Source organism: Electrona antarctica, assembly GCF_951216825.1.
Source record: "Electrona antarctica genome assembly, chromosome: 10".
In the NCBI taxonomy this organism is placed as follows: Eukaryota; Metazoa; Chordata; class Actinopteri; order Myctophiformes; family Myctophidae; genus Electrona; species Electrona antarctica.
In genome coordinates this window covers 12,129,066-12,199,528 of record NC_136791.1, presented here as the reverse complement: position 1 = coordinate 12,199,528, position 70,463 = coordinate 12,129,066, and the positions used below count along the sequence as shown (strand labels likewise).

The 70,463-nt window shown below is 41.5% G+C and overlaps 9 protein-coding genes across 17 annotated transcripts in view; 6 read left to right on the top strand and 3 right to left on the bottom strand.

Moving 5' to 3' along the window:
* Positions 1–9,770, top strand: part of LOC306930592 (inhibitor of nuclear factor kappa-B kinase subunit alpha-like) — an 11,251-nt gene extending 1,481 nt beyond the window's left edge. The window contains exons 4-22 of one of the 7 annotated variants that reach the window (XM_079511639.1): positions 469–586; positions 1,933–2,002; positions 2,663–2,751; positions 3,012–3,319; positions 3,461–3,568; positions 3,972–4,107; positions 4,197–4,397; positions 4,536–4,638; positions 4,720–4,843; positions 5,086–5,237; positions 5,336–5,397; positions 5,812–5,921; positions 6,400–6,449; positions 6,564–6,672; positions 6,865–7,012; positions 7,742–7,791; positions 7,892–7,991; positions 8,838–8,969; positions 9,334–9,770. In XM_079511639.1, coding sequence (XP_079367765.1) covers positions 469–586; positions 1,933–2,002; positions 2,663–2,751; positions 3,012–3,319; positions 3,461–3,568; positions 3,972–4,107; positions 4,197–4,397; positions 4,536–4,638; positions 4,720–4,843; positions 5,086–5,237; positions 5,336–5,397; positions 5,812–5,921; positions 6,400–6,449; positions 6,564–6,672; positions 6,865–7,012; positions 7,742–7,791; positions 7,892–7,991; positions 8,838–8,969; positions 9,334–9,393 — 2,230 coding nt within the window. In that variant the 3' untranslated portion in view covers positions 9,394–9,770. Of the gene's footprint in view, positions 1–468; positions 587–1,932; positions 2,003–2,662; positions 2,752–3,011; positions 3,320–3,460; positions 3,569–3,971; positions 4,108–4,196; positions 4,398–4,535; positions 4,639–4,719; positions 4,844–5,085; positions 5,238–5,335; positions 5,398–5,811; positions 5,922–6,399; positions 6,450–6,563; positions 6,673–6,864; positions 7,013–7,741; positions 7,792–7,875; positions 8,003–8,837; positions 8,970–9,333 lie in introns of all 7 variants that reach the window. The other 6 variants (XM_079511645.1, XM_079511642.1, XM_079511641.1 and 3 more) reach the window with 6 other exon arrangements.
* A 666-nt stretch (positions 9,771–10,436) lies between these two features.
* On the top strand, positions 10,437–21,994 carry erlin1 (ER lipid raft associated 1). The gene is made up of 12 exons (XM_079512712.1): positions 10,437–10,562; positions 11,627–11,755; positions 15,005–15,086; positions 15,723–15,769; positions 15,899–15,960; positions 16,336–16,461; positions 16,593–16,666; positions 16,819–16,877; positions 17,580–17,671; positions 18,065–18,154; positions 18,278–18,357; positions 18,894–21,994. Exons 2-12 carry the CDS (start codon positions 11,643–11,645, stop codon positions 19,071–19,073), a joined length of 1,005 nt encoding a protein of 334 aa, XP_079368838.1. The 5' UTR covers positions 10,437–10,562; positions 11,627–11,642; the 3' UTR covers positions 19,074–21,994.
* A 6,468-nt stretch (positions 21,995–28,462) lies between these two features.
* On the bottom strand, positions 28,463–33,822 carry spef1 (sperm flagellar 1; the record flags this gene model as incomplete). Its single annotated transcript, XM_079512950.1, has 7 exons — positions 28,463–28,611; positions 29,477–29,573; positions 29,771–29,858; positions 31,740–31,785; positions 32,019–32,160; positions 32,960–33,071; positions 33,714–33,822. The coding sequence occupies 7 exons, from the start codon at positions 33,820–33,822 to the stop codon at positions 28,498–28,500; spliced, it is 708 nt and encodes a 235-aa protein (XP_079369076.1). The 3' UTR covers positions 28,463–28,497.
* Positions 33,823–35,082: 1,260 nt separating this feature from the next.
* Positions 35,083–47,054, bottom strand: adam8a (ADAM metallopeptidase domain 8a; the record flags this gene model as incomplete). Its single annotated transcript, XM_079512949.1, has 22 exons — positions 35,083–35,560; positions 36,215–36,286; positions 37,163–37,213; positions 37,380–37,436; positions 38,385–38,795; positions 39,175–39,367; positions 39,505–39,625; positions 39,992–40,076; positions 40,192–40,275; positions 41,372–41,552; positions 41,681–41,762; positions 42,053–42,248; positions 43,152–43,241; positions 43,348–43,525; positions 44,006–44,148; positions 44,242–44,323; positions 44,539–44,708; positions 45,031–45,099; positions 45,272–45,349; positions 45,496–45,694; positions 46,373–46,449; positions 46,974–47,054. 22 exons carry the CDS (start codon positions 47,052–47,054, stop codon positions 35,516–35,518), a joined length of 2,745 nt encoding a protein of 914 aa, XP_079369075.1. The 3' UTR covers positions 35,083–35,515.
* dnai2b (dynein, axonemal, intermediate chain 2b) lies at positions 39,577–59,589 on the top strand. Of its 2 annotated transcripts, none has more exons than XM_079511773.1 (13): positions 39,577–39,631; positions 52,715–52,802; positions 53,010–53,200; positions 54,061–54,222; positions 54,590–54,711; positions 55,080–55,222; positions 55,644–55,757; positions 56,164–56,303; positions 56,731–56,853; positions 57,413–57,636; positions 58,086–58,221; positions 58,777–58,923; positions 59,280–59,589. In XM_079511773.1, exons 3-13 carry the CDS (start codon positions 53,018–53,020, stop codon positions 59,499–59,501), a joined length of 1,716 nt encoding a protein of 571 aa, XP_079367899.1. In that variant the 5' UTR covers positions 39,577–39,631; positions 52,715–52,802; positions 53,010–53,017; the 3' UTR covers positions 59,502–59,589. The 2 variants fall into 2 exon arrangements, with proteins under 2 accessions (XP_079367899.1, XP_079367900.1); XM_079511774.1 differs by lacking the exon at positions 39,577–39,631 and adding an exon at positions 52,320–52,435.
* LOC306930663 (transmembrane protein 41B-like) lies at positions 51,146–51,871 on the bottom strand (the record flags this gene model as incomplete). Its single annotated transcript, XM_079511746.1, has 1 exon — positions 51,146–51,871. The coding sequence occupies one exon, from the start codon at positions 51,869–51,871 to the stop codon at positions 51,146–51,148; it is 726 nt and encodes a 241-aa protein (XP_079367872.1).
* A 668-nt stretch (positions 59,590–60,257) lies between the features above and the next one.
* Positions 60,258–60,893, top strand: LOC306931543 (ras-related protein Rab-10-like; the record flags this gene model as incomplete). Its single annotated transcript, XM_079512948.1, has 1 exon — positions 60,258–60,893. The coding sequence occupies one exon, from the start codon at positions 60,258–60,260 to the stop codon at positions 60,891–60,893; it is 636 nt and encodes a 211-aa protein (XP_079369074.1).
* Positions 60,894–65,789: 4,896 nt separating this feature from the next.
* Positions 65,790–67,010, top strand: LOC306930594 (eukaryotic initiation factor 4A-I-like; the record flags this gene model as incomplete). Its single annotated transcript, XM_079511647.1, has 1 exon — positions 65,790–67,010. The coding sequence occupies one exon, from the start codon at positions 65,790–65,792 to the stop codon at positions 67,008–67,010; it is 1,221 nt and encodes a 406-aa protein (XP_079367773.1).
* Positions 67,011–69,060: 2,050 nt separating this feature from the next.
* Positions 69,061–70,463, top strand: part of znf511 (zinc finger protein 511) — a 7,789-nt gene continuing 6,386 nt past the window's right edge. For both annotated transcript variants that reach the window (XM_079511686.1, XM_079511685.1), the window contains exon 1: positions 69,061–69,333. In XM_079511686.1, coding sequence (XP_079367812.1) covers positions 69,139–69,333 — 195 coding nt within the window. In that variant the 5' untranslated portion in view covers positions 69,061–69,138. The remainder of the gene's footprint in view (positions 69,334–70,463) is intronic.

Genomic DNA, 70,463 nt, shown 5'->3' with positions numbered 1-70,463 from the left:
TGTGTAATGTGTTGGCATGCTCTGAATGAAGAAATAACACTAATACCATATGTCATATTAACCATGTTTATTAAAACGGTTTTAGAATAACACACCTTCCTCTTTCCACTGCTGATCATGTCCAGCGCATGTAAGAATTAAGCAATATCGGCAAGTTAGCTGACGCGCGACGGGGTGTTTAAAAAAAGTGTTTATGTTTGACACATGCTGCATAGACGCGTCACCATGGGAACCAATGTCGCCGTCGCCGACGGCTGTTTGCTTAACGATTTTGACAGCTACGGCGACGGCGTCATAGCCGCCGTACTTCCGCATAGCGTCGCCGTCCTGAAACAGTCGTTGCTTAAAGTCCCTAATGTCTTGCCAATGCAACCAATGCCTTTCACACACACACACAGTAACTTGAATAACTAACCACCTTGACTCCTGCTGACCCATCAGTGCATTTTGATCTTCTCTTCATGACAGGTTGAGCCATGTGAATGTAGTTCAAGCCAAAGAGGTTCCAGAAGAAATGAGTTCCATTGCTCTAAATGACCTTCCTCTTCTGGCCATGGAATACTGCTCCAGAGGAGACCTACGCAAGGTACTGGATGTCATGAGACCTAACAACCAGGCCCATAAAATATACCCCCTGTGAAAAGGAAGGGGGCATAAATACAGGCCCTGCCTCACAACAAATGGACACAGACCTTGCCATAGATATTAAAATGAAATAGGGGTCACTTTATGATATCGCCATCTCAGTGGCCTTGTAGTTAGAGTGTCCGCCTTGAGATCGGGGTTCGAGTCCCCGACTGGTCATACCAAAGACTATAAAAGTGAGACCTATAAAAGTGAGACCTAAAGCCTCCCTGTTTTAGCATCAAGGGTTGGATTGGGGGTAAGTCGCTGCGACATGACATACTGCCAGGGTGTGTACTTGTACATCATGGCTTGGGGATGTACTTGTACATCAATCCGCCTCACACTAGTACAGAAACAGGAGATAGGCTCCTGCCCTTTGAGCCACATGGCTCTGCAAGGCTTACTTTATGATATTTAGCTAATTTATGAGCCAACATTGACTTAACACATTGCTTTATAGTTCAAAACCTTCCTGGGGAATCCCCTTTCATGGTTAGGGTTAGAATGAACCGCCACTGAATGCCAAGGAGCACTTCAATGAATTTACTCAGATATAGACATTGCAAAAGTCCCATGTAGTTTTCGTGGCATGCAAAAGGTCACACAGAGATTCAGGTTTTTATGCCCACAAGAATCCAATGAAGAGCCGTTTAAATCAGCAAGTCTCTTAGCTGACCAGTATGAAGATGATTTGGTGGACTTTCCAACACAGTGCTGTCAGAAACATATGTGGACCTTGGCTCAGGTCCACATATCACTCATAAAGCACCACTCCTTTCTGCCTATTGTGTCCATAGCCACTGCAATACAATTACAGTATTAATGAGAAGCAAATTTGGAGGAGTGTCGATAAAGCAATCTTTTGAGGCATTTGATTAGTTAACTACTGTAAGTTCAAGGTTCAAGGAGTTTTATTGTCATTCCATACAAGTACAGAACGATATTAGTTGCCCTGGTCATGGCAGAATAGCATGGCAGAACAAATAGTTCAGATGAATGCAAATTAAAAAAGACTCTTCTTCCCCTTGCCTTGTGTTTAGAGTTGATATGGATTATTATCGATATATCAGCGCAATTTCCAAAGCATTCCATAATCTGTAAAAAAAACAACAACATATGCGCCAACAATAGCGATATATCTGTGATAGACCAATATCAGCTGATAATATAGTGGCTCTAATTATGCTGTAGAAACATGTTACTGCTAACAACTGTAGAGACGGGTTAAATCATGCTACAAGAAAAGAAAAAAAATAACTGTAGTGCATGAAAAGAGTTTTTACATTTTTGCATTTCCCCACTTAGATCCTGAATAAGCCAGAAAACTGCTGTGGGTTAAAGGAGAGTGAAGTGCTCTCCCTGCTCCGTGACATTGGTATGTTTTTTCTATCAGTCTTCATACTATGACAAAAATGTATTGTTGTGATGTTTTGACTTGGAAAGCAATTGGATGTGATGGGAGAAAATGCGTCGCACACTCCAGCACCATATGAAGTTCTCTTTGTATTGTATCTTTTCCCCTTTTTCTCCCATTGTTGTAATAACTATGCCAATTCCCAACTTTCCTCACACACACGTGTAGTCCCTGTCACTGCTAACAGAGGGTGAAGACGAGCACATGTGTCCTCTGATATATGAGAAATCGTGGAGGAACACGCTATGCGACCTAGTTCTTCTAACCGCTGAACAGGTGGACCGGAACAGGTGAACCAACCTGTATGAGCCGCTGGTGTAGCAAAAGAGAACATGTTCCCCACCCGGCTTCTCACCCTTGAACATGGCCAATTATATTCATTGCCAGGCACTGCTCATGCTGGTGAGCAGGAACCTTTACCCTGCACCACCTGGACGCCTCTGTATTTCTCGTATTTGATGACCTTCCAGAAGTCCTTGTTCTAGAGATCAAAGAATCAGATCAGAGAGTGTGACACATTTCCTCTTCTTACAGTAACTTGTGATCTGCTCCTCGCCAATATACAGTCATTGGTGTGTATTCTTCATGGGACATGATATACATTTCTGATCACATGCTCAGGTTCTGGTGTCCAGTATCTCCATGAAAATAAGATCATCCACAGAGACCTGAAGCCTGAGAACATAGTATTACAAGAGATAAATGGGAAGGTGAGTTCATCTTCTCATATACTTACAGTATGTAGCAGAGTATAGTATTGTATTAGAAGCCTAAAATCTCCCCTGTCCCCGACTAAGAGACAAATTAGTCTTGGATGATGGGTATTTGTTTGGTTTAATTCCCATGAAGGAGAACTGGGTTCAAGATCCGGTGGTTAAACTTACATATACACATTCTTCTTAATCTGTCTATCCCCATCTTCTTTTGTCTGTACTTACCATAACATTTTACACTTACTTTCACATTTTAGCTGGTGCATAAAATCATAGATCTGGGTTATGCGAAAGACCTTGACCAGGGCAGTCTTTGCACGTCCTTTGTTGGAACGCTACAGTATCTGGTAAGTGTTTTGGCACTATCAGTTAATTACAAGCAAACAATGTTTGAGAGAATAAGAATGAATAAAGAACGGACTATTGTCTTTGTGTCCCAGGCCCCTGAAATGTTTGAGAGTAAACCCTACACTGTGACTGTGGACTACTGGAGCTTTGGGACCATGATTTTTGAATGTACCTGTGGCTTTCGTCCCTTTTTACACCACATGCAACCTGTACAGTGGTATGTCTACTACATATCTTTGTTCTCTTTTACAGTCTGATTCTGATTCTGGAGGTGTATTGAAGACAGACCTGAGGCTGTATTTTTAAGTGGTGCAGGGTAAAGAAAGATACTTTAATGATGATGATCTGATTTTTGCAGGACAACTAAAGTCAAGAATAAAGGTCCCAAAGACATCATGGCAGTAGAAGACATGAATGGAGAAGTCAGATTCTCTACACATGTTCCTTACCCCAACAATCTCAGCAGGTACAATTTACAATTTGGGCATTTAGCAGACGCTCTTAATCCAGAGCGATTTACAGTAAGCAAGAACAAAACATGGTAATACATCAAATACATAAAAATCATAGAATCATACGTAAGCTAAGAACCTAACAGCGGAATATTTATATAATGAAACTATGCGTATACACTATAGAGGTACAGACAAAATCATCCGGTGACTCTTTTACCTGAACAAATGTGGTGCAACAGCATCAACAATTATTGTGTGTGTGTGTGTGTGTGTGTGTGTGTGTGTGTGTGTGTGTGTGTGTGTGTGTGTGTGTGTGTGTGTGTGTGTGTGTGTGTGTGTGTGTGTGTGTGTGTGTGTGTGTGTGTGTGTGTGTGTGTGTGTGTGTGTGTGTGTGTGTCATGCACATCCACGCAGGCCCGTGTTGGAGCCAATGGAGTCACTTCTACAGATGCTTTTGCTGTGGGACCCAGCAACACGTGGTGGTGGGCTGGACGCTGACTCCATCCAACCGAGCTGCTACAGTGCTCTGCAGAATATTCTCAACATGAAGGTTGTTGATTGCTTTTAATCATGGTTTTGAGTGCCTCCTCAGTAGACTGCATGCTAAATTTATTCCATTCTTTCTCCGATTCTTTTCAGGTGATCCATGTGTTGGACATGACGTCTGCTCAGTTGCACTCCCTGGTTTTGGATCCTGAGGAGAGTTTACACTCTCTGCAGCAGCGTCTGGAAACACACACTCACACACACATCCCCCCGCTTAGTCAAGAACTGTTATTGGAGGCTGGGATCTCGCTCGACCCCCGCCAGGCGCCTGCCCAATGCCTTCCTGATGGACTGGTAATCCACTACACTAACACACAGACACAAATACATAGACCGACTGTCATGTTAAACAGACCCCATCAACAAGACACTCTTTTTCGACAAATGATCGACAATGATTTTTAATGTTTTTTTTTGTGTGTGTTTCATCAGCAAGGCTGGGACAGCTCTGTTGTTTACCTTTTTGATAAGAGCCTTACCAAATACTCTGGACCGCTGACTGCTAGACCTCTGCCAGACAACGTCAACTTTATAGGTAGAACATTTACTCTGCTGTGACGCTTTGTCTCTCTAATGCTTTCTACCATGAAAAACATGAATGTGGTTGGTATCTCAGTTAGGGAGACCAAGACTCAGTTACCACTGGCTACCTTAAGAAAGGTATGGGGAGAAGCAGTGAGCTACATCTGTGGACTAAAAGAAGATTACATACGTCTGTACCAGGGACAGAGGGCAGCAATGTAGGTACACATGATGTGCTGTCAGAGATGATGTGGTGCAGCAGTTACAGTAGTGTCGTGTATATACACACAAATATGTTGTTTTATTGATAAAATACACAGATTTCATTCATGTTTTCATTTTTGCTGGCTATATATTGACAACAGAGTTTTTTATGTATTCATATTCATACTGTGCAGTATATCTGAAATGTTTTCCTCATTTTGTTTGCATGGATGTCTTTATCTCTGTGCACATGTAGGCTGAGTCTGTTGCGTTACAACACCAACTTAACGCGTTATAAGAACCTGCTGTTCTCCCAGTCGCAGCAGCTCAAAGCAAGATTGTCATTCTTTAAGAGCAGCATTGATTACGACCTGCAACAGTACACAGAGCAGAGACATACGGGAATCTGTGAGTAGACTTTCCCCACTCTGTCAAAAAACCTTACTGAAAATAAACACTGTAGCTCAGTCAGAAGGTGTAACTGTACAAACATCTGTTGTCTATAGCATCAGAAAAAATGCTGAAGACCTGGCAGGAAAATGAAGAGAAGGCTGTTGGGTTTATACAGGTATGGTGCTTTGTAGTACAGTAACAGTTACAATACAATTACAATTTAGGCATTGAGTAGCAGACACTATTATCTAAACAAAGTGACTTACAATAAGCAAGGTCATCACACGCTCTCACATGGAATACCGGTAGTCTGTTACATGGAAAGACTGTAGTCTAAAGAAACTAAGGTCCCAGGTAAACCAAGACAATCTTCACATTGAAACTATAGGGCACCAGCTAAACAATGAATCTAGCATCTGTTACAGTATGTACATGATGCTATCTAAATTACATTCAAGTACACAACTGTATATCATCAAATCAATTCGCTAGATTAACTGTTTTAGCCCTACTGTATATAATATTTATGGCCAGAAATTGAAATTTAGTGCACAGTTTTAGATTTATTTTTGTTAAACATTTTTTGTAGGTAGCAGAGGTGGGGTATCTTGATGAAGAGATAGTGTCACTGCATTCTGAGATTGTGGAGCTTCAGAGAAGTCCATTTGCCAGGAGGCAAGCAGACATCATGGAACAGCTGTCAGTGTCTATTTGGCCTTATTTACTTCACGTTCATTTTGATCTTATGTCATTGACGCGTGATTTGGAATCCCACCAACGCTCCAGGATCCCACCAACGCTCCAGGTATCCAGGTCCAGGAAGGATCCAGGACCCGCCTTACCCTGTGTCTGATTGGCTCCCGGGCAGGCATAGTTTTACTGAGGTTAGGTTTCTAACCTAAGGTTAGGTTTAGGCATAGTTTTATTGAGGATAGATTTAGGGTTAGGGTCAGGTTTAGGCATAGTTTCAAAAACGAGAACTGTCAATCACAGCGACTACTGGCCAATCACAGCAGGGTTTCCTGGAGCTGCGGTGGGATTCCAAATCACACATCATTGGCGGGCTGGAGTTACATACCTCCTCAGTATGACATAAGAACAAATGCTTGCCATGTGAAACTCATCAATGTCATAATGATGTTCTATACAAACTAACTGTAGTTGTTTATCTTTTCAGGGAGGAAAAGGCCATTGAACTCTACAAGCAACTGAAAGCTAAATGCAAAAGTTAGTGTACACTACAGTCCATTTAGACTGGAATTTGGTGTTCACTTGCATGGAATACTATAATGTAATATGACTTTCATGCTCTGTACTTAAATATTATTATTATTGGTGCAGGTCCTGACCCTCCACATGGCTACAGTGACAGCTCAGAGATGGTGAAGGCAATACTGCAAACTGTTCAGAACCAGGACCGAGTGTTAAAAGACTTGTACACTCACCTAAGGTACATAATCCACTGCTGTAGTACACACACACACACACACACACACACACACACACACACACACACACACACACACACACACACACACACACACACACACACACACACACACACACACAATCAAATAAAATATATAATACTTCATATAGTTGTATTTACGTAGTCTTTTCTCCCCATCTCTTCCTTTTATAGTACGATCCTGGTGTGTAAGAGACGCATTGTCAATTTGTTCCCAAAGTTGGAGAGAGCGGTGGAGAACATAAAAGCTACTGAGGCAGCAGTGATGCAAATGCAGATGAAAAGGCAAAGAGAAATCTGGTACCTGCTAAAGATTGCCTGTGTAAGTGTATATATGAAAAGTATAGGGTAAACTGTTGCACCCTTCTTTGTCCTTTGTTCGGTGGTCTCAAAAATATAAAGGAAAACTGGCAGAAGAATACTACATAGTACATACCAAGGAAGAAGAAAATAGCTGTTTTTCTTGTTTTAACATGCTCATAAAGTGCAATCAGTCTGTGCTCAAAGTGAAAGGTGCAATGAAATAGCAAACGTTTCGGTCATACAGTAGGACCATATAGCACTGACAAAACCTTTGACCAAAACGTTTGCTATTTCATTGTACCTTTCTAACTAGGGGCATGGTGGCTACCAACCTTCTTGCCTCACAGCAAGAAGGTCCCGGGTTTGATTCCCGCCGGGGACGCTGTGGGTGCTGGGGCCGTGTTCTCCCCTCCGCAGCATTAGCGGCGAGCGCTCATACCCTAGGTGCGGTTGGCGAAAGGGCCTTTCTGTGTGGAGTTTGCATGTTCTCCCCGTGTCCCCTAGGTAGGGTAAATACCCTCACAAAAAACATGCAGTAATGCTGGTCTCTATACTGCCTCCCCCTGGTCAGCCGGGGCGTCTGGTGAGGGGAAAGGAACTGGTTGGAATAACAAAACACATTGTTTAACGTCATTTGAGAGTCGACACTTGACACAGAATGCACCTAGAAAGTCATGCCAGATTTTCAGGTTGAAAACCAGTGATATGTTTTATATATAATTGATATTGTCTGTTGGTGTGTCTTTAGGCCCAGAAAGGTTCTCCTTCACAGTCATCTCTGCCAGGGTGCATTGAGAGGTAAGAACCACACAAGACTCAGCTCACTGGCACAAGTTCAGATCTGTTTCATCATGTGTATCTGAATATGTTGTGGATAACCAGTTTATTGATCTCACAGAGAGTCGGTTCAATATTTACTGGGGGAGAATCAGCATTATCTGAATCAGCTGACTTCTCTGCTGCAGGACACTACCCAAGAGATGGAACACAGTGTCATGGTACGATATGGGTGAGAGTGAGTTAATGATGTTGTAGTCTCTCAATCCAGCCGATCTCTTCCACAATCTTCAACATTAAATGCCATTGACAATGAATGGAGAATTTACATCATATGTGTCTGAGCAAATCGGCTTTTCTAATCACATTGCATTGTTTTAATTCAGCTTGGGGCTTATACTGTGTATATATATATAATTATATATATATATATCACATAAATTCAGTTGTCATCTTACATGATCATGGTGAAAAGATGAGTTTTTTTAAACATTGTATCATCATGGTTAAAAGATAATAACATAAGTTGACAAATTAAATCATGAAGAAGTATATTCATTTTTTATTGGATGATGTACGACGACAAGAGCGCCCCTCACTTCACACGGGTGTGATTTTTAACCACTTAAACCCTATATACTTCATTGTCCGGGGTCCCTCGCCTAAGCCTCTATCCTAAACCCAGTCAGTGGGCGGGGTCTTACATTCAGCACTCAAAGCAGAGTTGCTGCATAGAGCATGAAACAATATCTCATCTGCAGAGAACTTGATTGGTTTCGGCAAGCCAAATATTTTTTTTCTTTTTCTTTTTTTTAACTTCTTTTGAAATGTGCGGCCAGCACATTGATTGATTGATTGATTGATTGAATAGTTTATTGAACATAAATGTAAAAACAGTAACAGAGTACAGTCAAACACTCAGTTCAGAAGGGATAGTACCAAAAAAAGTCCTTGCGGTCTTGTTTCCATTTAGGCCCTAATATGCAATCAGTTCATAGACATGACATGAAGAATAACAACAAAATTCAATATCGTCAATAACAACAAAAAAATCTATATCATTTCAGGAAAAAATAAAAACTGTATGTACAGAGTGGGGGGGAAAGGAAGGGGGGGTGATCACCTGTTTAAGGGGGAAGGATCATTTCCTCTCCCTTGGGCCTGCTGAGAGGTGGATTTTCAGGCCTGTTTTAAAAGATGTAAGTGATCTGCATCTTTTGAGGGAGGGGGTCAGGGCATTCCACTGCCTGTGTGGCCGTGTTGTAGAAGGAGAATTTACCCATATTTGAGGGCAAGGCTGCATTTACAATTTTGAATGTCAAACCCATTTTCAATTGCTTAACTCTGTCTTCTACCCGGAGCCAGTTTAGACTAGCAAAATGGGTTGGAAAGAGGTGTGTCAGGGCCCCAGGCCGAGAAGTAGTCACATTAGTTTGTTTTGGGAGGTCTGAAGCTTAGTCTTAAGTGGCATAAAACAGGAAATTAAATTGGTAACCTTTTTTACTGTGATGAAATAAAACAATACTATTACTATATTCTAAAACCTCTTTGTTTGTAATCAAGGAAGAAGACTGGAGCTGGATTCAGTATGGATCAGTACAAGCTGATTCACAGAAGCTATAGAGACTGACGAGAGGGCTCAACAAGTGAAGAATATAATAAACCTGCAATATAGAGCGTCGCAGTCCCTGTTGTGGTCGAGAGTTCCGCTCAAGCAGAGCGACTGGACTGCCGCTGGGGGCGAGAGTTCCGCTCAAACAATTGGGGCGACGGTTCCGACGACCTATTTCACATAATACTGCTCTATGGGACACTTTATTTTAGACGTACTGTATATGTATATTTCTTTCTTATTTATTGTATTAGTGAATGGAACAATATAAGCTGCTGAAAAGCCAAGCATGAAGTGTGTGCATTCATTTTATAAAAGTATGCCACAATATATGCCATGTGTTTTGTTTAAAACATCAATAATTGTTAGCCCTCTGGTGTCTGGCATAAAAAAAATCTAAATAAATATGCTTTTTCGTTAGGACTGGTATGGCCTACTTTAAGGGATTAATTAAAGGGGATATAACGTTCACATTCCTCCCCTTGTTTTTACACCTGTAAAAGGGTGGGTGAAATTATTTTGTTTGTACAAAACATTTTGCACTTTCAAGAGTCATAAGAGAAGGGAATAGTGAAATAAGTCGTATAACAAGAAGACAATGTCAAATATATACATAAGGTGAAAAATGGAAGTAAAATGAGGCAGAATACTTCTTGAGCAAGTACAGAGTGACATTTACAAGTGGCAAAGGATGCCCTCTACTACCTGATACAATATGTACCTTATACCGATCCTCAATATTTCACAAAGAGATTGGTTGTATTACTAGTCCTAGTGTAACTTATGACAGATACCATAAATCAAACATTGTATTATATATATATATATATATTTTTTTTTAATGTATGCCTATATTTATTCTGCCTATGTCAAAGATTGGCTATGCCTATGTCAAATTACTAAAGAATGTACACAAATTCACTGTGTTGTGGGTTGTGTGTAAATCTTTTTTAAACATAGGGCATAATTGGTTAAAGGCATCACTGATGACAAAATAGACATAGTATTAAGTTAATATTAAGTATGTTTTAAACCTGGGACCTTAAGTGGCCCCTAGTGGCCACAGCAGCACTGCTGTCATTTCCAGCAAGCAGGGCTAGAAGTCGTGGGCGGCGGTGTCGTGAGGGATGTGTGTGGATTGTGAACAGTCTGAGAAGAAGTGACGGTTCAGCAGAGAGTGGTAATGTTTTATTTATGATATTATAGGTTAGCTCACATTTATTTTCTAACATGACAGATACCATAAATCGACTATACTATATCATTTTATATCGGTTTAAACAAGTATCCAATATCGGTGTCAGACATCAGACAGTAGCACCCAACGTTAGTTAGCATTGAGCCAAAGCACTGACTTCCAGGCAGCCCACCGCGGGGGCTTGCTAAAGGTTATATTATTCATGCTTATAGTGGCACGACAAAATTAACCTGTTCTCTACTCTTTTTGACAGTAATTCCCTTAACCGTACGTCAATTATTTTGTCGAGGGGAAAATGAGGCTCGTGCGATTAAGCCCAGCCAGCTAACAAACGTCAACGCCACCATGCAGAGGCTGCAGCTATAAGCTAACCTGACTGTCCAGCTAAATGACTGTTTTGCTGTACTTAATGCAGTTGTTCATTCATGCACAGGAATGATGCAAACTTGCAGCTGTTTAACGTAATACCGAGGATGTACAGACCAATGTCTCAGCTATATAACCTATAAGAATCTATCATATCTGTCAACTTTTCATGCTAATAGCTGGCTAGCCTGGAGTGTAGAACTATAAACTACGACCCGAGAGTTGCATTCTATCTAAATGTTATAGTGTTATCACCTCTACACAACATAACCTTTTATAACCATTATAACCAGGAAGTGACATTGAGATAATAAACCTCTTTTACAATTGAAACCTCACCTTGCCAATTAGGATTGAGTTAATTCCTGGCTTTGAGGGCTAGACAACCCATAACCTACAATCGGTGACCTGTTGGCCTACAGGAAAGTTGCTCTTTAACAGAAACAAATAGTACTACTGTTCACTAGTCGAGACTCGAGAGCAATGATTCTCAAAGTGGTCATGGAACCCTCACGGTTGCGAGGAGGTCCCAAATGGACATTTGCATGTCTGAGTGTTCAAATGGAACCTTCCATTTTGTACACTCAGAGTTATGGTGGTCCTTGAAATAAAGAAAAGGTTTGGATGATTGACAGATTTAAAAATGCCATATTATGAGACATACCCCTCTCTGCCTGCAGGTAAGCACAGGTGAGGATGACAATGGCGCATGTTGGGGCTGTAATGGCCACAATAGCAGGTGTGGTGACCATTTTACTACACTCCTCCATTCACAAGATTGAGGAAGGACATCTGGCCGTTTATTACAGGTAACCACTTTCCCTTAAATGTTTTTAAAAAAAAGTAGTTGTCTATTTTTGCCACTTGTGTGTCACTGTAGTAGCATAACAAAGGTAACAAGGTTATTAATTTACGGAGGAGGGGGGACCTAAAAAGTTGAAATATGGAGGTTTGAGATTTCTGCCCGACAGTCATGCTATAAACCATGTGGCCAAGCACAAGCAGAGAAATGTAAATGCATTCACAGTCAACCAATAGGCTACATTGTCAGTCGGTCACAGGGTGCTTTTTGGACAGCATTAATGACTCCGACTGTGCAGTAACATAAATATGGAAGAACGACAACTGAATAAAAACTGAAATGTTTTATTATCTCAGTAGCAGCAGTTTTAAGATGAAATTTGTCACATAAGATTTGACTTAAGGGTGAAGGTTCACAATTCTTAAAAATCTATATTAAATCCCTAACCTGAAATTCCTATCCAAAAATAAAAAGACAATACTGAACCTACTTACCTAGACTAAACAATACACAGGAGAAAACAGAATAAAACAAAACAACCCTTCACCCCTACAGGTCAAACTGGTGACAAATAACTAAGGACCAAACCTAATCAAACAAAAGATAACTAAATACAAAAGACTCAAAAGAACATGGTTTGGTGGGGGACAGAGTGATGGATTCTCTGCTGCCTTTCAGCTGCCATTCCCCAACACTGTCAAGTTAGAATGAGACTTTTATAGATGAGGAACCAGAAGCACAGCCAATCCTGGCTAGGGCATGGACCGGGCCAGTGGCTGGACCTGCCAATCTGCAACACTACCTGCTTTCAATCAAGGACTGTCTAAAGAGGACGAGACGCGAAGACCGTACGGGCGACGCCATGTTGCTTCATGGTGCTCCATGGAAGGAAAGAAACATGCGCAGTTGAGACCAAGGAAGCTGAACGCGGAAGTGTTGGCTGCATATAGCCCATTGCGCATGTTTCTTTCCTTCCATGAAGCACCATGGAGCAACATGGCGTCGCCCGTACGGTCTTCGCGTCTCGTCCTCTTTAGACAGTCCTTGCTTTCAATGAGCCACTTCACACTCGAACACCAATCAGCACCACACCCAACTCTTCACAAAATGAAAGCAATATAATACAAGCCACCAATAAGAACAATATACAATAAATACAAAATACGGCTGGCTGTAATAGTCACTGTGTTACGCAGCTTTTAACATTGTGGCTCTTGTTGCCTTACAAGCTCACAACTTGTCGCATTGCGGTGTGTTGAGCTTGTAAATCACTTTTTCTGAAAGTTTATGAAAGTAAAAGTGTCTGGGTTTTATAGATATTTAATTAATTAGGAGCTTGTGACTAAATAACTAAGAACATTGAATCAACCCATTGTAACACAACACAGGTTATTTTGTTCTTGTCCTGAAAATTAACTGTTTTGTACATGGAGCGTTTCCACCCGACAGTGACAATATGTCGCTCATGTATTCTGATAACAACTTTCAATATTATTCAGAGCAGTAAATATGTTGGTTGCCTATGTAATGCCAGTGGTTAGCAAGTAAGTGTGGCATCAAGCCAAGGGGGCCAGAACATAATCGGTGGCTAATTTAAGAACTGGAACTTGTGACAGGCTGTCTATAATACAATTCTAACTATGAATTGCTATAAGATGTGTGTGTGTGGTATAACTACATACTGACAACTATGAAATGCAAGTCACATATTTGAATGTTGCGCTTATTTAATTCATAATGAATACAACGTTTTATCTGGAGACCGACAGGCATACTCCTTTTTAAGCAGTGATAAATGAGCTCTTTCATAGAAGAGAAGCAAGCTCAAGGTCTCTTCTTAGGTGCAAAGAGAAACGGTGTGTTGTTTATGGCATGTGAGTGAGTGACACAGCATTCTGATTCTGTCTGACATTATAGCCTATAATGTATGTGTGGAACAGTAAAATATTGTAAATTCTTTACAAAATAAATTGCAGAGCCAGAAATAACTGGAGGGCCTGTTCTGGCCCACACACTGGGGGCCACTGTTGCAGACCACTGCTACAGTATATGCTTTTTGGAGTGGTTGTTTTTTGAGTGGTACAACCACTCCAAGGAACAGCAATGTCCGTGTTAACCTATGTGTGTGACCATGAGTACCAGTAGGGGCAAAAGTGGCGCTGTTGTGCCAGAAACAGAGAGAGAGAGAGATAGTGCTGCACTGTTGCCTGCTAATGAGAGAGAGAGAGAGGGGGGAGGGGAGTTGCACCACTCAGTTCACACGGTTGTGATTTTAAAGGAGATGTGCTTTGGATTCCCTTCTGTCAAAGGGTGGGGGAACTGAGTTAACCTTTTTGGTGTTAGAAGTTGTTAAGGCATGAGCCTAGCCTAGCCGTCTATAAGAGGGTTGTTCTTTGTTTGTCTGGAACAAATCTTGCCAACCGCTTGACCAATCGTTGCCACATGTATTGTGCACAATGCAGTTGGCCACATAAATGCCTCCAAAGTCCAATTTGTTCATGTATGTTTTATATCTTTTTCGAATATTAACGTTTATTCTATAATGGAAGTCAATGGAGCTCTGATTGGGCTGAAACCTTGCCCACATTTTGAGGCATGATCTGGTGGTCCCCCCCACCACTCTTTTGTTTTGTCCTCTTACCCAATACCCATTTACCCCTTAATTATTAGGAGTAGAGTTATTTAGTACAGACGGTGCTCATGGATCAGTTAGGAGTTAAGTGTCTTGCTGAGCAACAAATCATATACCGTATACCAGGGCCAGACTGTGAACTGGAGACATGTATGTGGATCGCAAGATCCACATGGGGGAGTGGCGTGAACTTTGCAAAGGGTGTTTTGCATGTACACCTTTGACCCTGTATGATCTTTATTACTCAAAATGTATTCTGCTTATATATTACATTCCATTTATCCCAGCTAAGCCAAGTTCTTCATCAGGATCATTTTATATTGGGACACTTTCTGTTGCCATTTCTGTGTATTTTGAATAAAAATGTAAGCTGCAATGTCCTACCCAGGATTCAAACCCGGGTCTCTGGCCCCCGCACGAGAGACTTCTGAGCTTTAAAAACAGTACTACTTGTCAAACAGTAGGTGTTCTAGCCAAAAGCAGTGTCTAAATTCTCAATGGAAGCGTACAGATTGGTTAAAATAACATATTTAACTAAATATTAAAAGAGGTAGTTTGTGCGCAAAAATAGTGTGCTATTTATAGCTCAGTCTCATCTAAATCATTTGAATGTATTTGTTACAGGGGAGGAGCATTGTTAACGACTCCCAATGGCCCTGGATATCACATCATGATGCCTTTCATCACCACGTTCAGATCAGTGCAGGTACAGTACACTCAACCTGGTTGGCCGATTACATTGTCAGTTGTACTTAATATATGACTGGCTCTGGTATGTTTTTCCGGTATTCAACAAGAACAGACAAGATAATACACAAAAAACTGACACCCGACCATGTGAGTCGCTGTCAGTTTAGCGCTGACTGGTAAGGAAATAAGCTACTGTCAAATCTAATTGACCACAAGAACTCTAGCATCCCTATTGTCCAAGTAGGTGGCCAAGACCCAGTCCTCTGAAATTCCCTTACATCTCTCACTGCTCACCTGGCCTACAACTTGAAGGCTGCTGATGAGATTTTAAGTCCACTCCTCACCTATTTGATTTGATGTATTAGATTTCATAATAAAATAAAAATACACACACATGTTACATGCTTGATGCTTCTCAAGGAAATGTCAAGGATAAAAACACAGTCAGTGACTCTTTTTCATTGTGGTCCTTGGTCTGAGAAAAACTGCATAAATGCTGTATGGCATGTTCACGGCATACATAACAGATCTAATAATAAATAGAAGTGACCATACAGGCTATGCAACTTAGTTTAGTGTTGCCCAGTAACGTATCAGATAATCCATGTTATGGCAGTATCCTCATTCTCTTTTTTATTTTTTTATGTTTCAGACTACACTTCAAACTGATGAGATCAAGAATGTTCCCTGTGGAACGAGGTATGACTGTGTAGACATAGTTACCAATGGGAATAATTGTATATCCACCATACAGATACATATTTTTAACAAACTGTTGTGTGGACTATGGCTGGATTTGTAATAGTCTTTTTCTGGTTCTGTCCATAGCGGTGGTGTGATGATCTACTTTGACAGGATAGAAGTTGTCAACATGCTGGTACCTACTTCAGGTACAAACCATTTCCTTCTCAGCTTTAAATGGTAAATGGTAAATGGTGCATTTATATAGCGCCTTTATCCAAGGCGCTTTACATAGATTGTGCATTACATTCACCCATTCATACACCGATTGCGGCGGAAGCCATGCAAGGTACCAACCAGCACATCGGGAGCAATTTGGGGTTCAGTGTCTTGCCCAAGGACACTTCGACATGTAGACAGGAGGAGCCGGGATTCGAACCGCCGACCCATGGATCATTGGACGACCTGCTCTACCTCCTGAGCCACAGTCGCCCTAGCTCTGACACTCGCTGAATATGGATGGCCTACCATTGCATAAACAACACCTTGCACTGTACCTACTTTTGTTTTTGTTCTGTCTATAGTCGTGGACACAGTGAAGAACTACACTGCTGACTATGACAAGACACTCATCTTCAACAAGATTCATCATGAACTCAACCAGTTTTGCAGTGTCCACACCCTGCAGGAGGTCTACATTGAGTTGTTTGGTAACTATATGTGTATATTCCACACACACACTGTACCCATACAAACACAATCTGTTTCTAAACTTGGATGAAGGGAAGCAAAACAAGTATTTAAGTTCCCCTTTTATGCATGTCTACTTTGTATTTCATAGACATCATAGATGAGAACCTGAGGATCGCTTTGCAGAAAGACCTCATTATGATGGCCCCTGGACTTACAATACAGGTAATCCCTCACACATTATGCTCTCAGGTACTGCAATATACAGTATACACCAGTAGATGAAACATCACAACATGATCTCATAACAAATTCATCTGTTGGTTTCTCTATCTCTCTCTCTGTGTCCCATTTGTGTTCTAAATATCCCTTTTAAGGCAGTCCGTGTTACCAAGCCCAAGATTCCTGAATCTATCCGAAGGAACTTTGAGCTCATGTGAGTTAGTGTGTATGGACTAGGATTTGAAATCTCTACAAACCTTACGATTCGATTTCGATTCAGGGTGCCACAATGTGATTATAAAACAATTTTGTTTAGTTGGTGACGTCTCGATTTTAGATTTCTGGCAGTAACATGTCTGGTGTTTACTTTTAGTCTTGCTATGCCAGAACTGCTGCAGTTCCACAGTATGGTTTGTACCGTGGCAGCACAGGAGCGTATTATGGTGAACCTGATCTACTTTACATCAGAGAAAATATAGTTAAAATTCAGACAGAGCTGAATGCAAGGGTAGCAAGGCCATCACATAAAACAATGATGTTGCGCCAATTGTAACAATGAATTGAATTTAAAGGTTAAGGATGGTTTTATGTGTAATGCATAGTATGAAATAAATATAAAAGTTGTATTTCTTGTGTTATACGTACGCTAATTCATCAAACTCTTACTTGGTCAGTTGACTTGACAAAAGTCCACTCAGTCACAGCGTTGTAGTACTGCTACAGCATTGCAATACTAACTTGGTTAAATTGTTATTTTAAACATCGGTATCGGCCAAGAATTTCCATATTTGTGCATCCCTAGACAAAATGTTTTCCCCCTAACATGCACATTGTTTATACTGGGATTTGTGTATGTGCTGGCAACGAGGCACACGCAGTACTTGTGATCCTCTTCCACCTCTGTGTTTGTGTGCAGGGAAGCAGAGAAGACTCGTCTGATGATAATGATCCAGACTCAGAGGGTGGTGGAAAAAGAGGCAGAAACGGAACGCAAGAAAGCTATCATTGGTAATCATTGATGACTATGATTTAGCTGTACTCTGGACTGCTTGCATCACTACCATTGATAAGTCATAATTGGTAACTTAACCACAGCCCATAAAAGTCACCCTAAAATGTTATTCCTATAATATTGTATTGTTTTAATTTGTGAATTTGTCTCTACTTGGGTTGATGACACATTAGGCTATACCGGTATTTAGATTATTGAATTTCACAATACATTTTCTTAGAATCTATGTACGGTATCATGTAATCGTGGTATTACATCTTTATGTCCTTTACAGAGGAAACCTTTGTGTAACATCTTGAAAACAGAAGTACATCTTGTATTATGTATAGTCACTATGTTATATATTAATAGCATAAACATCTAAACCTGTTTTTTCTCTGTCCCCACAGAGGCTCAGAAGATGGCCCAGGTAGCAGAGATCCATTTCCAACAGTTGGTGATGGAGAAGGAAACCGAGAAGAGGATATCTGAAATAGAGGGTTAGTCGTGTGTGTGTGTGTGTGTGTGTGTGGTGACCTTTGGTTGTAGTTCGGTTTATCATGTGTTGCAGTTGCTTTATCATGTGTCTCTGCATCACAAACAAAACACTGTCTTTGTTTCAGATGCTGCCTTCTTGGCTAGAGAAAAGGCTAGGGCTGATGCAGAGTATTACACTGCTGAAAAGCTCGCTGAAGCCAACATGGTAAGTGACATTAACACAACCAGCGCCGGGATTCCTTCAAAATAGAAGCTCTGGGGTGCCGGGAAGACAAAGCCGCTTTTACTCTGTAAAGCCCCCCCCCCCCCTCCTTCTGTTGCTTGCTTACTTTGCTCTCGTTTCCATAATATCGCTAAATAATCCATCGCGTTCATATTTTGAACGAGAGGCAGTTGAGAAGTCAGAAATGAGAAGCTTAGTATATCCATCTGATCAAAACCATGGAGAGCGCCCTAGATTAGCAGAGACGACGCATTCTTTCTGCAGTCCAACTCAAAAATAGTCCAACTCAAAAATAAAAAAGGAGAAAATTCAGAATATTCTTCTCTCGTTTGATATCATTGAAGATGCGCTAGGACGTGTACACACGTCATTGCAACCCGTCGATTGGATTTCTTATGACGTGTGGTCACGGCGGGTGGACTGAACCAGTTAATATAACGACATACATGCGCACACTTTACACAATAAGATTTACTATTTGTCTTATACATTTATCTCTGTCTCCTCTCGCTTCACAGTTGAAGTTAACTCCTGAATATCTGGAACTGATGAAGTACCAAGCCATAGCATCCAACAGTAAGATCTACTTTGGCCAGGATATCCCTGACATGTTTGTAATGGGAGGCAGCAGCCCCCCTAAGTCTGGACGCAAGCTGCCCTTCATAGACCCAGACCTCTTAAACCAGCACCAACAGTGACCGTGGTGTTGCACTGTGCAGGGCAACCTGTTTGAGCGCTTGTCTCATCCACAACGGAGATGGCAGTGATGCATTATGGGTGGGATGGCATTACACCATGTTGGGTGAAGAACAGGCTTTAGTCTTAATTTGAAATGGCTGAGAAGGTGTGTGGAGCTTGTCTGGAGATCATAGAGAAGGGTTAGAAGAGAAGATATAAGTGTAGGGCCTTAGACCCAAAGCTGGCAGATCTACAAGCTCACAACTGGTCACAGTGTGATGCGTTGCAGTGCGATGTGTAGTGGGCTTGTAGATCTTCTATTTCCAGTGGACACCCATGTGCAACTAATCCTAAATCAGGCTAAGGGATTGGAAGAGCAAGATGAAGAACACGGCTACTGTTTTCTTTGTGCAGCTCTTTGGGTGAAGATATGTTTTAAGAATGAGAATGATGCAAAAGAAAAAAAAGATAAGCATAATAAATGCTAAATGCTTGGTAAGGGTAAGTGACGTTCAGGGAGTTCAAAGGAAATGGACCTCTGTAGTCACCCTACTTTACATGTTCTCACATTCAATGCAACGTTTTACTTTTCTTTTGAGGCTGCGTTAATTTTGTTAGTGGTATGCAAGGGACTTGATGAAAATGTTGTGATTTGTGATTCTTTTTCCCCCCCTTTTTTGAAAATCTGATCTAAACTGGAATCTGACACTAATTCGGAAGTTAATTGTATGAGTCTTTATCTGACATGTGAGAGGATCATCTCGGTGTCATCTTCTGTAAACAATGATTCACTAGTTGGCTATTCTCTCTCAGCAAGAGTCAGTCATGACACTGATTCTGTTTGTGCCCTGCCCGTAACCTTGGTTAAGTCAGGGCTTCCTGTTAGTCGTTTTGATAAAATTACAATGCAGTTAAGGGGCTTTAAAATGTGTGTGTGGGGGGTTGGGGGGGTCTGGTTGTCGGCATGTAATGGTAGAGAAATATTAGGTGTGAGATAAGGAATTTGAGAGAATGAGCTTCCATCGTGCAACAATGCATCACAAGACGCTTGATCGGTTGCTCAACTTATACTCCATTATACAATGCCTTGCGACATCTTGGCATTGTTGCGATCTAGATGCCATATTATGACAAAGTATAAATCAGGCTTTAGTCTTTCGCTGCTTTACTGATCCATTTTCCTTACTACTTGAGGAGGTCATAATTGTCAGACTTGATATCTGTCTGCCATCAGACACTTAAAGGCACCAGACTCTTGTACAATTTGAAACACTTGTACAAGACACAGAATTTTGAGTCTGAAACTTTGTGTTTCTTCATAGGTTTTTGAAGTTGAAGTCCTAGATGGGTCTGTAGTGGGTATTAATTAATAGATGCGGTTGTAGTATTGTAGATGGTTAATCTGTTGTTTAGACAAGAGTATGCTAATTATTATTATTTTAAAGACTCCCTCCATGCTAAGGCTGACAAGCTGCACTAAAACCCTCTACTGTGAAACCAAGAGGAAGTAGTTCATGATGACTGATTTAAAAACAAAAGGTCTTTAAATAGTAATGCCTTTCATGTTATGACTGAAAGTGAGGACCCAAACTATTACGTTCACATAGGGCCAGAACTATTATGTTTGGCTCATCACTAGTTCATATTGTATCTATGTGCCATGCCAAAAGAATGTATTCAAATAACCACAGGTCTTACCACTAGAGGGAGTTTAGATTTATAGTCCCTGTTTCAGCATTTGTTCAAGTTATTCTCTCATCTGATTTTGATTAAAAATGTGTCATCAGGTTTGAGGTTATTAATTGATTCAGATGACTATAGGTGCCTGTGACGATTGTTAACCTGCCACGTCTTTTGTTGCTGTTAATTAAAATGTTTGGTTAGAACTTATCCACACACCAACTACATGGGATATATTTAATGCTAAATTCATGCTAATTCTCAGGAAAGCTTCCTTTTTTTTGAACAGCTTGTCATAACCTGAGTTTCACCTAGGGTTTATGTAACAACCTGAAAGCCCATACTATGTGGAATAGTGGTGAAAGGGGCCTATTTAAATCAGTTTTTCTTCCAGTGTGATATTAAAATATAGCAAACTTCATGTTTAATCTGTTTATTGATGATTTAAGATTTCAAAGTTTGTGTTAATTTCATTGTGTTTCAACAGTTACTGCTCAAACTGCAAGCAAATTTTTATTACAGTCCAGTGCAATTTTATAGCAAAAAGGCAGTGGCCTCGTTCAGAATTCAAGCCTTAAAATGTTTCTTATCCTCAACACAGACGTTTCAATGGAATTCGTTCAGTGTTTATCGAGTAGTGGATATAGTTTGTTGAGAATCAAAATACATTTTTGTTTTTTGAACATTGGAACGAGGGGACAGTAGTAGTTCATGCTGGCATGCTTTCGGTTAGATTACATTACACCTATGCATGTGACAGGTGAGGTGAGCCTGCTTGAGGCCACAGGTTCCAGTTAACCACACGAGATTCTGAGGTAACATTGGCCAAAAATGTCTGATCTGCAATTTTTGGCAAATTTGGTGTAGAGGACAAAGCGTTGGGGGGGCGGGTTCTAGTATAGAATTCTGGGGGACACTGGACGGACAACTAATTATATAGGGTTTAAGTGGAACAGGAACTTATGAAGACATACCGTAGCCTCACAATAGGCACGAAAGAAAACTAACCGTGGACAGTACTAATATTGTGTGGAAGATATGCTGATGTTTACTTGATCTAAGATTCACAGTCAAAGGCTGTTTTTTTTGCTTTGGTGTTGGGTTTAAAATAATGATGCAAAGGGGTGTGATTCACATGTACTTTTGTACAATCTGCTAAATTTAAGCATCGTCTCCTCGTTTTAAAAAGTTTATATGCAAGATGTTTTCATCAAGTTTTGAAAAAGTTCATATATGTAAAATAAAACCTATTTTGATACCACTTTTCCTGTGTTGGAATTTATTATGTGAACAAAATGTTCTAGACCACAACTGGTCTTCCTCATGACTAACTACACATTCAGCCTGTCTGTTGTTATACGATGGTAATTCATGGTACAAACATCAGAAATGTCCATATAAGTAAATCATTGTGGAGTTTAGACAATGAATTATGTGGTTTTGCATATTCAGAGTATACCCCTAAAACGGTACCACTCAGCTGCTCTTCTGAAACTGCTATATCACACATTTGATATCTCCTGGATGTGAGACGAACAACAATGATACCATATGTTTTTCCTCTTAATGGTACCGAGATCTCACCTGGCCCATGGACTTAATAGTTAAAAAAACACAGAAAATGAAAAGAGAAATGTATTATCAAAGGGATAGGTTTAGGAGTGTGCTGTATACTGTATAATTGCATTTAGCAAAATGTAATACGCATTGATGCCAACAGGAGGCAATCTAATGCCTAATTTTGCTAGTCTGCAGCTGTGTCACTCAATGACAGCAAGCTTCTCAGCAACTCAGTCTTGGCATGGAATATAAATTGAGATTTCGACAATCAAATACACTTTTCTCCATCCCTGGGGCAGATAGATGAAACTACCTAGCTACTATTAGAGATCTAGTGAACTTTTATAGTGGTTTATCTAGTGGCTTTTAATTTAGTTGCACAGTATGTGTCTTTAAAATTTGAAGTACACTCAGAAATATTATGTCTTTAATGTCATTGTGCATATGGTCTCCATGTGTTTGAGGGGTATAACATTGAAAAGGCTGCCGTGTAGATTGGCTGAATAATTGTGGCTGCATGAGAATGAGTCAATGAATGCTTAGTGGATATAACTTTCACACAGTCGCTGTTTATTGTTTTAACCCACATATCTATGTCGAGCACTGTAGACAGCTCTGTTTGTGTTTCCTATTCTGTGTGTGTGTGTGTGTGTGTGTGCGTGTGCGTGCGCGTATGCCCCTAGAGACAGACTCTTCAGCTGCACATCATAACCTCTGCATAGCCTGTCAACTGTTCACAGAGGGAGGAAGCTGTGTGTGTGTGTGTGTGTGTGTGTGTGTGTGTGTGTGTGTGTGTGTGTGTGTGTGTGTGTGTGTGTGTGTGTGTGTGTGTGTGTGTGTGTGTGTGTGTGTGTGTGTGTGTGTGTGTGTGTGTGTGTGTGTGTGTGTGTGTGTGTGTGTGTGTGTGTGTGTGTGTGTGTGTGTGTGTGTGTGTGTGTGTGTGTGTGTGTACACACATGTGATTTGCTTCTTGAGTGAGCAGATGAAGGATGGCCTCATGTTATGACCGCTTGGTTCATGCAGAGATCTGGCATCCCGTCAAATCCATCCCCGTGGAGTCAAATCTCCATCCCTCTGCTCTCTTCTTCACTAGTCTCGTAAATATAACTGCCAGAACAGAGTTATCTTGTTTAGTTTAACATCTGATTCCTGCTCTTGTTGCTCCATGGTCTGGGGCTTTGTGTGATGGGATCATAGAACTTGTTTGGGTGTCTAAATAAGTGGACGCTGTAGAGTGGTTGAGCCTCAGCATTCCTCGTTTTGTTTAGTTGATATATAGGGAAGTAATTATTTTTGGTGGCCAATTGTGCAACATCTGGCTGCTGGCACTTAGACAGATGCTTTATTTGTCCTTGCGGAAATTAATTTTGTGCCAAGCAGCCATCAGGACACAAAAATCACAATACATAAACAAATACACAATACATAGACCGATCAGTGAGATCACACAATACATTCGCAACACCTCAAAGCTCAAACCACACCAAAGGGTCGGGTCGGGACAAAACATTATCTTTTTTAAGATTTGGGTTTTTTTGGGGGGTTTTTGCCTTTATTGATAGGGAACAGTAGACAGTCAGGAAAGGGGGAGAGAGATGGGGAGTGACATGCGACACTCGGGCTCGGGAGAGGAGCCCGCTTCACGCCATCCGGCTGGCTCGGCAGCCTAGGTGCCCAGACTGTTGAGCTAACCGTCTGGGCCTGGGACAAAACGTTTTTTAAGGTCAACCACACCAATGCAACTCTTTGCAACTCAAGGAGTTGCACTGGTGTGGTTTACCTTAAAACGTTTCGTCCCGTCCGGCTCCGGACCCTTTGGTGTGGTTTGGGCTTTACAGAGAGGAAAATAGAATAGGTACATAGAATATCTGTCACTAAATGGGTGTTCTTATTTGGATGGGGAAAGCCTGTCGGGGATACGAATTACGAACTCGTGTCAGCATGTGTGCTTCCCTTCCCTCTGGAGGATGCAAGGTGAAGGTGAGCTAAGCTGCTTCCTCGATGGAGGACTCATCTTTCCTCCCTTTGGTGGCCAAGTTCCTATCTGTATGATCCCTCATTTCCACCTCCCTGGCCCTCCACTCTGTTTCATTTGCAAATTGGAAATGAACCAGGGTCGGGATAGCCCTCCATCATTCAGCTATCTTGCCCTGTTTGGGGGGGGGGGGGGGGGGGGGTGAAGAAGGTGTGGGCGCACTGGGCGGTGTAGAAATGAAGATGGGGTGGGCACACACTCATCCTCTAGTCAAAACCACAACATAACTCTAGATAATTCAACACTCACAGCACTCATCAATAGCTGCTGTGTTTCTAGGTTTACCCCCACATTCCAATCTTCTGCGTGGGTGCACGTGTGTGTGTGTGTGTGTGTGTGTGTGTGTGTGTGTGTGTGTGTGTGTGTGTGTGTGTGTGTGTGTGTGTGTGTGCATGCTCGTACTGATATCTTATCACTCATGCATTAGCAACACTACCTCTGGTATTCCTCCATCTCCCCCCCAGAGACGATGCCACAGAGGGTGGTCTCTGTGGCATTGTCTCTGAGACCATTTATTTATTTGTCCCGTCGTCTATGGAAACCTCTTGGTCTTCCAACCAAGGCATTTGAGTACAATTACTGTTTCATCACCTCAAGTAAGGTGTATCTCATTTTATCTACCTACCTACTTGACTTCAAAGCGTTCTTCACCTCTAGAGATGTTGCTAGGCATTGTCTTTAAGACAGTTCACAGTGTACTACATTACTAACGGAACATCTATCAAGAGTTTGTCACTCACATACAAGCAACAAAGTGTGACGTGTCCGAGTAACATGTTCCTCAGACTGTACTAGTAAAAACAGCATGTATGATAAAACCGCTTTAAGGCAGGTAAGTTAATTTAGAATCACGATTGATCAAATATGAGGAAGGCATACATGCATGCATCAGTTAAGATTATACAGTAGGGCTCCATCTTGCGCCACCCTTATCCCTTATTCCTAAACTTATTTGCTATTTTTTACTATTTTGAAATTTATTTTAAAATAGTTCAACTAGCCGATCTACATCTACACATTGTGAGCTTATAGATCAGCTATTTTAACTATTTTAAAACGTTTTTTAAAATAGTAAAAAATGGTAAATAAGTTTAGGGATAAGGGTTTTTTTTTGATTGATTGATTGATTTTTTAACAGTTTGCAGAATTACAGTACAACTCAATACAAAAACGGGGTGGTGCAAGATAGCCCTGTATCTACATTGTGCAACTAATGTGATCTTTACAGATTGATGTTTTTGTTTTATGGTCTTTGTTCTTTGTCCTAAGCTTGTTCACAGCTCTGACAGCCTCGGGGGAAAAAAACTCTTTCTGACAGCAAATTAGTCAGCAGGGAAGAGAAGGCAACAGTGTCATGTCTGTTTTATATCATCAATCAGAACATCTACACACATACCAACACCCCGTTGGTCCATATCAGGAACCCTGCGGGGTTTAAGAAGGAAGACAAAGATAAAGACAGACATGTTTCTGGTACTTTTATCAGCCTTACACTGATGACTGCAATTAACACAGCAGAGCAAAGAAGACACAAACTCATGAGAATCCATGCGATCTCCTGGTGAGCAGTGGTGGAAAAGTACTCAAAGTGTTTACTTAAGTAAAAGTATCAATACTGCAATAACTACTCTGTTACAAGTAAAAGGAATTTTACTTGAGTAAAAGTACAACACTATTGGCATCAAAATGTACTTAAAGTACCAAAAGTAAAAGTACTCATGAACAATGTCCTATTTCTAGTTTTCAAATGTATAAAAATATTTTTAAAATAGCAGATCTACAAGCTAACAATGCGTCACATCGCGACACTGACACATTGTGAGCTTGTAGATCGGCTATTTTCAAATGGCCGAAATGAAGCGGTTAATGTATGTTTTGTAATAATAATCAAAATCTACAAAGTAACTATAGTAACTAAAGCTTTCAAATAATGGCGTAAAAGTACAATATTTGCCTCTGAAATGTAGTGGAGTAGAAGTAAACCTACTGAAAATTGGAAATACTTAAGAGTGAGGCTACTGTACGTATACTGTATCTGTCTGTACACACCAGATAGGATTATGTGTTTATAATGCTTTATTATGTTCAGTCAGAGAAGCCAGACAGTCTGTCTGCTGGTTAAACACAGAACATGTGTTTCAGCCACTGACTCAAGGAGGTCTCAATGTTAACAGATCATTTGCCAGTTGTACCACCTCAATACCGAGGCAGCTCCAAAACGTCTGCGAGTGGAAAATTAATAACAAATGTTTGTCATTCATGATTCCCACCCATCAGCATGTCAGTAGAGGACAGAGGGTGAAACACAAAACTAAAATAAAGAATTTTAAGAAACAAAGGGAAATGAAAGTGACACTTTTAGAACCTACTGTATAAGGTCACTGCATGTCTGCATTTATTCTTTCGCTATACAGTTACTGATAATTGGCTTCATATCTCACCACTTAACCATATGAACACTAGTGTCCCTATTCTGAGGCAAAAATAGCAGATATACAAGCTCACAACCCGGCAAAGAGATTTGGTGTAGAGAGGGAAATACAAGTGGATCTAGTAAAAAGCCCTGGGGGACCCCGGTCAACAAAGTACAGCGTTTTGTTGACCGGCGTCCCCCAGGCATCTACATCAAATCTACATCCAAAAATAGCCAATCTACAAGCTCATTGTTGCCTTGTAGATCTGCCATTGTTGGAGAATGTTCATCTATTAGGAGATACCTAGAATAGGGACGTAAGGATTCATGTGGTTAACTTCCTGCTAGCTTTATAATTTACACAGTAAAAGTTGTCAAAGCCACTGTTGTGTTTAGTGCATTTAATGTATTTATTCTTCAACGTCGGAGGTCAAAGGCTGCTTGAAGGCACCAGTTGATGTACATTAACGCGTGCTATGAAATATAGTTACACACAGACCCCCTCATGTATAAACAACTATGAATTAAAGTGTCAAATTCTCAGAAAAAAACCCAATCGACACGTGATCTTAAGATCGACTATTTTTGTTTCAGTAATCAGTATACATTCATATTGAGCAGCCAACCAAAAGGTCAGATGGAGGAGGACAAAATATATTCTATTACAATGTACTGTATACAACTATTGCAAAATTGTTGGTGATACAGTTCACCGAGTACATTTCACCTCAAATCAAAGCATCTTAGAATCCAAGCACATTTTATATTATGAAAATGTTCTGCAGCAGTAAATCAGCGTATTTCATTCATAGCATCTCTCTGCTGTGAATGACCTAAATATTTAGTGATGGTCATATTAACAAAGTTCTACTGTTTCACCAAATAAATACTTTTTTCGAAACCTAGACAATGCTGAAATAGGGCGAGAGAATAATAATTCTGCTGGTGAGTTATTCAGATGCTGTGATTCATTTTGGCAGAGCGAGAGTTCAACATATCTTTCAGGGAAATCTTCTTTTGTCTTGATATACTGAGGTCCTTTTCATGAAAATGTGTTTATTGCACTTGGTGATTTGTCTCAGAACAACAACGCGCGCGCGCGTGTGTGTGTGTGTGTGTGTGTGTGTGTGTGTGTGTGTGTGTGTTGTGTGTGTGTGTGTGTGTGTGTGTGCATGTGCGTGTGTGTGTGTGCGTGTGTGTGTGTGTGTGTTTACCAGGCCACTGAGTTGAGTCCCCACAAGTGAATTAGTGAGGACAGATTTCCTTGTCCTCACAAGATAAATGGTTGTTATTATTGGTTAAATCTTTTTTTAGAGTTATGCATTTAGAGGTTAGGTTTAGGAGTTAGTGATGAGGTCATTGCTGATTTACAGTATACAGTATGTAGTTGCACGCCAGTGTTGTTCACCAACATTGGCTATTTTTGTATACGCATAACTTGTTACGTATACATATAACTCAGCCTTTGAGGTAAAAAATGTCTGTAAACTGTAAAATTGCTATTCATGAACCCAAAAACTTGATGTGAAATATAGCAATATCTGTGTGTGTGTGTGTGTGTGTGTGTATATGTGTGTGTGTGTGTGCATGCGTGTGTGCCTGCCTGCGTGCGTGCGTGCGTGCGTGCGTGCGTGCGTGCATGCGTGCGTGCGCGTGTGTGTGTGTGTGTGTACATGTACGTGTGTGTGTGTGTGTGTGTGTGTGTGTGTGTGTGTGTGGGTGCGTGTGTGTGTGTACGTGCGTGCGTGTGTGCGTGTTAGGGCAGTTTAGCTCTGGTCTTGTACGTCTCCAGATGTCGTATCAGGTCTTCAATGCGCATATCTTTTAGCTGCACCAGGTGCTCTAACCTGTTCACCTTCATCTGTAGGATCTACACGCACGCACACACACGCACACGCACACGCACACACACACACACACACACACACACACACACACACACACACACACACACACACACACAGTGTTGTTGTTGTTATGATACGGCTAACAGTTGTTAGTAGGAATAAACACAGAAGCACCTGGGGGACGTGTAGTTGTGTACTAAGAAAGGGGAGGAGCCAAACTGAGTTACTGACTCTACACAAAAAAGGAGGTGGTGCCCCCAGAGGCAAAAACAATATATTTTTTTTAACTTTTTTTTTAATACCGAATGGGTTGCCATATTGTGAGTAATCAGAGCTATTATGCTATTACCTGAACCTTATGGTCATTAATGAAAAAAGGGCATTAAAGTTGAGATGAAGAACACTTTTCGGATCACATCCTAGGTCATATTGTGCACCTATTTAACAATATTATGCAAACATAATATTCACATTCTTATTCTAAAATAGCAGATTTACAAGCTCATAACTCGTCCGTTTCAATAAGCATAGAGCGATTAAGTGGTTAAAATAAAATAACTGTGGTCAGGACAAATCAAAACGGTCTGTTCATTGACTCACTGACTGACCACTGCTGACACAGGCTATGACTCACAGATCACACACACACACACACACACACACACACACACACACACACACACACACACACACACACACACACACACACACACACACACACACACACACACACACACAGCAGCATTGCAGGTGGTTTCTGTGCGCTACACATCCTGTACAGGACACAGGAATAGGTTTGTGTCTGCAGATGTCATGGCTGTGAGCTGCGTATATTTCCTGTCTGACCTTTAGATTTTAGAAGTGCAGTGAGAGTCTATAGTACTCTACCTCCACAGTCTCCTGCAAAGCCATGAGAGCCTGCTCCTTGCCCTGCAGCATTTGACGCACAGCGGGATCCATCTCCAACGTAATCTGTACGGCGGACCTGTACAGTAAAACCACAGAAAAAAATGTGTTTAACCAACCAGCTGACCCTATTTTAGGCATTCCATTATTTATACATTAGGTGATTATACTGTAGTATGTGAATATAGCAAAAATAGCAGATTTACAAGCTCACATGTCAACATGATATAAGTGGTTATTTAATACCCACACAGTCACAATTTGACTAATACGTACCTGCTTTTTTCTGTTATCGTTTGGTCTTTTCTCATCTCTAGACCTCCTTTCAGCTGAGGTTGAATCAGGGCCTCAACCCGATGTGGTTCTGGGTTAAGACAGAAGAACACCTCGGTCATCACAACTCAACTAATGTGGTCACACTGTTAGTTCTCCATGTTGTTTGTTTCTTATTGGGAGTGTCTGTCTATAGCTTCACTGATCATATTCACATGGGGCATGGATGGTGTGTGTGGGAAATCCTAACCCGAGTATGAAGTAAGAGCAACTTAAACCAGGCCGGATTTAGACCCGCAGGTATCTATCTACTCTATTAGCTTTTATTTTATAAACACAAAGAGGTCACGGGGTCAGATAGATACATGTGATAAGCAGCTATAAGTGAGCTAACATAACCACCAGACACTGTGGAAGGAGAACTGAGGCTTTGAAGTCTAGCAGCGCTGAGCTCAGTGCCACTGATAAAGACCATCTGGTGATGTTAGGGGTTGATAATGATATGTGGACCTGAACTCTCTCGGTGACTGTGTGTGGGTGGTGGTGAGTGTTGAGGGTGTAGACGGCTGAGGACAAAGAGGAAAGAAAGGGCACTGGGTTGAGGTCAGAGGGACAGGAGATGAGGTGTGGGAAACGTATCTTGGTTCCCTCCCTAAAGGTCCTGTCTACGCATTGTCTGCCTGCCTGCCCTATCTGATGCTGTTAAACATCCAGTACATGTATGGTGTGTGTGTGTGTGTGTGTGTGTGTGTGTGTGTGTGTGTGTGTGTGTGTGTGTGTGTGTGTGTGTGTGTGTGTGTGTGTGTGTGTGTGTGTGTGTGTGTGTGTGTGTGTGTGTGTGTGTGTGTGTGTGTGTGTGTACTTGTATTACTGTACCTCCGATGGCCAAATTTCCCCTCAAGTATAGTACAATCTAAGAAAGTCATGCTCCTTACATGATAAATGGTTGTTATCAGGTCGGAGGTATAGGCATTTTATTACTTTTAGCTTTAGGGTTATATTAAGGGTAGAGTTATGCCTGATTTAAGTAGTTGTTCGCTGGTGTTTCACACTGTGAACAGTTATAAGCTCACAATGTGCTGCATTTATTTGTGCGTTTAGACTCTAAACTTTAAGGTTAGAAAAGTTAGAAATTGCCATCCTACATTTCTGATGTACTGTGTGTGTGTGTGTGTGTGTGTGTGTGTGTGCGTGCGTGCGTGCGTGCGTGCGTGCGTGCGTGCGTGCGTGCGTGCGTGCGTGCGTGCGTGCGTGCGTGCGTGTGTGCATGTGCAATTGTGCATGCGTGTGTTAGTGAAGTCAGCTTAGTATGAATGTATGAACTCAAAGTAAACCATGTGTTGCAGACCAAAGCCTCGATCCCAAGCTGTTGGCATTGGGCCAAACAGAGAAGGCAGGAAACTGCCTCTTCAGAAGACAAAGATTTAATTTCCGAGTGACAGAATTTAGTGGGTTAAATTGACAAATGGAGCAACAGCTCTTGTTGCTTTCACTGCAGTCACCAGCCCCCTCTCACTTCAATACCTCGAGGCAATGCCATCATGCTGACTTTGTTTGTGTCAGCTGAGAGGAACAATTGGAGCTATTAAAAAAGAAATTCTAATATTACTCTCACCTCCGCTGCTGCGGCAAAAGAAAAGTTGCAGACGTTGGGATTGCATGGCTTTGTGTTAACGACTTCAAGTGTGTCAGCTAATGCATTCCACACATGACACTAACACCTAGGGTATAAGCACCACACAGAGTGTAGTCACGTCCGAGTCATTGTCGAATCAGCAGTCCTATATTAAGCAATCACTCTGATTTCCCTTTTTCATTGGTCCTGTTACCCCTGAGGAATGTTTCACCGGTTCTCTATGTCAAGAAGCACGGTCAGACATGGCCCTGTAAAAATCTACCTGCAAACCAAGTATCTGCAAAGACAAATGTAGGCAAGATTATAAAGCAATAGTAAAATAATATTTTACTGTACCGTTAGGATGTTTTCCCTCGTTCCTGGTGCTGTAATACTCTAGATCCTGTAATCAAAAGGGATTTTTTTGTTTATGTTTACCCTTCATGTCCCGCATGAGAAAGAGGACTTGTGCAAGTAGTATATTTTTTGCAACAAGTAGATATAACATAAAAACACGCACGCACGCACGCACGCACGCACGCACGCACGCACGCACGCACGCACGCACGCACGCACGCACGCACGCACGCACACACACACACACACACACACACACACACACACACATAGCAGTACATTGCCTCCAGTGTTGTCCAGCATCTTGTCTATCTTCTCACGGAGGTTGCACAGTACTGGCTCTATGGCTCCTGCGGAGCTCAAAACAATTTTCTTCACTGTGTCTTCGGTCACATGAAAGTTAAGCTTGGCGAACACCTTCCTTCACAGAGCACACAAGTAAAGTTGTTTGCAATCAACAAAACAGTGGAGTCAGCCCATTCAGTTAGACAGATGCAACGTGTTGTGAGTTTGTAAATGTGCTATTTATTTGCGAATTTTGTGAATTTGAAAATCTAATACCATTGGGAATTAATAAGTTACAGTGCAGAGTAAACCATTAATCAAAATCCTCAATAAAAGTCTTCACTTTTTATTTTTTATTTCTTCAGATATGCAATATGCAGATGTGCGATATCGTACTATCATGGGACACAAGCTGTTTACAGTGGTAATGAAATCCATAAATCTATAGCTGGCTATATTCCAGGACTGTGTCCAGGGAGACGATGAGTGGGTGTGTTTGAATCAGTTCTCACAGCCCATTGCTGAGGCCTACAGCACTACTCAGAGCAGTACGTGGTGCTCAAACTTTGTCATGTCGAGGACCCCCAAATTAATTTATATTTGGCCACGGACCCCCCTCTGAGAAGATTCTTTTCCAGGGACCCCCAATACATTTTTTGCACATTTGTCATTGTTTTTGCACATTTATTATTGCACATTTGTAATTGTTTTCTAAAACAGCAGGCCATTTTCAATAGGAGAAGTATATAATAGTGTCAAAGTAGTTAAATTGATTTAGTCATTTAGCTTGAGACCCCCTCAAGGACCCCTAGGGGTCCTTAGAACTTGAATATAAGACTAAATTGTACCTCCTGTATAACAGCTTATATTGACTATATGACAATCCACTGGAAGTTACTGACATCATGCCACAGCAGATTCATAAAGACACATACCTGTTGAGAATGCTCCAGTTACTCAGCTTCTGCTGTGTAGAGTTAGCAGGACTGTAGTTGTGCAGCTCAACCGACTTAGGGAAGAAGTGCTTCACAAGTTCTGCAGCCATTACTAGAAACGGGTCAACAGACATTGTAGGGTCAATTCAATAGATGGTTGTCGAAAAAAATATTTGAAAACTTTAGCTTAGGCCTACTATACTTTTGTATGTATTACAAAACTTCTTTGAACTTCTATTGAAAATAGCCAATCTACAAGCTCTCAATGCAATTGTGATGCCAGTGTGCCACGCATATTGTGATTGATTGATTGGTTGAAATATTTATTAACAGTTTGCAGAATTACAGTACATTTCAAGCACAAACTCAATACAAAGACTGAGTGGACGACCCAATTAAGCATTACACTTGTTTACAAGAGGGTCCACCTTGTTCAATTTATCAAAATGATCTTGTAGATCTGCTATTTTCAAAATATTTGTATATGCCTACATTTGAAAATTTGTGAAATTGGACATTCTGCATGAGTAGCCTACTTTCTACTTTTGGTACTTTAGTATATTTTGATGCCTTACAAATAACATTTTGAATACAAGACTTTTAGCATAGGCCTACTTAGCAGAGTATTTCTAGTATTATTGATACTTTTACTTGTAAAAAATGTGACTATAGCCCACTTTCCACCAAGTGCTGTAAAATGACGACCGGGCGTCAAACTACAACCTCATCCTCCACTGCTGGCCAATTAACGTACCCCCGTCGCTGAAGTCTCTTGTGATGTGTCTTTTTGGACGGGACAATGGTATAGTATCTATCCATGCGTACAAATCCTGCAATTTCTCTTCACTTAATTCTTGGTCCATTTTTCGCAACGTCACATCGGGTATAGGCGTACAGTTTGAACGGATCCAAGTTCCAACCCTGATCCAACCTGTTGGGGGTTGACAAGTGCTCGCTAGCTAGCTAGCTTACAAGGGTCCCCTTACAAGCAGGTTGTTTGCTCCGTTGCTATGTAACCAGTTTACAACTATGGCAACTCATGAAGGGACAGATCAGGCAAAATTGCCTTGACAATGGGGTTTGCAGGTAATAACAAACAAACATAAAATACCTTATACGTTTTTGTGAAAATTGTGTTTTATTGCTGCCAGATCTATGACTTTACAGACAATAAAACCTCAATAAATAATTCTCAACTTTTCAAGTTAATTGTCTTGTAAGCATACAAAAGAAAACAACTGTGGCTTAAAGTATGGCCATTATGGTCATTTGATATGGATTCTGGAAGGTTACATCATGACATTCATTTAATACAATATCTCAAAGATCTACAGTCAAATACTCAGATTATCAACATTCATTGGAAAATAATTGTATGCAAAAAATAATCACAGTAGGTCAAGCATAGTAATTCCCAAATGGTTTGAACTCTGAAGGCAATCCAAAAGCCACACATCATTTCCTGTAAAGTGCATGCCAGATTTTTTTAAATAAAAATCTCTTAATCTCTTCTGTTCTTTCTTGGAAAGCTGTACCACATAATACAGGAAATATACTGCAATATCAGTTAGTAAAAATAATCACAGCATAAATTGTCAGTGCAAGTGTTTACTAATCCCTCATCCCAAGATAAAAGCAGGAAGATCTTTCCCTTAAAAGACAAAAACAAAAGGTTCATCAAAATAATCTTGGCATCGCCAGTTGTCATTTAAAGAGAAATAATAAATATCTGAAATCAATATACCATTTTCAAGAGAGATAATTGACTCACAAAAACTGAGGCTGTTTCATACATTTCCTCCATACATTTCCTCCATGGACAAAGTATACTGTATACTAAAAGTATACTAAAAGTATACAAATTACAACGTACATTTCTTTTAATATGAATGAATGCATTGCTGTATTACAATTTAGAACATTTCCATAAAAAACAAATCAGAAGTCGCTATGTGCTCCTTGTACTGTAGATGTTCTATTTATTTATTTGACAGGGACAAAGCTCATTAATCAATCAACATGTCAGTTTTCACCTCAATGTAAATGGGCCAGAGTTAGCCAAAGCTAAATTTAATCTGTAGTCCCTGGGCAGGCTCTTAAAAATGAATGATAAAAAGAAAGACAGAGTGTATAGTGTGCCAGCACACAACACCATGCGTTGATGCCATGTGTGCATATGTGCAAGCACCCAACACTATGTGTTTGAAAGTAGGCCTAGTTAATTCATAAGTCTGAGTCCCAAGAGTCTCTTCCAAGTGGAGTCAAAAGTACAATACTTCCATTTGAAATGTAGCAACAAAAAGAAAGAAAGAAAGAAAAAAGAAAGTACGGTACTCAAGTAAAATAATGTACTTAGTCACTGTCCACCACTGTCCCTCAGTCAGCAGTTCTGCTGTTCAGGTCTGGTCAACACAGAATAATGTCGCCGCAAAGGGCTCATCAACACCCACTGGTTGAATTCCGTCAATCCACTTCTATAGTGGCAGTAAAACTGTATCTCCTCTCTTCTTATTAGAGGTTAGAGAACTGGTTGGTTCTGGTGCCTCCCTCCTACAGTCATCTGGGCTTGCTGGGGGGCTGAAGGGCAGCCTTCCCTGCAGGCTGGAAAACCACAAACACATTTAACACAATTAAGCGTGCACGCGCAACCGCGCAACCACACACACACACACACACACACACACACACACACACACACACACACACACACACACACACACACACACACACACACACACACACACACACACACACACACACACACACACCATGGATGAGTCACCCTCCAAATGCAATCCCAATTACCCCCCCCCCCCCCCCCCCTCTCTCACTGTATCTCTAGCTTTCTCTCGCGATATAGACCAATATTACAATGCTATATTTGTAACATTTTGTATCTCTAGTTTGTTTAGCAGTGGGCCGAAAGAGTTTTGTGCAGGCCTGGTGCACATAATAACCCTTATCCTCCTAAACACAGGAGTCATTCCTTTTGCATTACTGTTGGGACTGTGTCCAAAACCACAGTGTTATTTTCCCCCCTCCTAAATATCTAAATTCCCTGAATTATGTTAAGAATGTTTAAATGCCAACTGTGAGTCTTATTGAGACCTCTGGTATGTTGCCTCCTCTGTATCAAGCAGTGAGTACGTTTAATATTGAGCACATTGAAATCTCATATGAGACATTGCATTACATACGGTAGGACTGGCTGCTGTCAGACACACCTCAAATTGCTCAAGTCTGAGCAATACACACCTGTTGAGTTTGTTTCCATGGAGATGATATCCCACAAGGCTTCACTGGCGGCACTGGTGGCTTTGGTTTGATCTGACAAAATATCAATAGTATTCATCAAATGTATATTGTAAAAATATTCAGCGAATAGGTGTTTGTACACAGTGTGTTTTGATTGATTGATTGAAAATTTTATTAACAGAATTACAGTACATTTCAAGCACAAACTCAATACAAAGGCTGTTAACTGTGAGTGGACGACCCAATTAAGCATTACACTTGTTTACAACAGGGTCCACCATGTTCAATTCATCAAAACATTTAGAGACGTACAAATAGACACTTCTATATAGACAAAGAACAGAAACAGGAATTCATCATAATGGAGGTAAAAAGGGAAAAGAAACATATACAGTGAGGGGAAAAGGGGGGGGGGGGGGGGGGTGGGGGGGATTCAGATTTTACGTGTGTGTGCAGAGGTTGTGTGTGTGTGTGTGTGTGTGTGTGTGTGTGTCAGGGCCGGATTTACCCGGGCTATACAACATTTCAGGGCCCCCCTGGGCTGCAAGAATTGGCGTATTTTGTTCTAATTTCGCTGTAATGTTGGGGTACCCAGCCCCCCCAAAAGAGAAAGGCAGGCAGGCAGACAGACAGACTAGTCGCTGAATGCAGGCTGCCATGCACAGCGACATTGGCAGGGGTTTCCACAGCTACCCCACAACACAGCGTCACGTAGGCCCCCGGGCTTCAGCCCACCCTAGCCCAATGATAAGTCCGCCTCTGGTGTGTGTGTGTGTGTGTGCGTGTGCGTGTGCGTGTGCGTGTTTGCGTGTGCGTGTGCGTGTGCGTGTGCGTGTGCGCGCGTGTGCGTGTGTGCGTGTGTTTGTGTGTGCGTGTGTTTGTGTGTGCGTGCGTACGTGCGTGCGTGCGTGCGTGCATGCGTTGAAGAGAAATCTTAATTTATTTTACCAGCTTTGTTCCAAGTGGTGGCAGAGGTCTGGATGGAGCTAGTGTCTTGGCCTATAAAACATTATAAATACATTTTAAAATATATGTATTAATCATTTTGAAAACTAGTTAATCTATATTTCATATTTGTAAATGTATCTAAGCTATAAAACAAAACATCTGTAAACACTGTATGAGGTTCTATTACAGATACAGTATGAGGTTCTATTTATCTCACCTCAAAAGATGCAACTTTACTTTGGACAACAGTTGGTTGCTTAGGTGACCTTCCAGTCTGCAGGAACACATGTGTACAAACCATTGGGTTTAGACATTAAAAGAGAGACACAGTAAGGTTAGAGCAGTGGTTCTTCTTTTGGCTTCAGAACCCCCCTTTCCCGACTTTGTTTTAATTTATTTGTTTTAATTGTGCTAAACGGCAAAAAAGCTTCTATGAATGAATGATAACGTACCTTTAAAAGAATATACATTACAAATGTTGCAATTATTAGTACCTCCTGAGAAGATTTATTTGAACTCTGTGACCTTAACATTTCAGTAAAGGCTCATTCATAGTCTGGATTTTCGGTGGTGAAGGTGACCACAGCTCCGATGGTGAGGTGACCACCGGAGCTGAAATAATGTTGAGCGTTGGTGAGTAAAAACAGGCTGGGGTGGTGGCGGTGGTTTGCTCTTCATCGCGGCTCGTGAGTCGTGACGTCATGTTGTAGTTCGGTGGTCACCTCACCACTGAAAATCCAGACTATGAATAACGCTTTAGGCCAGTTTTCTTTATTCCCACAATCTTTGTAACCATGTTTTTCACCCAGTGTCAATTGTCTTTTTAGAACATGCAAACTCCACACAATAAGGCCAGTATTGCATATTGCTTTCTATTCAATAACAGTTGTGCTATAGTCACATTTGTTATTTAATATGGTTTAACACTTCAGCAGGTTCATAAACAGTTTTACAATGTTTTATCTTTAAACAAAACAGTAAATAAATTATGCAATTTCCCACTCCCTTGTGTAGCACCTTCACATAGCCATATTCACATAGCCATATTCACATACGGGAACACGTAACACACATTTGAGAAACACTGGGATAGACAGGATACCGTGTGTGTGTGTGTGTGTGTGTGTGTGTGTGTGTGTGTGTGTGTGTGTGTGTGTGTGTGTGTGTGTGTGTGTGTGTGTGTGTGCGTGTGTGCGCTCAGTGTGCTCATGCACTGTATTACCGGTTCAGTCTTTGATGGCAGAGGTCCACCTGGTCCCTTAACGGGTGGCTGGTGAGAAACACCTGGTCCTTTAACAGGTGGAGGATGAGGTACACCTGGTCCTTTACCAGGTGGAGGATGAGGTACACCTGGACCCTTAACAGGTGGAGGATGAGGTACACCTGGACCCTTAACGGGTGGAGGATGAGGTACACCTGGACCCTTAACGGGTGGAGGATGAGGTACACCTGGACCCTTAACGGGTGGAGGATGAGGTACACCTGGACCCTTAATGGGTGGAGGATGAGGTACACCTGGACCCTTAGCGGGTGGAGGATGAGGTACACCTGGTCCTTTAACAGGTGGAGGATGAGGTACACCTGGACCCTTAACGGGTGGAGGATGAGGTACACCTGGTCCTTTACCAGGTCGCTGGTGAGGAATGGAGTCAGAGAAGAGTTAAACAGCACGGAAAGGCTTATGTCACAAGGGTTCGTATCTTCATCAGCAGTTGAGACGAATAACAGTTATAATTTCCATAATTTATTCTGACCTTAACAGCTTAAAGCCTTTAGTCTTAGTGAAATGGATTTACAACTGTACTGTACTTTTTCCATCTACACCAAACCAAACCTCTTCATCGAATATAGCAGATCTACAAGCTCAAAATGCGTCTCAACATAATAGGCAAGTGGTTAAGAACAAATTCAAAATTTCAGGCTGTAAATATTAATGCACGCACAGAATGCAACATGATGGAAGGATACAGAATGATGATAATCAGTAATATCAAAACAAACGGCAATCTCACTTGTGGAGCAGGTCTGCTGGGTACTGTAGTTGTAGATAGTGGAAGTGCAGAAAGCAGAGGTCTACAGACTTGAGTGGTTGAAGACTCCACAAATGTGGGTTGACTGATATGTGAGCTCCCAAGGCGAGGGCTGCCCCGAGCACTGCCCGAACAAAATAGTGGGTTTGACTGTCCTGTGCTTGAGTGGAGATTCCTGTTGAGAAACAAACACAGAGGCTCTGATCAAAGACGGACTGCGGGGAAAGAAAGGCTTTTCGTTTTGGCATGGCCTATAGTTGTGAGAGAATGTGATCACCATGACTGAAGGAAATGAACGCTGTCTGGTTTTACCTCTTTGGACACTGTCTCCTTTTCCTGCAGCACATTACACCTCCAATGACCACAACTAGCAGCAGAAGGAAAGCTACTGCAGAAGCAGATGCTATGCCAGTAACAAGAGCAAAATCTGGTCCTGTGTGTGGCACACACACACACACACACACACACACACACACACACACACACACACACACACACACACACACACACACACACACACACACACACACTGATTGAATATCGGTCATTACTCGGGGGTGGACATTTCACTGTGTACGTCAACCAGACGTCAAGCAGAACTGTAATATATAACAGACTAAGAGGGAAATTCCATTAAGTCAGTGTTCAATTGTGCTCATCAGAACAGAGTACAGTTGTTCCAGAGACCATGAGGACATCTCCCTCCAGCTTTAACCCTCTAGATTAACTCCTCAGAGCACAGGAGAACAGATACAGAGTTTGTAAATGCACACACACGCACACACGCACGCAGCAGTACCTGTGGGCATCTCTGAGAGCTCCACGTTACAGAAGGGTGGAGCCCAGCCAGGCTTACAGTGGCACTGCCTCTCATGGTTACAGACCTGTTAGAGACCACAGACCGGTTAACTGTATAGTCAATTATTTGTTATTGTACTATGAAAATAAATAGTTGAATTGACGAATTCATGATATTTGGGTTAGACATGTCTCACTCACCCCGTTGTTGCATTTAGCAGCGCAGTCCTCTGTTCCGTACGTCTTGATGTTGTTCGTGTGTTCACATCGTTGATTGTAACAAACCTGGGAGACCCATTACAGCACATTTTGATTTAGTTTTAGTCATAGTCTTTTGAATAAAATTCCATTTAGTGTTAGTCTTAGTCACCTGAAATGTTTTAGTCTTAGTCTAGTTTTAGTCGACTAAATATCACAAGAGTTTAATCGACTAAATCTACAGTTGATTTAGTTGACTAAAATGTATGTTGGCAGGCCTTGATGGTTGCATGCTGAAAATAGCAGATCTACAAGCTCACAACGCATCGCGCTGCAATGAGTTGTGAGCTTATATATCGGTTATTTTTAGAGCGCAACCAAACATACAATGACTTGTCTTTTAGTTCTGCTGGATCTCTTCTCCACTAGTCCCTCTCCAACATTTTAGTCTAGTTTTTATTTGTTGACAAAATTGTCAGTATATTTAGTTTTAGTCATCAAAGCTTAGTTTTTATTTAGTTTTTGTCAGTGGAAAATAGTCGACGGAAATGTTTCGTCATAGGTTTCCACGTAGTTCCAGAAAAGATGAACCTCTCACCACTTGTTTGAAAGGTAATGATAGATGGTTAACAATATTAATATAATATTTAATATTATATTATTAACCATCTATCATTGCCTTTTTACCATCACCATTTTAATATTAAATGTAAAAAAGATCATTCATTATTTTATGAAGTTACTTCATACTTAATCTGTGTTAGAGAACACAGATGATCATGATGCAATCTCAAATCCTGAGTTGATTTCTAGTACTTTTGTGGGAGTGATACTTAGAATCATGACTCATAGGATGTGACATCACAAATTCAGTTAAGTGTAAGAGGAAGAGTTGTTATTTCTGATATAAACTATAGGAAATGGTGATGTCAGCCTATCAATGGACCCTAGCAAGTCAAATTCACATGATTGATTGTCAGTATATTTAGTGTTAGTTTTAGTCATCAAAGCTTAGTTTTTATTTTGTTTTCGTCAGTGAAAAATAGTCGCTGAATATTTTTTGTCATAAGATTTAGTCGACAAAATCAACACTGCCATAGCAGCCATACAGTATGGCAGAATTCATGCACGAATATGAACTAATATACTAGATAATCGGTAGCAACATGGGTGGTTTTCATACCATATTATGGCCACACTTGGTGCCAGTCGGGACCATTCCCAGATCTGATGGGTAGTCGTCTTTAGGGTCCATGGTAGCCTCGTTGCATGTCACACCATTTGATAGCGTGACAAAGGACTTCCTGGATGTGACAGGGAACTCCCAACCGCCCGAGCAAAACAGTTTCCCACACTTCAGATCCCTGCCACCACAGAACCCCACAGGATAGTGTCCTCAATAAGCAATACACACCATACACTAGAATACCTTGTTATGCTATTGACTGGCTTTGAGATGAACTGGAAGTTGGGAATGATTATATATACATACCGGTCTGAACACCGCTGTCCAAACAGTGTCTTTTTGCATTTCTTTTCCTTGTTGAAGCAGGCATCTGCAGCGACCTCAGCATCTGAACCAGAGTTTCAGTTTCAGTTTATTTTATTTATAGTACAAAATCACCCCAGGGGGTCTCTGTGCACTTTACAGCATTAATACATCAAAAAACAAATCAAACACAAATAGCATAGCAATAAAAACATAGTAAAACATGGTAAAATGTGCATAGCTGTATGAATCATACTGATTAGAGTCAGTTAGAGGTTTTTATATATATAATCAAACTGATGAGTCAGAAACAACCAGATGTGTGGATCATGTCCTACGGACCTACACCATTGCTGTGTGATATTGCTGTTTTACCTGGTCCCCAGAGTCTTTCGCAGTGTTGTTTATGTGAAGGACACTGTCCATTATAGCAGTATCCACGTCCATAGTTGCAGGGCAGGCCATTCTGCGCATAGACATCAGCGTGGCAGAAGGCAGAGAAACCTGTGCAGTATTCTGTCAGGTCGCAGTCCCCTGACCTTGGCCTACAAATGGTGCCTGTTGGCTTTAACTATAAAAAGTAAAGAAAGGAAGTTTTATACAAAACCATCCAAGTAGTGTACTATAATCAACAGAGTTTAGACGTAGATCCAGAAAATAAGAAAAGATGAATCTCTCACCACTTGAAAGGGCAATGATAGATGGTTAACACAAATATTTAATATTAAATGTAAAAAATAATTCATTATTTTATGAAGTCACTTCAAGTCAATCATTTCCTGAGTTGATTTCTAGTATTTTTTGTGGAAGTGATACTTCACGAGAATCATGACTAATAATATGAGTCATGATTCTCGTGAAGTATCACTTCCACAAAAATACTAGAAATCAACTCAGGAAATGATTACAAAATCATATTATGATGTTGTAACGGTTTGACGTGTGCGTGCGTGCAATAGCCGATCGCTACATTGTGACATCACACATTCAGTTAAGTGTTATTTCCCAAGAGGCAGAGTTGTTATTTCTGATCAAACTAGAGGAAACAGTAATGTCAAAAGGCCTATCAATGGACCCAAGCTCAAATTCAAAAGCACCTACAGTAGCTCACATCCACCCACAGATTGAAAATACTGAAAGTCTGCTGCTGTGAATTGTTACATCATACTCTGAAGACTTTTGAGTTGAGCATGCCAGTTCCCTTGTTTGTTGCTAAAACCAGACTTATCAGGAGGGGGAAATAAAATGACATTTGAATGAGAACAGGGAAATTTTAGATTCAATGCAAACACTAATCCCAAGTGTGGGATCCCAAATTTCCCCCCACTAAGAACCTTTACTGATTGGCCATATTCCTGTCATACAGTGACCTGACACATATTGACTAGGTTGGGCTGTATACAGTATGTGTGTGTATGTGTGTGCACCCATGTACTGTACTGTACATGTTTGCTTGTACATGTGTGAGTGTTACCTGGCATTTGTGACAACATTCTCCCTCTGCACACTGGGTCCCTTCTTTGAGTTTGCAAGTAGTGGCATTACAACATGGATTCTTGCATTCCTGAGAAAGAGAGAAGGAGGTTCATTTGTACTGTGTATAAGTGTACAGTATATGATTGTGCATGCCTGTCTCTGTGTGCTTTATTCTACTGATCTTAATATTAAACCTGTAAAGTGCCACAGTCACATTCCTCTCCGGGCTCCAGGTATGCATTTCCACACACTGCTCCTCCATAGATACGGCTTGTAGAGGGAGTATCCAACAAACAGGAAGGGTTCACCTCATCCAGAAATCGTCCAAGCTGCTGCTGACTGCAGCTACTGAACATATGGGGATACGGCATTCTAGACATAGACAGAGGGATGTTAGCGTCACTGTGGATTTTAACGCATTACAGTGATATGTAGTATCTTAATCTTAGCCCTTAGACCAATTCCCAATCCCCTATGTATTCAAGTCCCTTTGTCACTACTAGTCATACTCTAGTTGGTCCTAGGCTAGGGAGAGCACAGACAACCGTTTTTTCTTTTTGCCTGACATTGAGGCGTTGCACCAGGAGGACATAACATAGCGGAGGAACACACTATTCTACCGTGTTCCACATCCCACTGAACAAGTGCCCCCCTGACCAACCTGAGTTACTGTACTAGTGCAGAGATCAGAGATTACCCGTGTTTCCTCCTGTGAACACGGACAATCATGTTCATATGGACACTCGGGCAAGCCTTAGTCCAGAGGCGGGAAATTCAAACCACTAGCCTCCGCTATCTTGGACAGGAACACTCCTGCGCCAACTGGGGGTTCAAGTTTAAAGTCGAGCTTACCCAACACTCTCGGCCATGATGCAGCCTTTGGCTGACGTTGAGGAGCCACAGGTACAGTGTTCAGTGTCATGGGACAAGCCTAGGTTGTGACCCATCTCGTGAGCGATGGTCGCTGCAACTCCTATAGGGTCTGAGCTACGGTCCTGGGTACATAGAGAAGTAGAATGGAATATGTTTTCCTCCTTAACGTCCAGTGAATTAGGCATTGTTACACAGGAAACATAAAGCATGCTCACCTCATTGACAGCTCCAGAGTTGGCAGTGCACATGGCGTTAGTGTTGGCCAAGCCGACTGTTGAACCCTCAAAATCCACGCCTCTGAACCAAGGGGAATGAATTCAAGTTCAACACATGTTGTAACAGCTACACAAATACATCTTGAACCAGTGACCACAGTAAAATCCTCACTGTTATTTGTAACACCAAGAGTGTAGTGTACAAATGTGACCAAGTGAACCCACAAAGGTCCATTTGGTTACATTTGTACACTCTCAGAGTTAAATTAACACTCAGTGTAGCTGTCTCTTACTTACGTGACAAACTGTGCATTGTCATGCTTGGTCCGTGGAAGCAAGCTCTTCTGTCGCCACTCAAGGAAGCGCACGAGGGAAACCTCAGGATCGGTGCTGACCTCTATCTGATCTCGATAGGACCACATCTCCAAGCCAACCAACATCACACGAACACCCACAGGCCGATAGAACTGAAACCGTAGGCAACAGAAGCTGTTAATGCACGCTAACCTCACAGTTACTTATAATACAGTCTAGTCAGAATTCATTTCATTTTTATGGTCATCACAATGTTGGTGATCTAATCTACTGGGCACCACTGAAAATGCTGCAGATTTGAAATGTACTGTTAGTGAGTAATACATAAAATGTGACCATTAGTCTTGCTCATGTTCCTCATTCAAGACAGAACTGCAGGTTAATCAGCAGATTTGTTTTCCCTTTCTCAGCGAAACCTTCACAACTCACAGAAGCAGGGTTAATTTGAATGAGCTAATCAGAATAGCAAGATACCTTGTCCACATGGTTGGCTACTTCAAGCATTCTGGCCTCTACTGACTGCCTGCTGTCAAACTTCTTATACTGGAAGTAAAGAATAGATTTTGATCAGTAAAAGCATGTACAATTGAGAAATGTAAAAACACAAATATTAGTGAGAATGAGGGTGATTAGTGACATAGTATTGACATTATAATCGTCATACTGGGATTCATATTAGATAACAGTGATTCATTAGTTGTTCATTATAGCATACCTCTGTGTTGTCAACCACCAGGACCATCTCCACTATCCGTGGTTTTCCAGTTTGGGTTTTGGTCTGGGCTCCGCTTTTCTGAATATTGAAGATGTTAGATATTATTATGTGTGTGTGTGTGTGTGTGTGTGTGTGTGTTTGTGTTTGTGTGTGTGTGTGTGTGTGTGTGTGTGTGTGTGTGTGTGTGTGTGTGTGTGTGTGTGTGTGTGTGTGTGTGTGTTTACCAGGCCACTGAGTTGGAACAGTCCAGAGGCGCTGGACACATGATCAAAGAATGTGGTTGTGTTTCCAGTAGAACAGGAGCTTCTCTTCCTCCGTAGGTGCTTGTAGTTGTAAACAGCATGAAAACCAGTCTGATGTCCTGGTTCAGTACTGGTAAGAGGTTCAACGAGGTACACCTGGTCCTGAAGCTGTACAAACCCCCTATGGGAGGACAAGAGAATTCGTTCTTTTTCATTTTTCATAAAACATCTCCCCTTGACAAAACTTGAAAACATGATCATGCAGCTCTTAATGGAATAAAAACAATTAAAAAAAAATCACAATACAATAATATGATTATTACGATCATTCATGTCACAGTTTCTTTCTTTTGCTTGCTGTGCACAGTTGCTGAGTGGACCAGAAGATCCAGTGATAAATGTATTTTTCAGTCAGAGAAGCCATAGTATTATCTGCCTGGCCTTAGTAACAGGATTAAACAGGATTTAATTTGGGTTACAGCCAGGTAATGGACTGCCAGGGCTAGCTCCTCTAGCTAGTTTGATTCATTGATTGATTTGATTGAATACTTTACAGTTTGCAAGAAAAGCACAGAGGTAACAGTTCCATACAAAAGGATAAACTCAAGAAAGCAGTAAAGCACTATGGCTTGTTTCCATTGAGGTCCTGGGTATTCAATTCATAGAAAAAGTACACATTTGGACTGGAAACACTGGTGGATTTAACACTTCTAGTGAGTTCCTCCAACAATATTTAGTGGTATCAGACACAATTCCCATTACATGTTGTGCATTTAATCCACAATCCACTGTGCACACAGTTTAGTAACATAATACTCCAATAGTAATTAGCAATCGATGTACATGCTGTTCCCCTTACTTTACTCCTGAGCACAGTCCTATACTGGCTGAAGACTCTTCCACTTCCAGAATGTGTCCATGGTAGAAGCAGTGACCCTGAAACAACATGAATCATTAACCATTTAACCGTATATACTTCGTTGACCGGAGACCCCATCCTATCCATGCGTGGACCCTCATTTTCTCCATCTATATGACTCCTCTTGGCTCTCTACAAGCTCACAATGGTGTCAAGACCTGACACGTTGTGATTTTTTCAGAACGTTCGTCTGGAACAAGGAACAAGGGAACAAGTTGCAGTCACAAGCTGATGTCATGTCGTTTACATATATTAGGAACAGTAAAGGCCCTAGTATGCTTCCTTGTTGTGTTTGACAGTTGTGAAAAGCGTATCACATAGGATGTAACTTGTTGCAAAATAACAAGTAATGTTATTTTGCAACTAATTTTGTAATAATAAGAGGGCACCACCTGTCCATTGAATTCAATGGAGGAGGGGTGGGGAGTTGCTCGTTCTTGATAAAATATTAGATATTATTATATTGATATTATGATATGATATTATTATAAGATATTATTTGTATTTTGAAAATACTTCAGCTATCTCAATGGAATTATACCCTGCATTTACACAACCCAAGTTGCTCCTCTTTGAACAGCTCAGATGATGTGATATCAACCCATTCAAACTGGGAAAGCATCCTGTGTCATTTTAGATTAAAAATAGCAGATATGCAAGCGGATCTGCTATTTTTTTTAAATCATGACAAATTATGCAAATCTTTGAAAATATGTATTCTTAAAGCGAACCTATTTAACTCAGATCTTTGCTTCTGGGGGTCCTTGGAAAAAAAATATTTTGACATGGGGGTCTGCGGCCAAATACATAATTTGGGAGACCACGCCAGTGGCACGAGGCCCTGGCTAAAACAAGCGTCACTAACCCCTGTAACCCAAAGGGTAGATGGCACAGGATATCCTCTGAACAGAGTATTTTCTTTATGCTGCCAAGCCCATGAGCTGCCCTTTAGGTTTCAGGGTCTGAATTCTATGGGGCACTAAAGACTTTCTAATCAGCAGGTTGAACCTTGAAACAGCCTGAAGAGTGACCTTTTTCTGTTCTTTTAAATACATTTCTTGCCCATTTCTTTGTTTTTGATGGAGGCGGTGAACACATGATTGTTATTTATCATAATATTATATCTTAGGTTAGATTAGAAAGATGTAGTGTATTACAAACAAAGTACAGTATAGTTTTGATGCAGTATTTATGCCATTCTCAGTACAGTGGTAGTATAGAGGGTATGCGCGTGACATCATCATACCCGGAAGTTATGTGGGAACGCCTACTGAGTGGCAAAAAACTACTTTTCTGGCCTTGATAGCCCATACATCCAAACAGAAAAGTCCTATCTGATTGTATTAAACAACGTTAAACGACATTAAACTCACTGTGCCACTCGATTTGCCACTCGATTTCCCATTCACTTTATGCATGCGCATACCCTCTATATTAACCGTTAAAAATTTGTTAAAACGACTCAATGTAAAGATTAAAGAAGTAGAACACTACCTTATTATAGGACGTTTTTGTGACTTTGGTGCCATCCTCTGAATAATGTGTCACAGAATAACTTCCCCCAACAAGATTTCTGAAAGAATAAAATGTGATCAAGACAGAATAGACTGGAGCCCATGTTAAGGTGGTCTTTTTTACAGTCAGTTCTTGTTTCCTGTGATGTTAAAAGTCATCTCACCTATTCTTTTCCAGGTGAAGAGTGTAGTTTTGTCCTGCTATTGTTAGAGAGTACCGGATTATGTTGGGGTATGTCTACACACACACACACACACACACACGCACGCACACGCACGCACGCACACACACACGCACGCACGCGCATACACACACACACACACACACACACACACACACACACACACACACACACACACACACACACACACACACACACACACACACACACACACACACACACACGTCACACACACACACACACACAAATAAATAAATAACATTTTCAATTAAATCAATCAGTAATGAAAACAACAAATAATGAGAAACATATAATGAAAAGAAAAACAAGAGAAATAAAAACATTTATTTTACCTGGTTTGAAGAAAAACTATCTTCAGTTATATTCCCAAGTTTCTGAGGTGTTACAATTTCATATTCCAGCACATGAGGTAGTTTCTTCAGACTGCTCACAGTTACTCCTGGAAGTTAAGATATTTCATGTAAAAGAAAGAAAGAAAGAAAGAAACAAAGAAAGAAAGATAAACAAATAAACAAATAAATAAAGAAATAAAGGACTAAAAAGAAAAAAAGAAACTAGCCTACTCACCCAAAGAGGCAATATAGAGACAAATAAAATATCCAGAATAAAACATGCTGCTGTGAATGTGATCTGTAACGGTTCGCGACCTCATTGTGAATGAATGCCTTGCTTGCTGTCTCAGGGAAATACCAAGGGCCCAGAGCACTCCGCCTCCCTCCTCTCAATGAGCAATATCCTGGAAATTAACATATTGGACTGAGTCATCTGTGTGAGAAGAAGTTAGAATTTGAAGGGAAACGATTTTCTAAGTAATGCTGACTGTAAGCCAAATGTTAATTCTAATATTTATTTGATTACGTCAAGTCTATTAGTTATTTATTGTAGGCCTATTAACGTATTTTCTGTTTTATAGCCTTGCAGTGGCTATACAATATACAGTGTGTATAAAATAGTTTATACACTTTCAATAATTATAATGAATTTATCTTTGACTCTTTCAAACTTGTCTGCGTTAATGAATCATCACTCGTTTGTTTACATGGCATTTAAAGTTTGAAACACAAAAAGTGTTTCTCCACCATCTTTAGTGCAATGGCTCAATTGGCCTTTGTCGTCATCTGCTGGTCAAATGACTGAAGCGCAGAGCTCAAATAAGCTCAGAATAAGTCCATACCTGATGTGCACAGTCAGATAAGAATCATAAGATCAGTCAAACTAATTTATATGCAGACTTTTGGGTATTATATGTTTTAATCCTGTTAGCGTGTGGTGTTGTGTGTGACAACCCGGTTGTTGACGATCCCACATGGAATGGTTGTCAGTACGCACAACCATGAGAAGTAAAGAATGGGCCAGCCGCCACGACACTCTACTTTGTGACAAAGTCATCAGGATTGACCACATTCTTTTTGGATGCAGGAGGGCTCGTTTTGCCAGTGTTCACAGATTCTGCTTTGTCACCAGCAGCTGTTTTGTTTAGCCAAAGCAATTTAACTATTTAACAATAATGATAATGAATTTATAATGCACTTTAGATTTGTAACAAATCTCAAAGTGCTACAATCAGGGTAAAATATTATGAAATAATTTAAAAATCACACCCGTGTGAAGTGAGGGGCGATCTTATCATCGTACATCATCTCATTCCGGCCAATCAGAAATTGCGTCCTCACCTTCGTTTTCAATGTTTGTGTTACATGTTTGTGTTTACACGAACACTCAAAATTGTCCATTCATTGTCAATGGGATTTAATGTTTTTATTTAAAGTTTGTGCACATACAACAAAAGCAGGACATAGGAGAGGCTATCGCCCCTCAAAAATATTCAAATCACGTCAATATATCCGTACACGGACAAATGTGTCCGTGGAAAAGACTGGACCGGTATCTGTTTTTACACACCATTATAGGCTAATGTTCTTATTTTGATCATAATACCCAATCACTAAATGTCAGTCTCCAGGTTTTCTTATCATCATGCCTATAGAGCGTCGCAGTCCCGCCTCCTACCCTGGACCAGGAAATGAAACCCAATGCATTATTCTCATAGACATTTCTTAAAGTATTTATTTAAAGACGGTTACGCCGCGGACAAAGCCAACTCGAGTCGTGACAACTCATGACAACACAAACAATATTTTGGACCAAACAAATAATTAGAAAGAAGAAAAAAACGGCAGGTTACAACACTTTTTTTGTTGTTTTTCTTCTTTGTAATTATTTGTTTGGTCCAAAATATTGTTTGTGTTGTCATGAGTTGTCACGACTCGAGTTGGCTTTGTCCGCGGCGTAACCATCTTTAAATAAATACTTTAAGAAATGTCTATGAGAATAATGTATTGGGTTTCATTTCCTGGTCCAGGGTAGGAGGCGGGACTGCGACGCTCTATAACACTGATTTACTAAGACACTATCATTAGGCTTCCACTAGTACTAGTGGTTCTCAAACTTTTTATTTCCAAGGACCCTAGGTCCATTTGGTTCCATTTGTACACTCTCAGAATTATAGACCTGGCTGTTATGGTTAGAAAGGTCTGTGTTTTTGGTAATACTCATTTTGTATGTGGCTTTTTTTAATTTTGTCAAAAATGTCCACCACAAGCCAACATGGCGATCACCCCTGGGCCCTGGGTGAGGCATAAAGCCTATGAGAAAAACAGATTGCGGTGCTCTCAGGTGGTCAGGGAGGGAATTCCAGAGTTGAGAAGCATTCGAGCAGAAGGCCTGGTCCCCCATGGTACAGAGCTCGGTCTGCAGAGAAGGTTCATTTGAGTTACACAGCTGCATGTACTGTTCGTGAGCCATGGACAGGGAAGGAGGGATCAACCAGACAGATGAGGTGCTGAACAGTCTGGTGTTTCTATTCTAATGGTTCTCAAACCTTTTAATCTCAAGGACCTCAAGCAGTTTGAAACTCATTTAGCATGGGGACCCCCTTGAAACTCCCTCAAGGACCCTTGGGGGGTCCCCAGACCCCCACTTTGAGAACCACTGTTCTACTCTAATTTCTGCTGCAGTTTTCTCTGGAAACAGACAGGCAGTATGGAGAGAGCAGCGAGTGCGGCCAAAACGAGCACAGAGTGCCAGGACACTACCTCCCCGGTTGTGGTCATATTGTATAGTGTTGTACCTGCGTTGATGGCCACAAAGGATAGTGGGGCAACTCCAACGAAGGTTCCGAGGAAGAAGACCCCCAGAGGCACGTCAATCACAGGTGCAGTGACATTGATGAAAGCGTTGGGGAGAAGAGGCGTTATCCTCAAGAAGATGATGTAATTGATTAGATGGTCTCTGTGCTTCTCAACCTGCCGAGACCATTTCTGGGCTCTCGCTGGGAAATATTTGTAGACCACAGGTCTCCCCACCAGGTATGAAAGCATATAGCAGAGGGAGGAACCCAGTCCACAGCACAGGCAGACTAAGAAAAGAGCCAGAGGGAATGGGTATAGATAACCTGACAGGATGCTGAGGCAGATTGATCCAGGGATTGCAAATGTCTGAAGGAAGATATATGTTGTGAAGTAGGCCATCAACACTCGGGTGTAATGCGTGTTGTTGTATTTGGACAGGACAGTCCCCAGTGCTTTGACATCATCTATGTCTCTGGGGATCTTGATCTTGTGCATTTCATCCTCACTTAGTGCTGGGAACAAGTTCCTGTAGACCACATACATAATCAAGGCAGAGCAGGTAAAGACAGCTAGTAGAATGAGGAGAGACATCCACACTGAGCCCCCTCCATATTGCGTCCCTTTCAGTTCTTGCGGCTCGTCAGGACTTGTCTTCTTTGGCTGCTCGTGTGAAGACAGCAGACACTCTGCCCCTCGTCTTCCTTCTCTTGGTTTCTTGGACATTTTCTCCAGCTATAAATTGTTAAATGCTGTAGGCTACTGTTGTTAGATCATATTATGCTGTTATTTAGATTTCTGGTATGTATCTCTCACACTATAGCCATTTCTGGGACAAAGGGGGAGGACTGGCACTTGACAGTACCATTACCAAATAGATACAGCAAAGCATGCTCTGAGTAGGCCTATTACTTATATCAGGCTACAAAGCATGTGGTCTTACATCACACATAACAGAAACCGTTGCTATAGAGACGCCTCTTGACTCTCGACTGCCGTCACATAGTTCGATAGGCCACACATTTCTGTGTAACCAGCCGGACTCGCGTTGCTAAGATACAGTAAACAACCTCTACCGACAGTTTAGTGTTCGCGGTGAGCAGGACGGTGGGAATTTAACAACAACAACGTTACGTTTATTGGGACAGTCTGAGTCAGGTAGGGGTAACATTATCAGAATTGTGTTCGTCTGTTAGCTTCATGCTATCTGAACTTTTGGAACTGTTGCCTATAATGTCTGTCTCTGTCCGTATGATTCAGTAATAATGTTGCATTCTGATTTTGCTTTGTTGTTTGCTGTTTTTAACACGGTCTATAAAAGCAATAATATGTAACATTGTTTAGAAAAGCGCAATCAATTCATTAGAGTCGCTATCATAATCAAAATCCCTTCAAATCGGGAATTGAATGACCTTTGTCTCTGGTGTATGGACACAGGAAGAGAGGACATGCACCTGAGAAGTCTGGGGACGTGACGTACGGGTCGGACCTCAAAGTGAAATTGGCAAACAAAAAAAGTGGGAAGGTATGCTTTGAAAATGGTCTCAAACTCAAACACTGTAAAGTAGCATGCCTGATTATCAGAGGCTATGGCCTATGATTATTAATATCATCACTGAATGATTATTGAAGAACTTTTTATTATTCTGGATAAATCACAGAAAATCAACAGTAACACAGATAATTACAAAAACCAACAGATCATCATTGGCTAATTTCCCACTAATTGCAGATCACAAAATGGAGATAGTCTACGTGTACACCAAGAATCGCAGCGAGTTTGGCCGACAATGCAACTTCTCTGATCGGCCTTCTGAGTTACATGTGGACATTCTCCCCGATCCATCTTTGGCTGCCAACTTCATAGAGAGAGACCCCTGTGATGTTGCCATACAGTGTTCACAAGAGATGTCTGGGCATGAGGTAAGCAGACGGGACGTCCTGCATGTAGTTTATTTTGCATGGTGATAAATAGACTACGTGTTCTGGTAAATCTGGTAAACTTACAGCAGTGGTTCTCAAACCTTTTCATATCAAGGACACCCAAATTAATACGTATTTGGCTGATGAACCCCCATCTGAAAATATTTTGTGCCATGGACCCTCATACAAGATTTGTGTTGTTAAAATGTTTCAAAAATGTTCAAAACCTTGTAGATGTAGGTTTTCTAATACATGGCAGTAAAATGGTTTATTGGTTTCTGGTGACCCCGTTACAACCCCCTGGAACCCCACTTTAAGAACCATTGACCTACAGTACTGTTTCACTAACTGCTAACTTAAGGCAGGTCCTATTAAAACCTATAAAAACCTAGTCTAACCTTCAGTTTCTTCACACGGTTCTCATCCATTGCACAATACTCGTACTGCCAATGCCCTTGAGCAAGGTACTGACATTAAACCTGGAATGGGTCTCCGAAATTCCCCAAGGGCATAATAAAGGACACCATTACTTTTTCCAAAGAGAGCCCATCACCCACCCAATTACAAAATACGTGTATGTAGGACACTCTTTCAAATGGGTACAATGATGAGATATTAGGCAGCACTGCCCCTAATAGTTGGGATGGGTAAATGCAGAGGACAAATTCCACAGGGGCAAATACAGTACAGTGGCCCTAACAACAACAGCATCACCAACCCAGCGTTGAACTGACCTGTACATACAGTATGGGCCCAGGCCTTATGTATAGGTCAGTTCAACGCTGGGTAGACCATCTGGAAGCACACAGCACCATCTGTAACCTGCCGGTGAACACCGCCTTGTCTTGTTTTCTGTTCAGGTGAACACGAAGCACATTGAAACAGTGAGCCGTGGCATGAACCACATGGAGGGGGGCTGGCCCAAAGATGTCAACCCTCAAGATGCTGAGCAGACCATCCGCTTCAGGAAGAAAGTCGAAAAGAATGAGCAATATGTCAACGCCATACTACAGCTGGGAGGAGTGAGTGTCCCGGTTCATCATTCTCCAGTTTGTGACCCAGAGTGTAGTTATACCTGGGGGACAACATGCAAATACGACTGATAGAAAACCAGCTGTAAGCTACAAGGAGATCCTCAGTAGCAGCTTTGTGAACTTGGTAATTTGGCTCTGTAGGAGGCTATAAGAGAGATGTCTGTTTATCCGGAGAGAGCGGCAAGTTTCTTGTGCACGATGCTAGCAGCAATGTGATACGTTGTGAGCCTGTAGTTCTGCTTGTAGATTGTACAGTTGTATAGGCTACACGAATAATGTGCGGTTGTCAAAAATGCCTAGGCACGGTCATTCAAGAAGCACTGCTCTAAGGTGCTTGTGTCCTTCCCTCACACAGGTCATGGAACACTGCATCAAACAGAACAACGCAATAGACAGTTATCAGCAATACTTTGAGGATGAGGACGAGGTAGAGGAGGCCCAAGAGCAGCCCTCAGCCAAGACTGTCAGTGTTTTCAGGTACTTTGACAAAAACAAATAATAGCAGCAATACCAATACAGCTACGTATACAGTATGCCACGAGAGTCAATGTTTTATATGTATTACATATTAATGTGAACATAGACCAGTGGTTTTCAAACATTTCTAGTGGGGTGAGTCTGTGGATATGGAGCTAGCCCTTCTCACCAACATCTTCAGTTCAATCTATAGGTGTAGCTCCTATAATGCATGACATTTGGCCAACATCGGTTCAGTTATTGATGTTGTTCAAATAACTTCTAAAAAATCTAAAAAACAAAGCTGAAAAATACTGAGATACTAAGATGTGAATAGACAATCACATGTATGGTTGCCAGTATGGTTCTTTCACCATTTTCCTTTCCAGAGACCCTAATGAGGTCAAGCGAACAGTCACCTGCCTGTCCTGGCAACCTGATGGCAGCCGGAAGCTGGCTGTGGCCTACTCCTGCCTGGAGTTCCAGAAAGCCACCAAAGACATGAGTTTTGACTCCTACATATGGGACATTGGTATGTATGTAGCAATGATTATTTGGAAACAAGCATTGAACAAATGTCCAACCTCTGTATATCTACAGCCTTGTTCAGACCTCATTAGTGAAGAGGGAACCATTATGTGAACTGCTGGCCTAGAGGTCGCGGACACATTTTTACGTGACACAAGTAGGCTAAATATTCGCAATTTATATAACCCCATTTATTTATTTTTTTAACTTTTTCTCAAAATTTCAGATTTTCTGAAACTTCTAAGAAATAGTGAAATAATAAGTGTTGTGAGCTCGGATATTTTAGGGTTTAATTGGTTAATTCACAATGTATTTTGTAAAGTTTGTGTCCCGACTGGGAGACACCAAATCTATCTCTATCTTTTTTGGTCTTGAGCTGACAAGTATGGCAAACTGATTATAACCTATATAATATGTGTTCCCAGAGAACCCCAATAAGCCAGAGATGACTGTGAAACCGGTGTCTCCTCTTGTGTGCCTGGAGTACAATCCCAAAGACTCACACATCCTGGTTGGGGGCAGCTACAATGGACAGATTGGTGGGTTATAACAACATCTGACTTCCATTCTCTCTCTCTGTCATGTTATCTCTTTCTTGATGTCTTGCCCTGTCAAGACAATAGTCTTATAAATATCATATGGTTCGCATCATGTAAGGCAGCATGACTACGTCATTCAACCAGTTTTATCTGTCTCTGGAATTCAAATATAATGTTTTGAACTTGTGCACAGGGGGTCCCCAACCAAATGAGTTAGTATAGCATCAATACCAGTTAAACCGCTTGAACAGTGTTTTATATTTTGGCTATTCAAATAATAATAATAATAATAATATATTTATTTTTTAAGGCAATTAACAATTCTTGAAAGTTTGTAACAAATTTGGAATAATTTCCTATAAGTGCCTGTGTGTGTTTGTTTAACCGTATGACATTTCTTTCTCAGCCTACTGGGACACTCGCAAAGGAGGCCAGCCAGTGGAAATGTCCACAATTGAGCACAGCCACCGGGACCCTATCTATAAAGTCATCTGGTTGCAATCAAAGACTGGAAGTGATACTTTCTCTGCGTCCAGCGACGGCCAGGTCAGCCTAGCCTCTGTTGGCCTTTCACTGCACCTGCCACCTCCAGTGGTGTAAAGCAGTGGTTTTCAACCCTTTTCATATCAAGGGCCATTATTTATTCGTGATTTGAGGCACCATTTGATGAGATTTAGCCTCTCAGGCCCAAAACGAAAGAATATGTTGTTATCGTATAAGATTTTCATGCTGTATTGATGTGGTACCCTAGGAGAGATAACAGACAAACGTTGATCGAAATAACAATTATTTTAAATTCGCTAATTATGTAGACTAGAAGTAATGCAGATGCTTTTAAGAATAATGTAACTCTTGAGAGCGTAACATGAAACCAATTGGACCCGCAAGGGTCCATTTGTCGAAGGCGTTTGTTTGTGACACCGTTGAGGAAGGTGACCACTGCACTGTCCCTCTGTCTGCCTGTGTCTGTTAGGTGCTGTGGTGGGACATCCGCAAGATGAGCGAGCCTACGGAGAGGCTGGTGCTGGACCTCAACAAGAAAAGCAATCCGGACAACGCCTTAGGTGCTATGTCCCTAGAGTTTGAGCCCACCATGGTGAGTCATGGTTACCTCAGGTCAGTTATTCTCTCAAGAACAGATTCCAAAGCCGTGCTACTGAATCTGTCGTCATGGGCATTCAGAACGTGTGTACATGGGGGGGAGGGGGTTTAGTGGAATGAAAACATAAGTGCCTCACCGGAAGAGGAGGGCTGAGGGTGAACCAAACGGGCCAACATCTGTTATCCACATTCTATTGGGCAGCTCCCCCAGAGTCAAATTCAAGGAAAAAAATCACACCCGTGTGAACTGAGTGGTGCAAGGTCTTATATAGCCTGATCAGCTGTGGTCTGACGTAATGTCTGAGGTAATGAAATCACACCCGGGTGAACTGGGTGACCGTAGCAACCATGCTCATTTTTTGAGCACAGACAGACAGACAGACACGTATACTAACAAAGCCAGTCGTAGGAGTGGTTTACACCACTCAAAAAACAGAAGAGGGCGCTGTTTTTCCCTATTTTTCGCCAATGGGCTCCCAGATTGCAGGTCAGTAAATGAGCGGCATACAAAGAGGGCTATTTTATTTTAAATCTAACCTCATCTGTGTCTTCAGCCTACGAAGTTCATGGTGGGAACAGAACAAGGGCTTGTGGTGTCTTGTAACCGCAAGGCCAAGACGGCGGCAGAGAAGATTGTATGCACGTACGGAAGTCACCACGGCCCCATCTATGCTCTGCAAAGAAACCCCTTCTTCCCCAAAAACTTCCTCACAGTGGGGGACTGGACAGCTCGCATCTGGTCTGAAGACATCAAGGAGTCCTCTATCATGTCCACAGGGTAAGTCACATATTCAAAATTGCAACACACACACACACACACACACACACACACACACACACACACACACACACGATGACGTCACCACTCATTAGCGCATGTCATTTTTACTATGCATGGAAACTACACGGATATCTATCCAGTTGTTCAAACTTATCAACTGCACCACGTCACCACCAAGCAATTAAAGGCTCTGCTGAGAGAGAGAGAGCGAGAGAGAGAGAGAGAGAGGTGTGAATGCAATCGCATCAAATAGCGTGGTTGGTACTGCAGTGATTTTCTCCTGTGTTCAATGCGTTTCTGCGTTTGTGTGTGAACACAGATATCTTTGTCGTATGGGCAGGGATTCTTTTTTAAACGGAGGAAAATATCCGTTTAGAAAAATATCCATATAGCCTAGGCCTGTCCTGAGACAAGTCAAGCTAATATGAAATTCTCATCCCTGGAAGCTACCAGACGTCATACTTGATGGACGCCTGCTGGAGTCCAGTTCGTCCCTCAGTGTTCTTCACCGTCAAGACAGATGGAACGTTAGACGTGTGGGACATTCTCTTCAAGCAGAATGATGCTACACTGCGACTCAAAGTACGTTCTCTACTAGGGTTGCAACAGTTCATGAAAGTAATTGATTTAACCGATAAAATAATCGATTCATACAGTAATCAACCCCTATTTTGGACACTAGAGGTTCACATCTATCGTGTGAGGGCTATGTACTGTATCGCACCACCGATCTGACCAATATGCCCATTATGGAGATCTCTGTATCTGTCTGTCCATGTCCCATAGATCAGATCCCTGATGTCATCAATATATGCCCATATAATTTTTTTTACCTAATATTTACTTACATTTTAATGAGAAAATAATGTGACACGCCATTAATAATCTGATTCATCCTTTTTAACAACGTAAGCCTGCTTTACACTTAATTAAGAATCAAATGTATTCTAAACAAAAAATATATCTCTGCACTGCAGCAGATATCATTCACTAATCTTGGCAAGCACTGTGTGTGCAGACGGAGTGCAAAACATACTCTCTCCCCATGCCTTCGGCCTGCAATGTGTGCAAGGTCAAAGGTGTGAGGGCCATGTACAGTAGCCTCTTTTAATGACATGTTTTTGTTGTTGTACTCAGGTATGTGATGAGGCTCTGTTCTGTCAACGGGTGCAGGACAATGGGCGCTTCCTGGCCTGTGGTTCCCAGCTGGGTACTGCCACCCTGCTGGAGATCTCCCCGGGCCTCTGCACCTTGCAGAAGAACGAGAAAACCCTGGTCACCGAAGTAAGAACGCAGCTCCAGCTGTTTCACTTTCATAAATGCTAATCAGCAACTCTGAGAGCAAGGGCCAATGTTAAAATGTACAAATCTTTATTTTATTTTGATGTTGTATTTGTACTTTTGTAGGGGAAGCAGTTGTAGGAAACTTTGAAAAGACATTATAGGGTGATCAAGTCCTTAGCTTCAGATCTGTCAGTTATTCCAAGCTACAGGGGCAGCGCACACAAAGGCTTTATTTGCCAAGTTGTTTGCCAAGTTCAAACATACAAACCTTTGTTTATACATGACATGACAACATGAATATAGACATGGTGAGGTACACATAAGAGAGAGTGTGACAATTTGACTTTCTTGGTCAGATGTTTGAGCGTGAGACCAAGCGAGAGAAGATCTTGGAGGCACGGCATCGAGAGATGCGTATGAAGGAGCGCAGCCGCTCCGAGCAGAGCCAGGAGGTGTCTACCAACCCGGAGGGGGATGGAGAGGAGACCCCAGAGGACATGATTGCACGCATTGAGGCCGAATTCTTCGAGATAGTGGAATCAGAGAAGAAGAAACAAGAAGAGGAGAAACACCAGTGAGAGCCGGGAGACATATAGTTGTCCAAGACTCCAAGTAATGAATTACCTTTTTAAGTACAGTATATTAATGTTCATAATATGTATTTATGTACATGTATGTTTAGTGGACCACCAACTAACTGACTTTCAAACTTGTTATTATTACATTATATTAAATAATTCATTGACATTATTTGTTTGAATTCTAAACATTTTAGTGGTGTTGTAGGTAGGCCTATTGCTTATGATGATGAGATTCTTACTTGGGACTTGTGTGTCGGTCCTACAGTGCCAGAGATTAGCCATTCACAGAATGACTGACGACTCTTTGTCCTATTCCTAACCTTAACCTTAAACCACACTAAATGCTAACTTTAAATATAGGTTATTAACATAATCTTAATGAAGATAAATGAATGGAACAACACAAAACCAATGCCTAACCATAAGCATATCACTGCCTATAAACTAATTAAATGAATCAGATATTGTCAAAAGATATCTGAGATGGCGGTGACATGGGAACACATGTTGTGACATCACCAGTTACGTTACTGTGGCGTAACTGGTGATGTCACGACACGTCAGTATTTATTTAGGTCAGTATTTAAGCCAACAGACTAGGTAGCCAAACTAAGCTGATCAACAGATCAAAGATTCTAACATTCATTTGGATCTATCACAGCCCATCAGGGTTGATCAAAATAGGAGATCTGATTAACCTATGCTAGATTTATCTTTTTCTTTGTCCGAGGGAACACAAGTGTTTCTACTTCAATGGCAAGGAAGACGTCCACTTACGACTCGCTGTTCAAGCTGCTTCTGATTGGCGAGTCGGCCGTGGGAAAGACATCCCTAATGTGCCGCTACAGCGACGATGCCTTCAACGCTGCATACATCTCCACCATTGGAATAGACTTCAAGATGAAAACCATTGAGGTGCAAGGAAAGAGGATCAAACTACAGATATGGGACACAGCGGGCCAGGAGAGGTTCCACACCATCACCACCTCCTACTACAGAGGAGCCATGGGCATCATGCTGGTCTATGACGTAGCTAATCGCAAGAGCTTTGAAAATATCAGCAAATGGCTGCGCTGCATCCGTAAGCATGCAAGTGACGATGTTAGGATTATGCTGCTAGGGAACAAGTGTGACATGGAGGACAAGAGAGTCGTACCAACAGCCGATGGGGAGCAGACTGCAAGGGAGCACGGCATTGCTTTTACGGAGACGAGTGCTAAGGACAACATCAACATTGAGAAGGCTTTCCTGGCATTAGTAGAAGACATCCACAGAGACATTAGTGTAGAGCCCAAAAGCAAAAATGTAAACGTCAAGCTCAGCAGCGTGAGCGTAGTCACACGATGGAAGAACAAGTATTCCCTGAAGAAGAGCAAGTGTTGCGCTTGAACAAAACCCTAGCGACTTATTGTCTCCGCCAGGCCAATCAATGGTTGGGGCTGGAGGTTATGTTTTTGATCCTGGCTGAGTGTCTGGGTTGCAAACTACTTAGTCCCACGAGCCAGACTGTTGCCTCCCACATTTTTCCAATGCTTCCGTCATACAGTCTGGAGTACGGAAGCTCTGAAAACCATCAAGCCGATGTGATGCTTCTGTCATACAGTCTGGAGTACGGAAGCTCTGAAAACCATCAAGCCGATGTGATGCTTCCGTCATACAGTCTGGAGTACGGAAGCTCTGTCATACAGTCTGGAGTACGGAAGCTCTGAAAACCATCAAGCCGATGTGATGCTTCTGTCATACAGTCTGGAGTACGGAAGCTCTGAAAACGATACAGTCTGGAGTACGAAAGCTCTGAAAACGATACAGTCTGGAGTACGGAAGCTCTGAAAACCATCAAGCCGATGTGATGCCTCCGCCCCACTTCTGTTTCTTTACAGTCGTGCAAATTTATCCTAATATAAAATCTTGCTAGTTAGCAGAAATGGAAATAAAATAATAAAATAAAATGTGACAATATTTGAGGGGCGTTACTATGCACAGCTTTATGTGTTTGTACCACGGAATGTGATGATTTAATTGGCTGAGCACAGAATGTGATGATGTATGATGATAAGAGTGCCCCTCACTTCACACAAGTGTGATTATTTTTGAGGGGCGCTAGCCCCTCCTATTCCCAGCTTCGGGTTTGTGTAAACACAAACATTGGCTTGTGATTGGCTGATCACCCCATAGTGATGATTTGATTGGCTGAGCAAAGTACAAGATAAGGAAAAGTGAAGACGGAAAAGTGAGGACGCAAATTGTGATTGGCCGGAACTACATGATGTATGATGATAAGAGCGCCCCTCACTTCACACGGGTGTGATTTTTGAGTGGCGCTAGCCCCTCCTATATCCTTTTAGTGTATGTTCACAAACTTTGTCCTACACAAACATTAAATTCCCATTGACAATGAATGGACAATTTTACGTTACAGTGTCTGAGCAAATAGCATCTATTTTACGTCACGATGATAAGAGCGCCCCTCACTTCACGTAGGTGTGATTTTTATATACAGCCTTTGACCCCACACGTCTCAATATTTGCCATTGACAATGAAAGGGGAAATTAGGTCAAATGTCCTCCAAATATGACGTAAATTAATAGTTGTCAAATGAATGGACAATTTTGAGAATTGCGTAACACAAACATTGATGACAAAAATGAGGACGCAAATTCTGATTGGCCGGAATGAGATGATGTATGATGATGTACGATGATAAGAGCGCCCCTCACTTCACACGGGTGTGATTTTTAATTTATGAACAGACTGCTCAACTTTGTGAAGGAGGTGTAGTTCCAGACTTTATAGCATTTGGAGATTGTGGAATGGTCTATTTTAAACTATTAAGCAACTCCCACTCTAGACGCGAGAGATACTCCAAGTACTTGGTACGAGACGGAATATTTGGCCTTGCAACTCGACTAGCATTATTTCAATTCAATTCAAACCTTTATTTATTCTCGAAAGATATTGAGGTTCCCTCATTTGCAGTGTCGTCGAGATGCACATAGTACAACATTTCAAAGCAATAAACAAAAATCACACCCGTGTGAACTGAGTGGTGTAAGGTCTTATATAGACTGATCAACTGGTCTGACGTAATGTCTGGCGTAATTAAATCACACCCGTGTGAACTGGGTGACCATAGCAACCATGCTCATTTTTTGGTACGAACAGACACGTAAACTAACAAAGCCAGTTGTAGGAGTGGTTTACACCACTCAAAAACAGAACAGAACAGCAACATTTCCTCATCGCGTGACGTAGCACGTAGGCTATGTTTAAAAATAGCCTACGTGCAATCAAAGATTGAAATTGACCGTATGTTATGGGAGAACAGATCTTTAATTTAAGCTGTAGGTCATTCCACGTGGTTGGGGCACTAAAACAAAAGGCTGTTTTCCCCACATCTGTGTTTACATTTGGGACCTTTAGGGCTCCATTTTCGTCACCGCTAAACCCCTTATCCCTAAACTTCGTTGCCTTTTTTTACTATTTTGCAAAACATTTTTGAATAGTTAAAATGGCCAGTACAAGCGCGTCAATGTAGATTGACTAGTTGAACTATTCAAAAATGTTTTTCAAAATAGTAAAAAAAGGCAAAAAAGTTTAGGGATAAGGGGTTTAGCGGTGACGAAAATGGAGCCCTTAGTGTGAGCCAGTAACTGGAGTGTGTCCTATATGTTACCGGGTTCCAATCCAGCAGAGCTTTAATATACAACGGTAAAGTTCCATCAATTGCTTTAAAAATAAACAGATACCAATGTGTATTTCGCCTGTCGGTCAAGGAGGGCCAACCCACTCTGTCATATAGGATGCAGTGATGAGTTCTGTAAGGTTCACCAGATATAAATCGCAAAGCAGAATGATAAACTGCAGGGCTTGAGGACAGAAGGAGCAGCTTTTCCATAGTCCAACACAGAAAGAAAGACTGCTTCAATTATTATATTAGAAGCTTCGGCATCCCGGTTTAAGTTCGGATCGAACACCACTACAGCGGGCTCTAGCGAGACAACCAGCACTGGTTCGAGCTATCTAATATGGTCACTAGACTATTCAGCTGCAAATAATTTGTGCACACTGTTAAATAACCAAATCATTATTTTATGCTATTTAGCATTATTGAGGGGCGCTATCCCCTCCAACGCCTGGCTTTAGGAATAGGCCTATCTCACAGCCCCCTTTCCACGCCCACTTCCGGTAGATAGTGGTGTCATTTAACATTAGGCATTTACACTTTTTTCTCTGGAGAATCTAAGTACATTTCCTAATGTTAAAATGTCAAAGACCGATAATAATATGAAGAAAACACAATGGTATAACAACTCAAATAAGTAGAATAAACCTTACCTTTACAAAAAGGTAGTTTGTGGCTTGTGAAAATACCTCTTTTAACATGGAAGCCTATGGACCGCAAAATAAATAACACCACTAGCTCCAAAAGGGGGCGTGGAAAGGGGGAAGGGAAATGCTGTGAGATAGGCCTATTACGTCATATGGGCTTTTAATGTTTGTTTAGGCTAGAGCACTTTTGCCTGGTAATGTTTGTTTGGAGCACTTTTAACATGACGTCATGGACTCGTATAGCAGCCAGGTCTATGGACTTTTAATGTTTGTTAGAGTACTTTTGACTGGTAATGTTCGTTTAAAGTGCTCTAAACAAACATTAAAAGAATGATAAGAAATCATGAATGAAGTGAGGGGTGCCCTTATCATTATACATCAATACATCATCTCATGAACAACTGAATTTATGTGATTGGTTAGCCGATTTGCTCGGCTACATATGATGTCACGTACATTTTCCATTCATTGTCAATGGCATTTCATGTTTGTGTTGCCACAAATGTACGTCATATTTGAGGGACATGTGTGGGGACAAAAGCTGTATATAGGAGGGGCTAGCGCCCCTCAAAAAACAAAAACAGGACCCCACTCGTGACGTAAGGTGGCAGTCAATTCTATGGACTTTAATGTTTGTCTTTCCCACTGCCCTTCGGCCAGTTGAGCTCTAGCGCCACGGGTAAAAAAATAAAAAAATAAACTAGAAATGCACTCTGTCGAGCTGCCAACTTGCGCTTTGCACACAAGTTGGCCATGGATGGCCTACTTGTGCGCGAGCAGAGAGCGCAACTTATCTCTGTCCCTCCCTCTATAAAATATAACAAATAAAGATGAAACCCATAAACAAACATTTAAAATAAAACTTACACCAATCGAAAACAAAATTCCTTTCCTATAACTGTTAAAAAAAACTTTCCACAAATTACGATGTGTTGCAAAGAAGTATAACAATTCTATTGTCCAGTCAAAACCCATTCACAATCCCTGATTGGCCGAGGGTGTCACCAACGTACGCACGCAGCGCTCTGATTGGCCGAGGGTGTCGCCAACGTACGCACGCAGCACCCTGATTGGCCGAGGGTGTCAACGACATACGCAGCCGAAAACAGTACTTGCACACGCTCTGCTTGCGCAAGTAATAAAAAATACAAATAAAAAGTGTAACGCAGAAACCTGTAGCCTGTAGAATGATGTTCCCATAGGTGCGCGTCGCCGTTTGATGACGTTGCGTAGAGTAGGCCTTATGGGCAAAAGAGGTGGCTGAAATGTGATTGAATCATGCGTTTTATATTAACTATACAATATGTGAAGACATTTAGGGCGGGATAATAAGCCTAGATCATAGACAGAGAAGTGATGAAGGGTCTGTGGCAAATTTGGAGGCTAGTGGAGTGGTGGTCAGCCCGTGATGAGCTGAGGCACACAGCAACGTTGCCTCTCTGATTGCGACTGTAGGGCAGATTACTATGAAAACCTGCAAAACCTGTCATAGTCATATTAATGCAATCTGGGAATCTGGGAATGCATTTCTTACCAAATTTTTCTTCACCAATGTTTGTAAAGGTGTCTACTAAGACATCCCACATTGGTTTCTATTCAGCCACCCTAGGGCAATTTTTGACAGCTGCTGAAAGTTGGTGTACCATTAACAACCAATGTATGGCAAAATGTTATACATTTCATTATACTTTACGTAGCATGTGACGTGTCAAACTAGGGTTTTTTCGTGATTCTGAATCCATTCCATTCGTTTTGCACGAAAAACACTCCTTGGGCTAAATTCGGCCATATCCACTTGCCTAAAAGTGCTGCCCTGACGTATGGTCGTTTTTTATGACTTCATTCATCTATGACATCAGTCATCTATATGACATAACTATGATGTACAGTATATGACTCTAACTTTTGGCTGCCATACTTCATTATAGAATCAAATTCAAATATTTCAGATAATAATGGCATCCAACTATGAAGACAGAGACAAAGCCAATGGTCCTGAGGGCATGGAGCCAGATGGAATCATTGAAAGTACCTGGACCGAAATCGTGGATAGTTTTGATGAGATGAACCTGCATGAGAATCTTCTCAGGGGAATCTACGCCTATGGTTTTGAGAAACCCTCTGCTATCCAGCAGAGAGCCATTATCCCTTGCATCAAAGGTCATGATGTGATTGCTCAGGCCCAGTCCGGGACGGGGAAGACTGCTACCTTTGCCATCTCCATCCTGCAGCAGATCAATGTGGAGCTTAAGGGCACACAGTCACTGGTACTTGCCCCTACCAGGGAACTGGCTCAGCAGATCCAGAAGGTGATCATGGCCCTCGGGGACTACATGGGTGTCAACTGCCATGCGTGCATCGGAGGGACTAACGTCCGCAACGATGCGACGAAGCTTCAGGCCGAGGCCCCACATATTGTGGTAGGAACCCCTGGACGTGTCTTTGACATGCTCAACCGCAAGCACCTCTCCTCAAAAAACATCAAGATGTTTGTGCTGGACGAGGCTGACGAGATGTTGAGCAGAGGCTTCAAGGAACAGATCTATGAGATTTTCCAGAAACTAGAGACAGACACACAGGTTGTGCTGCTGTCTGCCACCATGCCCAGCGATGTCCTGGAGGTCACCAACAAGTTCATGCGTAATCCTGTGCAGATCCTGGTGAAGAAAGAGGAGCTAACCCTGGAGGGTATCCGCCAGTTCTACATCAATGTGGAGAAGGAGGAGTGGAAGTTGGACACACTGTGTGACTTATACGAGACCCTGACAATCACCCAGGCTGTCATCTTCATCAACACCAGGAGGAAGGTGGACTGGCTCACAGAGAAAATGCATGCTAGGGACTTTACTGTCTCTGCCCTGCATGGAGACATGGACCAGAAGGAGAGAGATGTGATCATGAAGGAATTCCGCTCTGGTTCCAGTCGAGTCCTCATCACCACTGACCTTCTGGCAAGAGGTATCGACGTGCAGCAGGTGTCCCTGGTCATCAACTACGATCTGCCCACCAACAGGGAGAACTACATCCACAGGATTGGCCGTGGTGGTCGCTTTGGTAGGAAGGGTGTGGCCATCAACATGGTGACAGAGGACGACAAGCGCACTCTGCGTGACATCGAGACCTTCTACAACACCACTGTGGAGGAGATGCCGATGAATGTCGCTGACCTCATTTAAAAAATATATATGATTTATTAGGCCCCTGTGGGTCTAAAACGTTTACACGGAATAAAGGTTTGCCATTGACTTGAATGCCATGTGATGTCACACACAAACACACAAAGCCACACATTGGACCATCTAGCACCGCTAAAAAAAGATTCTGCCTGCCATTTGGCCCTACCCCTGTTCCCCTTTTATCAAATGTGTCTGTTTAGTTCTCACCACGAGAACCTCGCGGTTTGACAAAACATCCCCCACGAACTGCTAATGGGAGACTGTAGTTCTGATCTTCCTGATACCAATACCAATACCAAAGTATTGCATTTCACACAATTTTTCTGGCCATCTTTATCTGGCAAGGATGGACTGTTCTACTGTATAGTAAAATTGATCAAGAAAAATTATAATATTATAAAATAAATATTTCAAGAAGTATAAAATGTGAAAAACAAAGAGGAGGATTGGAATCATTTGAATATTTGTCATAACAAGCATTAATGTATGTACTTGACTGAAAACACATTCCTTATGTTTCCAACTCGAAGCTCCATTATCTTGTTTCAAGGGGTGCTTGGGGTTCTTTTACTCACATACACAGGGGCATCATCTTCAATAAACTGTATATTGGAAAATTGATCAAGAAAATATATATAAACAATACAAATAGTATCAAATGCGGGGGGGCTAAGTGGAGGTACTTGGAGGTGACCTACGGACGAGTGTGCACAAGAAAACTGCCGCTGATTGGTCTAGCGTTTTTTGAGATCGCAGACACAGACACACAGGCAGATTCAGATTCTACAGTCAACAGACACATCTGTGACTGTTGAGCACAAACAAATTATAGGAACAAGGTTATTCATTGTAACAGATGGTAAAGCTGGCAGTGGCACTACATTGAATGCTGGAAAATACCAGTCCATCTTTTGTGCAACAAGATAAATGTGTGCTACCAGAAAATAAAGTGTTCTCATCTGTTTGCTCATATATTTGTGCTCAAGTCTCCCCAATGTTGTTTGTGATCTTGGAACGACCTGCCTGAGGTGGTTTTTATTTTAACTGTGCAACACATGGTGTTTTTAATCTTTCCATGCTGCACAAACTGGTCCTTGAAACAACACCTTAAGAAACATTGTACTTCCTGCTGCTACTTTTTTTTTCACCTTCATATGAGGCTAATGTTTCTAATACCCTATGTAAATACCTGCATAAGATGCTAATGTGCTAAATATCATGTATACAGTACAGATCTGCTTTTTCACGTACTGTACGCTATCTAATATCTTTATTTGTTCTATTTATTTTAAACCTGTTTTATGTCTCTTTCCCTTTGCTCTGCACTCTACCTGTATATATCCTGTGACCTGACAGGAAAGAAACTGAGGTCATTGATTGCTAAGGCCCTACACCAGGGGGTCCGGGACCCCTAGGAGATCCTCAGAGTTACAATACAACACGGGAGAGGGGCACCAAATCTTTGTGTGGGTCATTTGCATTAACCACTTGAACCCTAGCATCTTCTGATCAGAATTTTAGCCAAAAATAGCAGATCTACAAGCATACAGGTCTGGTGTAGAGGGAAAGGACAGACCAAGAGAGAAGGGTGTAATCATTTACAGCTTTAGTGTTTAAATGTCTGAAAATATACATTAACATGGAATCCAACACAACATTTGACAGTGCATAGAAGGCTGAAGCTTTTGATTATTTATTAGATTGCAGAATGGGTACAGTAGTCCAAGGAAGGTACAGGTCAACACAAAACATTATGAAACTTAGGAAAAAAGTTTAATCTGCAACACAATTTTATACAATATGTAGTGAGGGTCCCTGGCTTCTTCATCTTTCTCTCAGCTAAGGGGTCCTCCTTGGCCTGAAAAACGTTGAAGACACCTGCCCAGTGCCCATAGAGCTTTAAGCATAGATATGGCTTTAAGGCCCCTGCCTAGTGCCACTGTCTACATCAGTTTGAGAATCACTGCACTACACGACACAACCGATAGATGGCGTTGTATAGCCATAGTGTATAGCTAATGAAAGCCTGACGGTCATCAGTGACGTAGTAAGTGCGCGCCACAGTACCAATTCCAAACAGGGCTGCTGTTGGAGCTCAGTATGAAAGTGTGTACTACTAGTAGAAACAATGTTAGATCCAGAATTAATACGACTTTTAACAGATAGCGACTATCTGGCGAAGTGTACTGAAGGCATTCTAACAATTGACACTCAGTGCTCAAAGGAATTGAGACAGAATGAAGGTTGTTCAGATGATAACACAACGCCGTTTACCTTCACCCCTCAACGGATCCATCTAAACAAGGACCACGAGTTATTTGAGGTAAAGTGGTGGAGAGACATATACTCCCATTTTTTTTTACTTTCAAAAACACAATGTAGAAATGCTCTGTTTCAAGTAAAAGTAACTGTATTAAAATATAGTATATATATTATAAGTGGCGCTGTTGGCGTCTCATAAGTCAAGGGCTGACATGTATGTTTTATATTACTGGTGATTCTGTGTACTGTGTTCACGTTCATATATGTTACAACTGGTAAAGGTGGAGTTGATTTTAATTACTTTGATGCTGGGTAGCTTATATCTTATAATATTATACGGTAATACATCATCATAAAATGTAAAAATGGGACCCTGCTCAGCATTGGATTGGGGGTCAAATGGTAGTGAGTAGATGTTTTAAAGTATTGGAAAATGGAAACATTCAAGTAACCCGTAGAAGTAACCTTATTGTACAGTAGCCCTAGCCTACTTGTTTTCACCAATTGAGGTAATGGCTACTAGTTTGCACTTTGTTTGCACTGATTGATTGAAGAATTTATTAACAGTTTGCAGAATTACAGTACATTTCAAGCACAAACTCAATACAAAGGCTGTTAACTGTGAGTGGACGACCCAATTAAGCATTACACTTGTTTCCAATAGGGTCCACCATGTTCAAATCATCAAAACATTTAGAGACGTACAAATAGACACTTCTATAGACAGAACAGGAATTCATCATAAAGGAGGTAAAAAAGGAAAAGAAACATATACAGTGAGGGGAAAAAAAGGGGTGGGCGGTGGGGGGGATTCACGTTCAGCTCCGTTAATTTGTTTGTTTTCCTTGGAGGAGCTGCGTTGGGTCCCCAAGTCGGCTCCGTGGCCGTACCTTGAGTTGGCTGTGTGGCCGTGACCGTCTCTTGTGTTGTCCTTGCGTTGGGTCCCCAATTCGGCTCAGTGGCCATACCTTGAGTTGGCTGTGTGGCCGCGACCGTCTCTTGTGTTGTCCTTGAGTTCGTGTTTGAGGGATTCCGATTTTACAGGGGCCAGTTTCAAATTGCAGCCGTCCGTAGGTGCCCTTTGAGAGCGGTTTTGAAAGAGTCAAGGGATTCGCATGTCTTAATGACAGTTGGTAGGGCGTTCCACATTTTGGTGGCATAGGAGCGAAAATAATTTAGTCCCTCGTTTGT

What these genes read in the sequence shown, in the direction of transcription:
- erlin1 (XM_079512712.1), top strand. Translation starts at nt 11,643, where the DNA reads ATGACAATGGCGCATGTTGGGGCTGTAATGGCCACAATAGCAGGTGTG. An exon ending in GGTCTACATTGAGTTGTTTG is followed by an intron (nt 16,462 to 16,592) that starts GTAACTATATGT and finishes TGTATTTCATAG; the next exon opens with ACATCATAGATGAGAACCTG. An exon ending in CGAAGGAACTTTGAGCTCAT is followed by an intron (nt 16,878 to 17,579) that starts GTGAGTTAGTGT and finishes GTTTGTGTGCAG; the next exon opens with GGAAGCAGAGAAGACTCGTC.
- dnai2b (XM_079511773.1), top strand. Translation starts at nt 53,018, where the DNA reads ATGGAGATAGTCTACGTGTACACCAAGAATCGCAGCGAGTTTGGCCGA. An exon ending in CTGCGTCCAGCGACGGCCAG is followed by an intron (nt 56,304 to 56,730) that starts GTCAGCCTAGCC and finishes TGTGTCTGTTAG; the next exon opens with GTGCTGTGGTGGGACATCCG. An exon ending in AGAAAACCCTGGTCACCGAA is followed by an intron (nt 58,924 to 59,279) that starts GTAAGAACGCAG and finishes TTTCTTGGTCAG; the next exon opens with ATGTTTGAGCGTGAGACCAA.